Consider the following 72,089-nt stretch of genomic DNA (forward strand, 5'->3'; position numbering starts at 1 on the left):
ACATCCAAAGCTACCCAGGAGTTCATGAGTGCCAAAAAGTGGAACATTCTGCAATGGCCAAGTCAATCTCCAGATCTAAACCGAATTGAGCATGCATTTCACTTGCTCAAATCCAGACTTAAGACGGAAAGACCCACAAACAAGCAAGACCTGAAGGCTGCGGCTGTAAAGGCCTGGCAAAGCATTAAGAAGGAGGAAACCCAGCTTTTGGTGATGTCCATGGGTTCCAGACTTAAGGCAGTGATTGCCTCCAAAGGATTTGCAACAAAATATTGAAAATAAAAATATTTTGTTTGGGTTATGTTTATTTGTCCAATTACTTTTGACCTCCTAAAATGTGGAGTGTTTGTAAAGAAATGTGTACAATTCCTACATTTTCTATCAGATATTTTTGTTCAACCCTTCAAATTAAACGTTACAATCTGCACTTGAATTCTGTTGTAGAGGTTTCATTTCAAATTCAATGTGGTGGCATGCAGAGCCCAACTCGCGAAAATTGTGTCACTGTCCAAATATTTCTGGCCCTAACTGTATATATATATATATAATTGTCTAAGGGGTACTTCCGTCTTTCTGTCTGCAACTTCCGTAACGGAAATCCGGCGTCACTGATTGGTCTCGCCAGCGGTCTGTCATGGCAGAGACCAATCGCGAGACCGCTAAGTCATCTGGGTAATTTCGCAATGCATCCTGGGAACGGAAGATGGAGGCAGCCGCGCGCGCATCGCCAGAGCTTCGCTGGATCCCGGCGGGTGAGCATATAACTATTTTTTATTTTAATTATTTTTTTTAATAGGGTTATGGTACCCACACTGCTAAATACTGTGTGGGCTGTGTTATATACTGCGTGGGCTGTGCTATATACTGCGTGGGCTGTGCTATATACTACGTGCCCTGTGTTACATACTGCGTGGCTGCTATATACTGCATGGGCTGGGTTATAAACTACGTCGCCTGTGTTATATACTGTGTGGCTGCTATATACTACATGGTCAGTGTTACATACTGTGTGGGCAGTGTTATATACTGCGTGGGCTGTGCAATATACTACGTGCCCTGTGTTATATACTGCGTGGCTGCTATATACTGTGTGGGCTGTGTTATATAGTATGTGGGCTGTGTTATATACTGTGTGGCTGCTATATACTGCGTGCGCTGTGTTATATAGTACGTGGGCTGTGTTATATACTGTTTGGCCTATGTTATATACTGCATGGCCTGTATTAACGCATCGACTATTTTACAATATGTATGTATGTATGTACTGTATATAGCAGCCACATAGTATTTAGCAGAGGCCACGTAGTATTTGTCTGCTATATACTACATGCCTCCTATATACTGCGTGGCCTGTGCTATATACTACGTGCCCTGTGTTATATACTGCATGGCTGCTATATACTGCGTGGGCTGTGTTATATAGTACGTGGGCTGTGTTATATACTGCGTGGATGCTATATACTGCGTGAGCTGTGTTATATAGTACGTGGGCTGTGTTATATACCGTTTGGCCTGTGTTATATACTGCGTGGCCTGTATTAACGCATTGACTATTCTACAATATGTATGTATGTATGTACTGTATATAGCAGCCACATTGTATATAGCACAGGCCACGTAGTATTTGTCAGCTATATACTACATGCCTCCTATATACTACGTGGCCTGTGCTATATACTATGTGGCTGCTATATACATACATATTCTAGAATACCTGATGCGTTAGAATCAGGCCACTATCTAGTATATATATATATATATATATATATATATATATATACATATACAGCTCTGGCAAAAATTAAGAGACCACCACATCAAAACCCTGTCATGGGCAGCCCAATCTCCAGACCTGAACCCCATTGAAAACCTCTGGAATGTAATCAAGAGGATGATGGATAGTCACAAGCCATCAAACAAAGAAGAACTGCTTACATTTTTGCGCCAGAAGCAGTGTTAAAGACTGGTGGAAAGCATGCCAAGACGCATGAAAGCTGTGATTAAAAATCATGTTTATTCCACAAAATATTGATTTTTGAACTCTTTCTGAGTTAAAACATTAGTATTGTTGTTTCTATATGATTATGAACTTGTTTTCTTTGCATTATTTGAAGTCTGAAAGCACTGGGATTTTTTTGACCATTTGTCATTTTCAACAAAAAAATACAAAATGTATTACTTGGAAATTCAGAGACATGTCAGAAGTTTATAGAATAAAATAACAATTTACATTTTACTCAAAAATATACCTATAAAGAGAAAAATCAGACAAACTGAACATTTTACAGTTGTCTCTTAATTTTTTTTTCCAGGGCTGTATATATATGAGTCGCTCGCCAGGGCCGTGGGGATCTCGGTACCGGGTCCGGTACTTAACCCCTTAATCCCATAAGACGTACTATCCCGTCCAGGTGACCTGGGACTTAATTCCCAGTGACGGGATAATACGTCATATGCGATCGGCCACGCTCACGGGGGGAGCGCGGCCGATCGCGGCCGGGTGTCAGCTGCCTATCGCAGCTGACATCTGGCACTATGTGCCAGGAGCGGTCACGGACCGCTCCCGGCACATTAACCCCTGGCACACCGCGATCAAAGATGATCGCGATGTGCCGGCGGTGCAGGGAAGCACCCTCCCTGCGCGCTTCCCTGAGACGATCGGTACACGGTGATGTACTCACCGTGTACCGAGCGTCTTCTCCCTGCAGTCCCCGGATCCAAAATGGCCGCCGGGCTGCATCCGGGTCCTGCAGGGAGCACTTCCGGGTCAGGATCAGGCTGCAGCTGCAGCTCTAATCCTGCCCGGCTGTATGTCAGATCACCGATCTGATAGAGTGCTGTGCACACTGTCAGATCGGTGATCTGTGATGTCCCCCCCTGGGACAAAGTGAAAAAGTAGAAAAAAAAATTTCCACACGTGTAAAAAAAAAAAAAAAAAAAATTCCTAAATAAAGAATAAAAAAAAAAAATATTATTCCTAAAAATACATTTCTTTATCTAAAAAAAAACAAAAAAACAATAAAAGTACACATATTTAGTATCGCCACGTCCGTAACGACCCGACCTATAAAACTGGCCCACTAGTTAACCCCTTCAGTGAACACCGTAAGAAAAAAAAAAAAAAACGACCCAAAAAAACAACGCTTTATTATCATAACACTGAACAAAAAGTGGAATAACACGCGATCAAAAAGACAGATATAAATAACCATGATACCGCTGAAAGCATCATCTTGTCCCGCAAAAAATGAGCCACCATATAGCATTATAACCAAAAAAATAAAAAAGTTATAGTCCTCAGTATAAAGTGATGCCAAAATAATTATTTTTTCTATAAAATAGCTTTTATCGTATAAAAGCGCCAAAACATTAAAAAAATGATATAAATGAGGTATCGCTGTAATCGTACTGACCCGAAAAATAAAACTGCTTTATCAATTATACCAAACGCGGAACGGTATAAACGCCTCCCCCAAAAGAAATTCATGAATAGCTGGTTTTTGGTCATTCTGCCTCACAAAAATCGGAATAAAAAGCGATCAAAAACTGTCACATGTCCGAAAATGTAACCGATAAAAACGTCAACTCGTCCCGCAAAAAACAAGACCTCACATGACTCTGTGGACCAAAATATGGAAAAATTATAGGTCTCAAAATGTGGAGACGCAAAAACTTTTTTGCTATAAAAAGCGTCTTTTAGTGTGTGACAGCTGCCAATCATAATAATCCGATATAAAAAACGCTATAAAAGTAAATCAAACCCCCCTTCATCACCCCCTTAGTTAGGCTAGGTTCACATTGCGTTAATGGGTTAACGCTAACGGACAGCGTTGCACGGCGAAAATGTCACAATTAACGCCGTGCAACGGGTCCGTTAGCACACCCATTGACAGCAATGTGATTTTCGGGTGTAGCGCATCGCTAGAGCGTGCCATTTTTGGCTCGCGCTAGCAAGGTGCCGTTCTTTTGTGGCGCGCCTCGGACGCTGCTTGCAGCGTCCGCGGCGCTCCCGAGGTCCGATCCCCGATCTTCCAGAGCGGGGACGTTATCGCGACCACTAAACACGACACCTAAAAAGACATTGCGTTAGCTCAATCCGCTAGCACTAAACGGATTTCCCTAACGCAATGTGAACCTAGCCTTAGGGAAAAATAATAAAATTTAAAAAAATGTATTTATTTCCATTTTCCCATTCGGGTTAGGGCTAGGGTTAGGGCTAGGGTTAGGATTAGGGTTTGGATTACATTTATGGTTGGGATTAGGGTTGGGATTAGAATTAGGGGTGTGTCAGCGTTAGGTGTGTGGTTAGGGTTACAGTTGGGATTAGGGTTAGGGGTGTGTCTGGGTTAGAGGTGTGGTTAGGGTTACAGTTGGGATTAGGGTTAGGGGTGCGTTTGGATTAGGGTTTCATTTATAATTGGGGGGTTTCCTCTGTTTAGGCACATCAGGGGCTCTCCAAACGCGACATGGCGTCCGATCTCAATTCCAGCCAATTCTGCATTGAAAAAGTAAAACAGTGCTCCTTCACTTCCGAGCTCTCCCGTGCGCCCAAACAGGGGTTTACCCCAACATATGGGGTATCATCGTACTCGAGACAAATTGGACAACAACTTTTTGGGTCCAAGTTCTCTTGTTATCCTTGGGAAAATAAAAATTTGGGGGGCTAAAAATCATTTTTGTGGGAAAAAAAAGGATTTTTTATTTTCATGGCTCTGCGTTGTAAACTGTAGTGAAACACTTGGGGGTTCAAAGTTTTCACAACACATCTAGATATGTTCCGTGGGAGGTCTACTTTCCAATATGAGGTCACTTGTGGGGGGTTTGTACTGTTTGGGTAGATCAGGGGCTCTGCAAATGCAACGTGACGCCTGCAGACCAATCCATCTAAGTCTGCATTCCAAATGGCGCTCCTTCCCTTCCGAGCTCTGCCATGCGCCCAAACAGTGGTTCCCCCCCACATATGGGGTATCAGCGTACTCAGGACAAATTGGACAACAACTTTTGGGGTCCAATTTATTCTGTTACCCTTGTAAAAATACAAAGCTGGGGGCTAAAAAATCTTTTTTGTGAAAAAAAAAAGAATTTTTATTTTCACGGCTCTGCGTTATAAACTGTAGTGAAACACTTAGGGGTTCAAAGTTCTCACAACACATCTAGATAAGTTCCTTGGGAGGTCTAGTTTCTAATATGGGGTCACTTGTGGGGGGTTTGTACTGTTTGGGTACATCAGGGGCTCTGCAAATGCAACGTGACTCCTGCAGACCAATCCATCTAAGTCTGCATTCCAAATGGTGCTCCTTCCCTTCCGAGCTCTGCCATGCGCCCAAACAGTGGTTCCCCCCCACATATTGGGTATCAGCGTACTCAGGACAAATTGGACAACAACTTTTGGGGTCCAATTTATTCTGTTACCCTTGTGAAAATACAAAACTGGGGGTTAAAATATAATTTATGCGAAAAAAAAAAAAATTATTTTAACGGCTCTGCGTTATAAACTGTAGTGAAACACTTGGAGGTTCAAAGCTCTCAAAACACATCTAGATAAGTTCCTTAGGGGGTCTAGTTTCCAAAATGGTGTCGCTTGTGGGGGGTTTTAATGTTTAGGCACATCAGGGGCTCTCCAAACCAACATGGCGTCCCATCTTAATTCCAGTCAATTTTGCATTGAAAAGTCAAATGGCGCTCCTTCCCTTCCGAGCTCTGCTATGTGCCCAAAAAGTGGTTTACCCCCACATATGGGGTATCGTCGCACTCAGGACAAATTGCACAACAACTTTTGTGGTCTAATTTCTTCTCTTACCCTTGGGAAAATAAAAAATTGGGGGCGAAAAATCATTTTTGTGAAAAAATAAGATTTTTTATTTTTACGACTCTGCATTATAAACTTCTGTGAAGCACTTGTTGGGTCAAAGTGCTCACCACACATCTAGATAAGTTCCTTAAAGGGTCTACTTTTCAAAATGGTGTCACTTGTGAGGGGTTCCAATGTTTAGGCACATGAGGGGCTCTCCAATCGCAACATGGCGTCCCATCTCAATTCCAGTCAATTTTGCATTGAGAAGTCAAATGGCGCTCCTTTCCTTCCGAGCCCTGTCATGCGCCCAAACAGTGGTTTACCCCCACATATGGGGTATCGTCACACTCAGGACAAATTGCACAACAACTTTTGTGGTCTAATTTCTTCTCTTACCCTTGGGAAAATAAAAAATTGGTGGCGAAAAGATCATTTTTGTGAAAAAATATGATTTTTTATTTTTACGGCTCTGCATTATAAACTTCTGTGAAGCACTTGTTTGGTCAAAGTGCTCACCACACCTCTAGATAAGTTCCTTAAGGGGTCTACTTTCCAAAATGGTGTCACTTGTGGGGATTTCAATGTTTAGGCACATCAGGGGCTCTCCAAACGCAACATGGCATCTCATCTCAATTCCAGTCAATTTTGCATTGAAAAGTAAAATGGCGCTCCTTCCCTTCCGAGCTCTGCCATACGCCCAAACAATGGTTTACACCCATATATTGGGTATCAGCATACTCAGGACAAATTGGACAACAATTTTTGAGGTCCAATTTCTTCTCTTACTCTTGGGAAAATAAAAAATTGGGGGCGAAAAGATCATTTTTGTGAAAAAATATGATTTTTTATTTTTACGGCTCTGCACTATAAACTTCTGTGAAGCAATTGGTGGGTCAAAGTGGTCACCACACATCTAGATAAGTTCCTTAGGGTGTCTACTTTCCAAAATGGTGTCACTTGTGGGGGGTTTCAATGTTTAGGCACATGAGGGGCTCTCCAAACGCAACATGGCGTCCCATCTCAATTCCTGTCAATTTTGCATTGAAAAGTCAAATGGCGCTCCTTTCCTTCCGAGCTCTGCCATGCGCCCAAACAGTGGTTTACCCCCACATATGGGGTATCAGCGTACTCAGTACAGATTGTACAACAACGTTTGGCATCCATTTTATCCTGTTACCCTTGGTAAAATAAAACAAATTGGAGCTGAAATAAATTTTGTGTGAAAAAAAGTTAAATATTCATTTTTATTTAAACATTCCAAAAATTCCTGTGAAACCCCTGAAGGGTTAATAAACTTCTTGAATGTGGTTTTGAGCACCTTGAGGGGTGCAGTTTTTAGAATGGTGTCACACTTGGGTATTTTCTATCATATAGACCCCTCAAAATGACTTCAAATGAGATGTGGTCCCTAAAAAAAAATGGTGTTGTAAAAATGAGAAATTGCTGGTCAACTTTTAACCCTTATAACTCCCTAACAAAAAAAAATTTTGGTTCCAAAATTGTGCTGATGTAAAGTAGACATGTGGGAAATGTTACTTATTAAGTATTTTGCGTGACATATCTCTGTGATTTAAGGGCATAAAAATTTAAATTTGGAAAATTGCGATATTTTCTAAATTTTCGCCAAATTTCCGTTTTTTTCACAAATAAACGCAAGTTATATCGAATAAATGTTACCACTATAATGAAGTACAATATGTCACGAGAAAACAATGTCAGAATCGCCAAGATCCGTTGAAGCGTTCCAGAGTTATAACCTCATAAAGGGACAGTGGTCAGAATTGTAAAAATTGGCCCGGTCATTAACGTGCAAACCACCCTCGGGGCTTAAGGGGTTAAAGGGGATGTCACGGTGGCTGCGACCCTGTCCGTGGCCCTTGGCACCCAATTAAAGGGAATTCAATAAAGTTTGTGTTCGTGTCGCCACGTGTGGTGTTCAGTCAGTGGGGACCGACGCTTCTTAAATGGATCCTCAGCTAGATGGTATAACTTCCCTCAGGTGAAGTAGGTCCCCGGGGCTCCCAGTGTATAGATGGAGGATGGTGAGTGGTGCCCGTCATAAACCCCTAGGGTAGGTGTTGTGAATTCTGCTCTTGGGTTCCCTCCAGTGGTTGTAGGTGGGAATGCAGTTGTCTCTGAGTTGCAGTCCTGGCCAGGCGTATCTGCTGATTACAATTCTGACTGGGATATTTAGGTGTGCAGGATTCATTAGCCCTTGCCAGTTGTCAATGTTCCTTGTGAAGTGTTGGATCACTTTCTGGCTTCTCCTGCTAGCTGCCAAATTCGCAAAGATAAGTGTTTGGTTTTTTGTGTCTGTGGCACACTGCTGTGTGCTTGTTTTTGTTTGTATTCCTGCTCTGATTGTAGGATTCGCTGGAGTTGCAGATATACGCTCCTACGTCTTTAGTTAGATGTAGGAAGTTTTTGTATATTCTGCTGTGGATATTTTTGAAGGGTTTTAATACTGACCGCACAGAACTCTGTCCGATCCTGTCCTATTTAGCTAGAGTGGCCTCCTGTGCTAAATCCTGTTTTTCTGCCTGTGTATGTTTTTTCCTCTCTGACTCACCGCCAATATTTGTGGGGGGCTGTCTATCCTTTGGGGATCTGCTCTGAGGCAAGATAGTATTCCTATTTCCATCTTTAGGGGTATTTAGTTCTCCGGCTGTGACGAGGTGTCTAGGATTGTTAGACACACTCCACGGCTACTTCTAGTTGCGGTGTTCAGTTCAGTATTGCGGTCAGTATAGTTACCACCTACTCCAGTGAAAGTTCTCATGCTGCTCCAAGGTCACCGGATTATAACAGGTAGGATTGGGTGGACTCCAAGGCGTATATCCAGACCCGGGGTTCAGCCACACCAGACGGTTTGATTCTTCAGGTCTGTAAACAAATGTAAACTTTAAGGCAAACGTTAGTACACAGCTCCTTTAAGAGTTCTATGTAAAACCAGTAGAAAGCACCTAAAGAGGCACCAACTATACACAAAAGAGTTTGTGGACCATTTACTGTCCTGTAATGGAAACCTGGCCAGATTAAATGAAATTTTTAAACTTGAACAACAAAGGCATAATCCAGCAGGGTTAATTTAACTCTTTTCAGTCATATTCAAACTAGAAAGTAAACTGATTATTTCCTTTGCCAGGGTAGCTCTGAACGGCTGTTACTTTCTGAACTGGAAAACTCAGGGTCATCGCGTTCCACTGGAACTGCAAACCAGGGCCTGCTGGCTGGTTCCACCACTGGTGTCTGGGTGGATTGGTTGCATTTAGTAATTGGCCTGGACTGTAAGGACTGAGGTTGATACATATCTTTTGCAGTCTAGAGTGTACCACCCTTTTTCGCATATATGGCGGGTATAAGTCACTTGGTCACCAGAGTTTACTGAAGACTTCAGGCAGCCACAGTCCAAAGTACCAGATCACAGGTACAGGCAGGGTCCGGTCAGCTTGGAAGTGAATTCAGAGTTCCCTTTACCAGGTGGAGTTATTAGCCTTCCTCATAGCATGGTGGTATTGTAGTCCCTTACGGCCTATGCCGTCTGGCAAGGTCCTCACATTTCTCTCTGTCCTCCATAAAGGTGGGACACAAACCCATATGACAGGTGGCTCGAGCCTTTTTATAGGGTCTCTATCACGACCCGGGCTCTGTATGTCACTGTGTCTCCTGGGGATTAGGGCGGATAGGTTATGTGTAATCCAGCTGTGCTGCTGCTTTCTTCTGTAAGTCTTAGAGTCCCTCACAACCCCAGTCTTCCGGCTACCGGTAATATGCGCTTTGCAGGGAGATAGCTCAATCGCAGCTGTCCTCACCAAATGTCATTCTCCTGTGCTTCACTCTCCTGCATGCTCACTAAACACTATTCTTCCTTCGGTAGATCACTATTCAGGAACTGCAGCACCTATGGCTGCACAGCCTTTCTCTTCTTTCCTCTTTCCGCCAGGAGCTGCAGACCCCCACATCTGCTCAGCTATTCTCCTATCGTACCAGCTCCGCCTCAGCTTAAGTTCCGTGACAAGCTCGTCTCTGGCTTTCTCCATCTCTCCTTCCGGCCTCAGACTGCTCCAGTCTGCTGTCTGGCCCTCTCACTCACTCTGCTCTGTTCCTCTGACAGACTTTCTTCTCACTTGGTCTCCCTGGACCGACTGACTAACTTTCCCTCCAAACCAGAATCTATCAATAGGGGAGTTCCCCTGGAAACCAGGTTCAGAGCTCCCCTTTCTGGCCTGGAGTATGAACATGTTGCGTGCATTGTGATTACCTGATAAAAGAAATTCTTCATCGCTTCCAAGTGTGACATCACTCTCCCCATGAGGAAATCAATGCCACTGTGACAACCAGGACACTGGGACGTCACACACACACACACACACACACACACACACATATATATATATATATAGTAAAGCTGCAGTGGCATCGTACGCAGTGAAGAGGCAGTGACCCACAAATTCAAACACAAAAGTCTCTTTTAATGTGTTTCTTCACAGCATTAAAGTCCAATTCACATAAATGCATATAACTTCAGTGAATATTATCAGAGACCAGTTTACACCAGTTCAAAGCAATACATATCACATGGCTTTAGATTTGCGGTCGCTAAACAGGCCAGACTTCCCTTGTCCAGTTTCCCTGGGCGACCGCACGCCACCTCACAGTTTCTATACGTCTCCATACACACAGCCTCATATGTTGTAGACACTACACACGCCAGCCCTCCTCTGACTAGTTCTCGTGGGTGTCCTGCATCGCTGTATCACAGTCTCTTTACAGACTCTTTACTCACACAGTCGTACACAGTTAAGGATATCCTCCAGGTAGCAGCCGGGCACCATATCCACCTGTTTGCAATCGTTGCACATGCTAGTCCTCTTTCGAGTACAGGACATCCACTTCCAGGCACAGGACTGTCCACATCCGACTCATTCGGGCACAGGATATCCACCTCCGGGCACAGGACTGTCCACATCCGACTCCTACGGGCACAGGACATCCCCCTCCGGGCACAGGACTGTCCACATCTGACTCCTTCGGGTACAGGACATCCACCTCCGGGCACAGGACTGTCCACATCTGAGTCTATTCAGACTGACACTGACGTGCACCTCGCACACCTGGCCTGACCTGGCCAGGCACTTGACCTGACAACTGACACGCCCATACCCCTTACTGCAGGGTTTTTAAACACACACAAACCTGTGGCCTTCAGCCACCTGGAAAACCGGGACCGGAGATCCGGGTCTGTCATGCACACCTATGGACTTCATATGTCTGCATGCACATTCTGAGGAGAACAAACAGTGCCCCCTAGCTGTATCAGAGGCCACAGCCTCACAATATACAGATACATACAATATATATATATATATATATATATATATATATATATATATATATATATATATATATACATGTATAAATATATCTATTTTATATATATATATATATATATATATTAATATTTAATTTTTTTCTTTTTCATTTACATTTTCAAAATAAAACATATATTTATCTGTCTCCATTGAAATCCCACACAAGCACAAAGGACAGTCCCACTCTGTGCTTTAGCCGGCCCCTTGAGTGAAGCTAGTGCTGTCGCTCAGTGCAGCAATGGGTGGAGCTAACTGGTGAAATTGTTGAAGGGTGGATCCTCTAGACCTCGCTACCCTGTGCACGATATTATGAGCTCCTTATTTGCATATGAACTTTAAAATAAGGTTTTCTCCAACTCTAGCCTGCAGATTTTTAAATCTAATGTTTTACTCTTCTTAGCGCAAGGACCCTTACAAAGACCTGCGTTTCCTTTCTTAGAGACTCCCCATTAAAGCTATTTTCTCATAAAAATATACACAACATGGGTAAGAAATAGTGATAAGCAAACAAGCTCTTATAGGCTGTGATCCGAGCATACTCGTATGCTAACCGAGTGTCTTCGGCGTGCTCGAAAAATTTGTTTGATTCCCATCGGCTGCATGTCTCGCAGCTTTTACACAGCCACAACACATGCAGGAATCTCCTGTTTGTTAGGCAATCCATGCATGGTTAATAATAGCCTTGAGACATGCAGCTGCGGGGACTCAAACATATTTTTCGAGCACGCCGAAGACAATTGGACGCTCGGATGCATGTGGTTTCCTGAAGAAGTAGACTTATACTTCGAAACGCATTGAAATAAACCAATCATTTTACAACACTAGGATATATGTTTTAAATCCTGTAGGCAGCGCAGAGACTATCCACAGACCCCTTCTAACCTATTGATGTCTGATGGTCACTGGCTGACCCGTTGACCTGCTGCAGCCGATTTTGCACTATATGCTGTTTTTTCGGATTAATGTACATGTGGGTCCACTGCTCAATTCATGAGACTCTCAGAGAAAACAGAGTGGTCAGTCCGAGATGATATCAATGGAGCAGTTGTCACTCATGAGCATTGCTGCTCCATGACTCAGGTCCCAGAGGTCAGACCCTTAGCAATCATACATTTATCACCTTTCCTGTGAATAAGTGATATATGTTGTTTATGGGAAAATGTCTTTGAGGATTAACACTTCTGAAGGAATATGGAAAGACATCTTACTGGTAGTTTCACAGACCTTAGCACTGACTGTTCATAGATGGTAAAGCCTCCTCAACAATACAAAAGTTGGTGTTGAGACCTTTTGCTGATGCAGTTAAATGCCAGGAGCATCTCTGATTCTGGGAATCTGGCTTTCAATCACATCTACTCTAATGCTGATTTGTATGATATTTATTACTCCTTTGTCCCCTATAAGCTGTACTTGGTTTTAACAGTAATGAACAAAAGTAATGAATCATAGAAAAATACAGTTAGGGCCAGAAATATTTGGACAGTGACACAATTTTCGCGAGTTGGGCTCTGCATGCCACCACATTGGATTTGAAATGAAACCTCTACAACAGAATTCAAGTGCAGATTGTAACGTTTAATTTGAAGGGTTGAACAAAAATATCTGATAGAAAATGTAGGAATTGTACACATTTCTTTACAAACACTCCACATTTTAGGAGGTCAAAAGTAATTGGACAAATAAACATAACCCAAACAAAATATTTTTATTTTCAATATTTTGTTGCAAATCCTTTGGAGGCAATCACTGCCTTAAGTCTGGAACCCATGGACATCACCAAAAGCTGGGTTTCCTCCTTCTTAATGCTTTGCCAGGCCTTTACAGCCGCAGCCTTCAGGTCTTGCTTGTTTGTGGGTCTTTCCATCTTAAGTCTGGATTTGAGCAAGTGAAATGCATGCTCAATTCGGTTTAGATCTGGAGATTGACTTGGCCATTGCAGAATGTTCCACTTTTTGGCACTCATGAACTCCTGGGTAGCTTTGGATGTATGCTTGGGGTCATTGTCCATCTGTACTATGAAGCGCCGTCCAATCAACTTTGCAGCATTTGGCTGAATCTGGGCTGAAAGTATATCCCGGTACACTTCAGAATTCATCCGGCTACTCTTGTCTGCTCTTATGTCATCAATAAACACAAGTGACCCAGTGCCATTGAAAGCCATGCATGCCCATGCCATCACGTTGCCTCCACCATGTTTTACAGAGGATGTGGTGTGCCTTGGATCATGTGCCGTTCCCTTTCTTCTCCAAACTTTTTTCTTCCCATCATTCTGGTACAGGTTGATCTTTGTCTCATCTGTCCATAGAATACTTTTCCAGAACTGAGCTGGCTTCTTGAGGTGTTTTTCGGCAAATTTAACTCTGGCCTGTCTATTTTTGGTATTGATGAATGGTTTGCATCTAGATGTGAACCCTTTGTATTTACTGTCATGGAGTCTTCTCTTTACTGTTGACTTAGAGACAGATACACCTACTTCACTGAGAGTGTTCTGGACTTCAGTTGATGTTGTGAACGGATTCTTCTTCACCAAATTAAGTATGCGGCGATCATCCACCACTGTTGTCATCCGTGGACGCCCAGGCCTTTTTGAGTTCCCAAGCTCACCAGTCAATTCCTTTTTTCTCAGAATGTACCCAACTGTTGATTTTGCTACTCCAAGCATGTCTGCTATCTCTCTGATGGATTTTTTCTTTTTTTTCAGCCTCAGGATGTTCTGCTTCACCTCAATTGAGAGTTCCTTTGACCGCATGTTGTCTGCTCACAGCAACAGCTTCCAAATGCAAAACCACACACCTGGAATCCACCCCTGACCTTTTAACTACTTCATTGATTACAGGTTAACGAGGGAGACGCCTTCAGAGTTAATTGCAGCCCTTAGAGTCCATTGTCCAATTACTTTTGGTCCCTTGAAAAAGAGGACGCTATGCATTACAGAGCTATGATTCCTAAACCCTTTCTCCGATTTGGATGTGGAAACTATCATATTGCAGCTGGGAGTGTGCACTTTCAGCCCATATTATATATATAATTGTATTTCTGAACATGTTTTTGTAAACAGCTAAAATAACAAAACTTGTGTCACCGTCCAAATATTTCTGGCCCTAACTGTATCCAAACGTATGTGGTATGTGTTACTAAGCAAATAGTTTCATAGTGTTTAACTATTGCTCATACATTTTAGTTTAAAGATTTATTTAAATTGACTTTTCATAAAAACAATTTATGGAAAATTCCACGGGTATACTGTAACTTGCTGTTCGTTGGTATGTCACCAATGCTATCTGTGTACAATAGTTGTCAAGAATGAGTTGCAAAGGCCCAAGGCAAAATAAGAATTGCATCCCCAACCCAGTAATAAAACCCCCTGCCTGCCTGCTTAATAAAGTTCCCCGTAGAAAGTATTAATGCCCCTTAATGTGCCCTTAAAAAGTAAGAGTGCCACCTGCATAAACATCTGTTTGCTTAGCCTTTACTGGCTAGTTTATAGTGGAACCACAGAAAAAAATTGACATGGGGTTCCCCTATAAAATTAAACCAGAAAATGCTAGGCAGACAGTTGCGGGATGATCTTAATAGCCTGGGAAGGGGCCATGGATATTGGCACCCCCAGGCTAAAAACATAAGAGCTCAGCCACCCCAGAAATGGCGTATCTTATAGATGCGCCAATTCTGGCACTTAGCCTTGCTCTTCCTACTTGCAGTGGCAAGTGGGGTTCATATTTGTGGGGTTGATGTCACCTTTGTATTGTCGGGTGACATCATGCCCACATGTTAGTAGTGGAGAGTAGGGTTGAGCGAAACAGGTCGTTCATTTTCAAAAGTCGCCGACTTTTGGCAAAGTCGGGTTTCATGAAACCCAATCCGACCCCTGTGCGGGGTCGGCCATGCGGTACGCGACTTTCGCGCCAAAGTCGCGTTTCAATGACGCGAAAAGCGCCATTTCTCAGCCAATGAAGGTAAACGCAGAGTGTGGGCAGCGTGATGACATAGGTCCTGGTCCCCACCATCTTAGAGAAGGGCATTGCAGTGATTGGCTTGCTGTCTGCGGCGTCACAGGGGCTATAAAGGGGCGTTCCCGCCGACCGCCATGTTACTGCTGCTGATCTGAGCTTAGGGAGAGGTTGCTGCCGCTTCGTCAGAAGCAGGGATAGCGTTAGGCAGGGTCCATTAACCACCAAACCGCTTGTGCTGTAGCGATTTGCACTGTCCAACACCACCTTCGGTGTGCAGGGACAGTGGAAGCTACATTTTTTTTTTTTTCCTCAGCGCTGTAGCTCATTGGGCTGCCCTAGAAGGCTCCCTGATAGCTGCATTGCTGTGTGTACGCAGCTGTGCAAACCAACTGCTTTTTTCAAAGCACAAATCCTCTTGTTCCTTCCTTTCTGCACAGCTATCTTGTTTGTTTGTCCACACTTTTTATTTAATTTGTGCATCAGTCCACTCCTTATTGCTGCCTGCCATACCTGGCTGAGATTACTGCAGGGAGATAGTAATTGAAGGACAGTTCCTTTTTTTTTTTTTTTGTGGGAGATTAAGATTGGCATTTCTGCTAGAGTGCCATCCCTGTCTGTGCCATCTCTCACTCAGTGGGCCATAGAAAGCCTATTTATTTTTTTGCTTGATTTGGGTTCTAAAATCTACCTGAAAAAATCACTACATCAATCAGTGGGAGAAAAATATTGGCCTCAGGGCTTGTGTGCCACTCCTGACTCCTGTGTGTGCCATCTCTCAGTCAGTGGGCCATAGAAAGCCTATTTATTTTTTTGCTTGATTTGGGTTCCAAAATCTACCTGAAAAAAATCACTACATCAATCAGTGGGAGAAAAATATTGGCCTCAGGGCTTGTGTGCCACTCCTGACTCCTGTGTGCATCATCACTCACTCAGTGGGCCATAGAAAGCCTATTTCTTTTTTTGCTTTATTTGGGTTCTAAATTCTACCTGAAAAAATCAATAAATCAATCAGTGGGAGATTAATATTGGCCTCTGGGCTTGTGTGCCACTCCTGACTCCTATGTGCGTCATCTCTCACTCAGTGGGCCATAGAAAGCCTATTTTTTGTTTTATTTGTTTTCTAAATTCTCCCTGAAAAAATCATTTTATTTTATTTGGTTTCTAAATTCTTCCTGAAAAAATCATTTTTTTTATTATTTTTTTTTTCTAAAGTCTCCCTGAAAAAAAAAAAAATCAAATCAGTGGGAGATTAATATTGCCCTTTCTGCTTGTGTGCCAGTCTTGACTCCTGGGTGTGCCATCTCTCTCTCTCTCCAATTGTGGGCCATAGAAAGCCTATTATTTTTTTAGCTTGATTTGGGTTCCAAAATCTACCTGAAAAAATCACTACATCAATCATTGGGAGAACAATATTGGCCTCTGGGCTTGTGTGCCACTCCTGACTCCTGTGTGCGTCATCTCTCACTCAGTGGGCCATAGAAAGCCTATTTTTTGTTTTATTTGTTTTCTAAATTCTCCCTGAAAAAATCATTTTATTTTATTTGGTTTCTAAATTCTTCCTGAAAAAATCATTTTTTTTAATTATTTTTTTTTTCTAAAGTCTCCCTGAAAAAAAAAAAAATCAAATCAGTGGGAGATTAATATTGCCCTTTCTGCTTGTGTGCCAGTCTTGACTCCTGGGTGTGCCATCTCTCTCTCTCTCTCTCCAATTGTGGGCCATAGAAAGCCTATTATTTTTTTTGCTTGATTTGGGTTCCAAAATCTACCTGAAAAAATCACTACATCAATCATTGGGAGAACAATATTGGCCTCTGGGCTTGTGTGCCACTCCTGACTCCTGTGTGCGTCATCTCTCACTCAGTGGGCCATAGAAAGCCTATTTTTTGTTTTATTTGTTTTCTAAATTCTCCCTGAAAAAATCATTTTATTTTATTTGGTTTCTAAATTCTTCCTGAAAAAATCATTTTTTTTTATTATTTTTTTTTTCTAAAGTCTCCCTGAAAAAAAAAAAATCAAATCAGTGGGAGATTAATATTGCCCTTTCTGCTTGTGTGCCAGTCTTGACTCCTAGGTGTGCCATCTCTCTCTCTCTCTCTCCAATTGTGGGCCATAGAAAGCCTATTATTTTTTTAGCTTGATTTGGGTTCCAAAATCTACCTGAAAAAATCACTACATCAATCATTGGGAGAACAATATTGGCCTCCGGGCTTGTGTGCCACTTCTGACTCCTGTGTGCGTCATCTCTCACTCAGTGGGCCATAGAAAGCCTATTTTTTGTTTTATTTGTTTTCTAAATTCTCCCTGAAGAAATCATTTTATTTTATTTGGTTTCTAAATTCTTCCTGAAAAAATCATTTTATTCTATTATTTTTTTTTTCTAAAGTCTCCCTGAAAAAAAAAAAAAAAATCAGTGGGAAATTAATATTGCCCTTTCTGCTTGTGTGCCAGTCTTGACTCCTGGGTGTGCTATCTCTCTCTCTCTCTCCAATTGTGGGCCATAGAAAGCCTATTATTTTTTTTGCTTGATTTGGGTTCCAAAATCTACCTGAAAAAATCACTACATCAATCATTGGGAGAAAAATATTGGCCTCTGGGCTTGTGTGCCACTCCTGACTCCTGTGTGTGGCATCTCTCACTCAGTGGGGCATAGAAAGCCTTTTTTTTTTTTTTTTTAATTTGGTTTCTAAATTGTCATTGGAAAAATCATTTTATGTTATTTGGTTTCTAAATTCTTCCTGAAAAAATCATTTTATTTTATTTTGTTTCTAAAGTCTCCCTGAAAAAAAAAAAATAAATAAAAAAAAACAGTGGGAGATTAATATTTACATTTGTGCTTCAGTGACAGTCCTGCGTGTGTGGCATCTCTCTCATTTGTTGCCACCAAAAACAGAGTGTGTAACATTGTGCCTGATTTTCGTTGTGGTCTCACCCAACTGTAAAGGGGTAGCTAAATCATACTGAAGTTATAGCTCACCATGTAAGTTGTGTGACAGCAACAAATACCGTTAGTTTGGTTACGTTTTTAAAACAATGAGGAAGTCTGGTGGAAGAGGTCGTGGCCGGTGGCGTTCATTGTCAGCTGGTAATGAGGGTAGTGGTAGTGGTGGAGCATCAGGTGGTCGTGGGAAAAAAAATATTGCACCTAAGTCTGGAGCTGTGGAGCCAGGTTCGTTGTCTGGCTACACAAGGCCTCGAACGCTCCCTTTTCTGGGAGTAGGAAAACCGCTTTTAAAGCCGGAGCAGCAAGAGCAAGTTTTGGCTTATCTTGCTGACTCAGCCTCTAGCTCTTTTGCCTCCTCTCGTGAAACTGGTAAATGTAAAAGCAGCGCGTCGTTAGTGGATGTTCACGGTCAGGGACAAGTCGCTTCCTTGTCCTCTTCAGCAAAAACAACAACAGAGAAGAATGCAGCAGGCGACACAACGGGTTACTCCATGGAGCTCTTTACACATACTGTCCCTGGCTTAGAAAGTGAAGCAGTTAACAGTCCATGCCCATTACAAGTTGAATCTGACATGGAGTGCACTGATGCACAGCCACAGCCAGACTACTATGCTGGTCCTTTGACTCAGACCACAACATTGCCCTCGCAGGGTAATGATCAAGAATCAGACCGTGATGAGACTATGTTGCCCCATCACGAACGCTATACCACCGACCGACACGGTGACACAGACGAAGTTGCACACGAGCTACAAGAAGAGGTAATAGATGACCCAGTTCTTGACCCCGATTGGCAGCCATTGGGGGAACAGGGTGCAGGCGGCAGCAGTTCTGAAGCGGAGGAGGAGGGGCCGCAGCAGGCATCAACATCGCAACAGGTTCCATCTGCCGGGCCCGTATCTTGCCCAAAACGCGTGGCAAAGCCAAAACCTGTTGGAGGACAGCGTGGCCATCCGGTTAAAGCTCAGTCTGCAATGCCTGAAAAGGTATCCGATGCTAGAAAGAGTGCAGTCTGGCATTTTTTTAATCAACATCCAATTGATCAGCTCAAAGTCATCTGTCAAAAATGTTCAACTACCTTAAGCAGAGGGCAGAATCTGAAAAGTCTCAATACAAGTTGCATGCATAGACATTTAACCACCATGCATTTGCAAGCTTGGACTAACTACCAAACATCCCTTAAGGTTGTAGCACCCTCGGCCAATGAAGCTAGTCATCAACGCAACATCCCTTCCGGCAGTGTAGGGCCACCATTTTCCGCACCACCTGCAGTATCTGTGCAGGTTTCTTTGCCAGGCCAAAGCAGTCAGGGTCAGGGAATCACCAGTTTCGTAGTAGGAAACACTGCATCTAGGGCACCGGCGGCAACAATACCATCTCCCACCGTCTCTCAGTCTGCCATGTCCACCGGCACCCCCGCTAGTTGCACGATCTCCAGCTCTCCAGTCCAGCTCACCCTACATGAGACTATGGTTAGAAAAAGGAAGTACTTAGCCTCGCATCCGCGTACACAGGGTTTGAACGCCCACATAGCTAGACTAATCTCGTTAGAGATGATGCCCTACCGGTTAGTTGAAAGCGAAGCTTTCAAAGCCCTGATGGACTACGCTGTACCACGCTACGAGCTACCCAGTCGACACTTTTTTTCGAGAAAAGCCATCCCAGCCCTCCACCAGCATGTTAAAGAGCGCATCGTCCATGCACTCAGGCAATCTGTGAGCACAAAGGTGCACCTGACAACAGATGCATGGACCAGTAGGCATGGCCAGTGACGTTACGTGTCCATCACGGCACACTGGGTGAATGTTGTGGATGCAGGGTCCACAGGGGACAGCAAGTTTGGGACAGTTCTGCCTAGCCCACGGTATAGGAAACAGTTGGCTGTAGCCGTTCGCACCCCCTCCTCCTCGTCCTCCTGCAGAAGCGAGAGCTCGTCCACAGACCGCAGTCGCACAACCACTCCATCCGCAGCTGCCACTGTTGCACACCAGGTCTCCCATTATGGGGCAGCTACTGGCAAACGTCAGCAGGCTGTATTGGCTATGAAGTGTTTGGGCGACAACAGACACACCGCGGAAGTTCTGTCCGAGTTCTTGCAGAAAGAAACGCAGTCGTGGCTGGGCACTGTAGATCTTGAGGCAGGCAAGGTAGTGAGTGATAACGGAAGGAATTTCATGGCTGCCATCTCCCTTTCCCAACTGAAACACATTCCTTGCCTGGCTTACACCTTAAACCTGGTGGTGCAGTGCTTCCTGAAAAGTTATCCGGGGTTATCCGACCTGCTCCTCAAAGTGCGTGGACTTTGCTCACATATCCGCCGTTCGCCCGTACACTCCAGCCGTATGCAGACCTATCAGCGTTCTTTGAACCTTCCCCAGCATCGCCTAATCATAGACGTTGCAACAAGGTGGAACTCAACACTGCACATGCTTCAGAGACTGTGCGAACAGAGGCGGGCTGTTATGTTTTTGTGGGAGGATACACATACACGGGCAGGCAGTAGGATGGCAGACATGGAGTTGTCAGGTGTGCAGTGGTCGAAGATTCAAGACATGTGTCAAGTCCTTCAGTGTTTTGAGGAATGCACACGGCTGGTTAGTGCAGACAACGCCATAATAAGCATGAGCATCCCCCTAATGCGTCTGCTGATGCAAAGTTTGACGCACATAAAGGATCAGGAATCTGCAGCTGAGGAAGAGGAAAGCCTTGATGACATTCAGCCATTGTCTGGCCAGGGCAGTGTACAGGACGAGGTAGCGGGCGAAGAGGAGGAGGAGGACGAGGAGGATGATGGGGATGATTATATTTTTAATGAGGAAGCTTTTCCGGGGCCACTGGAAATTGTTGGCGCGGCAAGGCCGGGTTCTGGTTTTTGGAGGGACACAAGTGACGTGGATTTGCCTGAAACTGCCCCTCAACCAAGCACAACCGCAGATTTGAGAACTGGAACTTTGGCCCACATGGCGGATTATGCCTTACTAGTGTTGAGCGATACCGTCCGATACTTGAAAGTATCGGTATCGGATAGTATCGGCCGATACCCGAAAAATATCGGATATCGCCGATACCGATATCCGATACCAATACAAGTCAATGGGACATCAAGTATCGGAAGGTATTCTAATGGTTCCCAGGGTCTGAAGGAGAGGAAACTCTCCTTCAGGCCCTGGGATCCATAGGGATGTGTAAAATAAAGAATTAAAATAAAAAATATTGATATGCTCACCTCTCCGGTGGCCCCTGGACTTCACGCTGCTATCCGGGAGGCTTCTTTGTTTAAAAAGCGCGCCTTTCGGACCTGTGAATGACGTCCCGGCTTCTGATTGGTCGCGTGCCGCCCATGTGACCGGCACGCGACCAATCAGAGGCCGCGACGTCATTCGCAGGTCCTCAATTCCTAGAATTAGCAGTTTTGTGAATGAGAATGACGTCGCGGCTTCTGATTGGCCGCGTGCCGGTCACATGAGCGGCACGCGGCCAATCAGAAGCCGCGACGTCATTCTCATTCACAAAACTGCTAATTCTAGGAATTGAGGACCTGCGAATGACGTCGCGGCCTCTGATTGGTCGCGTGCCGGTCACATGGGCGGCACACGACCAATCAGAAGCCGGGACGTCATTCACAGGTCCGAAAGGCGCGCTTTTTAAACAAAGAAGCCTCCCGGATAGCAGCGTGAAGTCCAGTGGCCGCCGGAGAGGTGAGCATATCAATATTTTTTATTTTAATTCTTTATTTTACACATCCCTATTGATTCGATACCGATACCCGATATCACAAAAATATCGGATCTCGATATCGGAATTCCGATACCGCAAATATCGGCCGATACCCGATACTTGCGGTATCGGAATGCTCAACACTATGCCTTACGTATCCTCAAAAGGGACACACTCATTACTAAAATGATGAACGATGACGATTACTGGTTGGCCTGCTTCCTTGATCCTCGCTATAAAGGCAAATTGCAAAATATAATGCCACATGACAACTTGGAAATAATATTAGCAACCAAACAATCAACTCTTGTTGACTGTTTGCTTCTGGCATTCCCTGCACACAGCGCCCGTGATCGTTCTCACACGAGCTGCAGGGGCCAGCAGACCAGAGGTGTTAGAGGGGCAGAAATCAGAAGTGGCGTTGGCCAGAGGGGTTTTCTGACTAGGTTGTGGAGTGATTTTGCTATGACCGCAGACAGGACAGGTACTGCAGCATCAATTCAAAGTGACAGGAGACAACATTTGTCCAGTATGGTTACAAACTATTTTTCATCCCTTATCGACGTTCTCCCTCAACCGTCATTCCCATTTGATTACTGGGCATCCAAATTAGACACCTGGCCAGAATTGGCAGAATATGCATTGCAGGAGCTTGCTTGCCTGGCAGCTAGTGTCCTATCAGAGAGAGTATTCAGTGCTGCAGGTTCAATACTAACAGAAAAAAGGACTCGTCTGGCTACCCAAAATGTAGATGATCTAACCTTCATTAAAATGAACCACAACTGGATTTCAAAATCTTTTGCCCCACCTTGCCCGGCTGACACCTAGCTTTCCTATGAAAAGTTCTTGCCTGTGGACTATTCTGAATGACTTTTCCAATCTCGTAATTTTCTGCACCTGATTGTCCAGCATACGACATGTTTACACCTCACTAAATGGCCAAACTCCCCACACGGGGCCGTGGTATCGCCACTTGGCGCCAGCACCCGTGAGAGTGCTGTTTGTCTGAAGAGGTGGGTGTGCCCGCTTTTGGTCGACGGCACTGCCACTGGGTCCCTCATAGTACAATAAAGTGTCTCTGGCGGTGGTGGTGCGCACCCAACGTCAGACACACCGTTGTAATATGAGGGGCCCTGGGCCTGTACCGCCGGCCACAAGACAGTTCCCCCCCCCCAGCTCAAACAGTGCTCTACCACATGCAAAATTATCTCTCACAGCTCCACCAATGTTTAGTCTATGCGCTGACATCCTTCAATGCCTGGCACTGACAATACCATTGTATTGACATTTTTGTTATGTTAGGCCTTCGAAGCCTGTCTGTGGTCCCTCCTTCCACTAGGCCTCCACTGACCATTGTACTGCTGCCCGTGTACCCCTGGAACCAATCTTAAATTGCCAACAGCCCTATTTTGTTATGTTAGGCCTTCGAAGCCTGTCTGCGGTCCCTCCTTCCACTAGGCCTCCACTGACCATTGTACTGCTGCCCTTGTACCACTGGAACCAATTTTAAATTGCCAACAGCCCTATTTTTTATGTTAGGCCTTCGAAGCCTGTCTGCGGTCCCTCCTTCCACTAGGCCTCCACTGACCATTGTACTGCTGCCCGTGTACCCCTGGAACCAATTTTAAATTGCCAACAGCCCTATTTTGTTATGTTAGGCCTTCGAAGCCTGTCTGCGGTCTCTCCTTCCACTAAGCCTCCACTGACCACACCACTGCTGCCCGTGTACCCCTGGAACCAATTTAAAATTGCCTACAGCCATCTGTTATTATGTTAGGCCTTCGATGCCTGTCTGTGGTCACTCCTTCCACTAGGCCTCCACTGACCACACCACTGCTGCCCGTGTACCCCTGGAACCAATTTAAAATTGCCTACAGCCAGCCCAAATTTTTTATTTTAGGCCTTCGATGCCTGTCTGCGGTCCGTTCTTTCTACTACTACTACACTGACCAGGCCACTGCTGCCCGTGTTCCCCTGGAACCAATTTAAAATTGCCTACAGCCATGTGTTATTATGTTAGGCCTTCGATGCCTGTTTGCGGTCACTCCTTCCACTAGGCCTCCACTGACCACACCACTGCTGCCCGTGTACCCCTGGAACCAATTTAAAATTGCCTACAGCCAGCCCAATTTTTTTATTTTAGGCCTTCGATGCCTGTCTGCGGTCCGTTCTTTCTACTACTACTACACTGACCAGGCCACTGCTGCCCGTGTTCCCCTGGAACCAATTTAAAATTGCCTACAGCCATGTGTTATTATGTTAGGCCTTCGATGCCTGTTTGCGGCCACTCCTTCCACTAGGCCTCCACTGACCACACCACTGCTGCCCGTGTACCCACGGAACCAATTTAAAATTGCCTACAGCCATGTGTTATTATGTTAGGCCTTCGATACCTGTCTGCGGTCACTCCTTCCACTATGCCTCCACTGACCACACCACTGCTGCCTGTGTACCCCTGGAACCAATTTAAAATTGCCTACAGCCAGCCCAATTTTTTTATTTTAGGCCTTCGATGCCTGTCTGCGGTCACTCCTTCCACTAGGCCTCCACTGACCACACCACTGCTGCCCGTGTACCCACGGAACCAATTTAAAATTGCCTACAGCCATGTGTTATTATGTTAGGCCTTCGATGCCTGTCTGCGGTCACTCCTTCCACTAGGCCTCCACTGACCACACCACCGCTGCCCGTGTACCCCTGGAACCAATTTAAAATTGCCTACAGCCAGCCCAATTTTTTTATTTTAGGCCTTCGATGCCTGTCTGCGGTCCGTTCTTTCTACTACTACTACACTGACCAGGCCACTGCTGCCCGTGTTCCCCTGGAACCAATTTAAAATTGCCTACAGCCATGTGTTATTATGTTAGGCCTTCGATGCCTGTTTGCGGTCACTCCTTCCACTAGGCCTCCACTGACCACACCACTGCTGCCCGTGTACCCACGGAACCAATTTAAAATTGCCAACAGCCATGTGTTATTATGTTAGGCCTTCGATGCCTGTCTGCGGTCACTCCTTCCACTAGGCCTCCACTGACCACACCACTGCTGCCCGTGTACCCCTGGAACCAATTTAAAATTGCCTACAGCCAGCCCAATTTTTTTATTTTAGGCCTTCGATGCCTGTCTGCGGTCCGTTCTTTCTACTACTACTACACTGACAGGCCACTGCTGCCCGTGTTCCCCTGGAACCAATTTAAAATTGCCTACAGCCATGTGTTATTATGTTAGGCCTTCGATGCCTGTTTGCGGTCACTCCTTCCACTAGGCCTCCACTGACCACACCACTGCTGCCCGTGTACCCACGGAACCAATTTAAAATTGCCAACAGCCATGTGTTATTATGTTAGGCCTTCGATGCCTGTCTGCGGTCACTCCTTCCACTAGGCCTCCACTGACCACACCACTGCTGCCCGTGTACCCCTGGAACCAATTTAAAATTGCCTACAGCCAGCCCAATTTTTTTATTTTAGGCCTTCGTTGCCTGTCTGCGGTCCGTTCTTTCTACTACTACTACACTGACCAGGCCACTGCTGCCCGTGTTCCCCTGGAACCAATTTAAAATTGCCTACAGCCATGTGTTATTATGTTAGGCCTTCGATGCCTGTTTGCGGTCACTCCTTCCACTAGGCCTCCACTGACCACACCACTGCTGCCCGTGTACCCACGGAACCAATTTAAAATTGCCAACAGCCATGTGTTATTATGTTAGGCCTTCGATGCCTGTCTGCGGTCACTCCTTCCACTAGGCCTCCACTGACCACACCACTGCTGCCTGTGTACCCCTGGAACCAATTTAAAATTGCCTACAGCCATCTGTTATTATGTTAGGCCTTCGAAGCGTGTCTGCGGTCCTTCCTTCCAATAGTTCTCCACTGACCAGACCAATGCTGGCCGTGCACCCCTGGAACCCAGCTGAAAGTGCATGTAGCCTCCTTTTTTTCTTTGCTTTATATTTAGAAAGCCCAGATGAACTACGCTGTGCAACGGTTCAAGCTACCCAGTCGACATTTCTTTTGCGAGAAAAGCCATCCCAGCCCTCCACCGGCATGAAAAAGTCTGCATTGTCATAGCACTCAGGCAATCAAACAGTAGAAAGGTGCACCTGACAAGAGACGCATGGACCAGTAGGCATGTCCACAAAAAGTTACGTGTCCATTACGGCGCACTGGGTTAATGTGTTGGATGCATGGTCCACAGGGGACAGCCTACAAAGTCTGTCTGCAGTCCCTAATTCCAATTTTCCTCCGCTGACCACACCACTGCTGCCCGTGAACCCCTGGAACCAGTTTTACAGTGTCTACAGCCTAATTTTGTTATGTTAGGCCTACTACGCCTGTCTGCGGTCCCTCCTTCCAATACTCGTCCACTGACCACACCACTGCTGCCCGTGGACCCCTGGAACCTATTTTTAATTGCATAGAGCATCCTTTTTTTAATAGTAGGCGTACAAAGTCTGTCTGCGGTCCACTATTGAAATTGTCCTCCACTGCCCAGAGCACTGCTGCTTGTGTACCCCTGTAACTTTTTTAAGCTGCAGTGAGCCACATTTTTGGTTTAAATCCTACTACCTGTGTCTGTCTGCGCCACTCAATTCAGCTGTGTTCCTTTGAAAAAAGCTGAGCGTCAATAGTCTTGTTTTCAGCCTCTAGGAATTTTAAAACTGCATTGGGGGTACAACTTTGGTAGGGCCTACTAACGGTGTCTGCCTCCCCAAGGTGTGCCCCAGGTTTCCTCGCCATTGCTTCGATCTTAATGCTTTCGTTTAGTAGTTGTTGGAAACTACACTGCATTAGGCCTACAAATTGGGTATGGGGTGTAGAGAGATGGTGTGTTCCACTCCAAGGTGTTCCCCAGGTTTCCTCTCCATTGCTTCGATCTTCATGCTCTCGTTTAATAGTTGTTGGAAACTACACTGCATTAGGCCTACAAATTGGGTATGGGGTGTAGAGAGATGGTGTGTTCCACTCCAAGGTGTTCCCCAGGTTTCGTCCACATTGCTTCGGTCTTCCGACTCTCGTTTACTAGTTGTAGAAAACTACACTGCATTAGGCCTACAAATTGGGTATGGGGTGTAGAGAGATGGTGTGTTCCACTCCAAGGTGTTCCCCAGGTTTCCTCTCCATTGCTTCGATCTTCATGCTCTCATTTAGTAGTTGTTGGAAACTACGCTGCATTAGGCCTACAAATTGGGTATGGGGTGTAGAGAGATGGTGTGTTCCACTCCAAGGTGTTCCCCAGGTTTGCTCTCCATTGCTTCGATCTTCATGCTCTCGTTTAGTAGTTGTTGGAAACTACACTGCATTAGGCCTACAAATTGGGTATGGGGTGTAGAGAGATGGTGTGTTCCACTCCAAGGTGTTCCCCAGGTTTCCTCTCCATTGCTTCGATCTTCATGCTCTCGTTTAGTAGTTGTTGGAAACTACACTGCATTAGGCCTACAAATTGGGTATGGGGTGTAGAGAGATGGTGTGTTCCACTCCAAGGTGTTCCCCAGGTTTCGTCCACATTGCTTCGGTCTTCAGACTCTCGTTTAGTAGTTGTAGAAAACTACACTGCATTAGGCCTACAAATTGGGTATGGGGTGTAGAGAGATGGTGTGTTCCACTCCAAGGTGTTCCCCAGGTTTCCTCTCCATTGCTTCGATCTTCATGCTCTCGTTTAGTAGTTGTTGGAAACTACGCTGCATTAGGCCTACAAATTGGGTATGGGGTGTAGAGAGATGGTGTGTTCCACTCCAAGGTGTTCCCCTGGTTTCCTCTCCATTGCTTCGATCTTCATGCTCTCGTTTAGTAGTTGTTGGAAACTACACTGCATTAGGCCTACAAATTGGGTATGGGGTGTAGAGAGATGGTGTGTTCCACTCCAAGGTGTTCTCCAGGTTGCCTTTCCTGAGCTTCGATCTTCCGGCTCTCGTTTAGTAGTTGTTGGAAACTACACTGCATTAGGCCTACAAATTGGGTATGGGGTGTAGAGAGATGGTGTGTTCCACTCCAAGGTGTTCCCCAGGTTTCCTCGCCATTGCTGAGATCTTAATGCTCTCGTTTAGTAGTTGTTGGAAACTACACTGCATTAGGCCTACAAATTGGGTATGGGGTGTAGAGAGACGGTGTGTTACACTCCAAGGTGTTCCCCAGGTTTCCTCTCCATTGCTTCGATCTTCCGACTAGGGTTGAGCGAAACGGGTCGAACATTTTCAAAAGTCGCCGACTTTTGGCTAAGTCGGGGTTTCATGAAACCCGATCCGACCCCTGTGCGTGGTCGGCCATGCGGTACGCGACTTTCGCGCCAAAGTCGCGTTTCAATGACGCGAAAAGCGCCATTTCTCAGCCAATGAAGGTAAACGCAGAGTGTGGGCAGCGTGATGACATAGGTCCTGGTCCCCACCATCTTTGAGAAGGGCATTGCAGTGATTGGCTTGCTGTCTGCGACGTCACAGGGGCTATAAAGAGGCGTTCCCGCCGACCGCCATCTTACTGCTGCTGATCTGAGCTTAGGGAGAGGTTGCTGCCGCTTTGTCAGAAGCAGGGATAGCGTTAGGCAGGGTCCATTAACCACAAAACCGCTTGTGCTGCAGCGATTTGCACTGTCCAACACCACCCTCGGTGTGCAGGGACAGTGGAAGTTTTTTTTTTTTTTTTCCCCCTCAGCGCTGTAGCTCATTGGGCTGCCCTAGAAGGCTCCCTGATAGCTGCATTGCTGTGTGTACGCCGCTGTGCAAACCAACTGCTTTTTTCAAAGCACAAATCCTCTTGTTCCTTCCTTTCTGCACAGCTATCTTTTTTGTTTGTCCACACTTTTTATTTGATTTGTGCATCAGTCCACTCCTTATTGCTGCCTGCCATACCTGGCTGAGATTACTGCAGGCAGGGAGATAGTAATTGTAGGACATTCCCTGTTTTTTTTTTTTTTTGGTGGGAGATTAAGATTGGCAATTTGGCATTTCTGCTAGAGTGCCATCCCTGTGTGTGCCATCTCTCTCACATAGTGGGCCATAGAAAGCCTTTTCATTTTTCTGTATTTTTTTTTGTGGGGTGTATAAATTCTCCCTGATAAAAATACAGTGGGAGATTAATATTAGCCTTTGGGCTTGTGTGCCAGTCCTGAGTGTGCCATCTCTCTCACAAATAGTGGGCCATAGAAAGCCTATTTTATTTTTTTTTGGGTTTTATAAATTCTCCCTGAAAAAAAGGGAGATTAATATTGGCCTCTGGGCTTGTGTGCCAGTCCTGAGCGTGCCATCTGTGCCAGCCCTGAGCGTGCCATCTCTCTCACAAATAGTGGGCCATAGAAAGCCTATTTAATTTTTTTTTTGGTTTTATAAATTTTCCCTGAAAAAAGGGAGATTAATATTGGCCTCTGGGCTTGTGTGCCAGTTGTGAGCGTGCCATCTGTGCCAGTTGTGAGCGTGCCATCTCTCTCACAAATAGTGGGCCATAGAAAGCCTATTTAATTTTTTTTTTGGTTTTATAAATTTTCCCTGAAAAAAGGGAGATTAATATTGGCCTCTGGGCTTGTGTGCCAGTTGTGAGCGTGCCATCTGTGCCAGTCCTGAGCGTGCCATCTCTCTCACAAATAGTGGGCCATAGAAAGCCTATTTAATTTTTTTTTTGGTTTTATAAATTTTCCCTGAAAAAAGGGAGATTAATATTGGCCTCTGGGCTTGTGTGCCAGTTGTGAGCGTGCCATCTGTGCCAGCCCTGAGCGTGCCATCTCTCTCACAAATAGTGGGCCATAGAAAGCCTATTTAATTTTTTTTTTTGGTTTTATAAATTCTCCCTGAAAAAAAGGGAGATTAATATTGGCCTCTGGGGTTGTGTGCCAGTTGTGAGCGTGCCATCTGTGCCAGTCCTGAGCGTGCCATCTCTCTCACAAATAGTGGGCCATAGAAAGCCTATTTAATTTTTTTTTTGGTTTTATAAATTTTCCCTGAAAAAAGGGAGATTAATATTGGCCTCTGGGCTTGTGTGCCAGTTGTGAGCGTGCCATCTGTGCCAGTTGTGAGCGTGCCATCTCTCTCACAAATAGTGGGCCATAGAAAGCCTATTTAATTTTTTTTTTGGTTTTATAAATTTTCCCTGAAAAAAGGGAGATTAATATTGGCCTCTGGGCTTGTGTGCCAGTTGTGAGCGTGCCATCTGTGCCAGTTGTGAGCGTGCCATCTCTCTCACAAATAGTGGGCCATAGAATGCCTATTTAATTTTTTTTTTGGTTTTATAAATTTTCCCTGAAAAAAGGGAGATTAATATTGGCCTCTGGGGTTGTGTGCCAGTTGTGAGCGTGCCATCTGTGCCAGTCCTGAGCGTGCCATCTCTCTCACAAATAGTGGGCCATAGAAAGCCTATTTAATTTTTTTTTTGGTTTTATAAATTTTCCCTGAAAAAAGGGAGATTAATATTGGCCTCTGGGCTTGTGTGCCAGTTGTGAGCGTGCCATCTGTGCCAGTTGTGAGCGTGCCATCTCTCTCACAAATAGTGGGCCATAGAAAGCCTATTTAATTTTTTTTTTGGTTTTATAAATTTTCCCTGAAAAAAGGGAGATTAATATTGGCCTCTGGGCTTGTGTGCCAGTTGTGAGCGTGCCATCTGTGCCAGTCCTGAGCGTGCCATCTCTCTCACAAATAGTGGGCCATAGAAAGCCTATTTAATTTTTTTTTTGGTTTTATAAATTCTCCCTGAAAAAAAGGGAGATTAATATTGGCCTCTGGGCTTGTGTGCCAGTTGTGAGCGTGCCATCTGTGCCAGTCCTGAGCGTGCCATCTCTCTCACAAATAGTGGGCCATAGAAAGCCTATTTAAATATTTTTTTGGTTTTATAAATTCTCCCAGAAAAAAAGGGAGATTAATATTGGCCTCTGGGCTTCTGTGCCAGTCCTGAGCGTGCCATCTGTGCCAGTCCTGAGCGTCCCATCTCTCTCACAAATAGTGGGCCATAGAAAGCCTATTTAATTTTTTTTTTTGGTTTTATAAATTCTCCCTGAAAAAAAGGGAGATTAATATTGGCCTCTGGGGTTGTGTGCCAGTTGTGAGCGTGCCATCTGTGCCAGTCCTGAGCGTGCCATCTCTCTCACAAATAGTGGGCCATAGAAAGCCTATTTAATTTTTTTTTTGGTTTTATAAATTTTCCCTGAAAAAAGGGAGATTAATATTGGCCTCTGGGGTTGTGTGCCAGTTGTGAGCGTGCCATCTGTGCCAGTTGTGAGCGTGCCATCTCTCTCACAAATAGTGGGCCATAGAAAGCCTATTTAAATATTTTTTTGGTTTTATAAATTCTCCCAGAAAAAAAGGGAGATTAATATTGGCCTCTGGGCTTCTGTGCCAGTCCTGAGCGTGCCATCTGTGCCAGTCCTGAGCGTCCCATCTCTCTCACAAATAGTGGGCCATAGAAAGCCTATTTTTTTTTTTTTGGGGTTTTAGAAATTCTCCCTGAAAAAAAAAGGGAGATTAATATTGCCCTTTGGGCTTGTGTGCCAGTACTAAGCGTGCCATCTCTCTCTCTCTCTCTCTCAGTCAGTGGGCCATAGAACGCCTATTTTTGGTTTTATTTGTTTTCTAAATTCTCCCTGAAAAAATCATTTTATTTTATTTGGTTTCTAAATTCTTCCTGATAAAATCATATTTTTTTTATTATTTTTTTTTCTAAAGTCTCCCTGAAAAAAACAAAACAAAAAAAAAAACAAACAAAAAAAACAGTGGGGGATTAATATTGGCCTTTCTGCTTGTGTGCCAGTCTTGACTCCTGTGTGCGTCATCTCTCACTCAGTGGGCCATAGAACGCCTATTTTTTGTTTTATTAGTTTTATAAATTCTCCCTGAAAAAATCATTTTATTTTATTTGGTTTCTAAATTCTTCCTGATAAAATCATATTTTTTTTATTATTTTTTTTTCTAAAGTCTCCCTGAAAAAAAAAAAAAAAAAAAAAACAAACCCCCCAAAAAAATGGGAGATTAATATTGGCCTTTCTGCTTGTGTGCCAGTCTTGACTCCTGGGTGTGCCATCTCTCTCTCTCTCTCCAATTGTGGTCCATAGAAAGCCTATATTTTTTTCCCTTGATTTGGGTTCCAAAATCTACCAGAGAAAATAACTCCATCAATCATTGGTAGAAAAATATTGGCCTCTGGGCTTGTGTGCCACTCCTGATTCCTGTGTGCGTCATCTCTCACTCAGTGGCCCATAGAAAGCATATAGTTTGTTACATTTGTTTTCTAAATTCTCCCTGCAAAAATCTATTTTTTTTTTTTTTTTGGGGTTTCTAAAGTGTTCCTGAAAAAAATAAAAATAAAAAAAAAATAATAGTGTGACATTAATATTAACATTTGTGCTTCAGTGACAGTCCTGCGTGTGGGGCATCTCTCTAATTTGCAGCCACCAAAAACAGAGTGTGTAACATTGGGCCTGATTTTCGCTGTGGTCTCACCAACCTGTAAAGGGGTAGCTAAATCATACTGAAGTTATAGCTCACCGTGTAAGTTGTGTGACTGCAACAAATAACGTTAGTTTGGTTACGTTTTTAAAACAATGAGGAAGTCTAGTGGAAGAGGTCGTGGCCGGGGGCGTTCATTGTCAGCTGGTAATGAGGGTAGTGGTAGTGGTGGAGCATCAGGTGGTCGTGGGGAAAAAAATATTGCACCTAAGTCTGGAGCTGTGGAGCCAGGTTCGTCGTCCGGCTACACAAGGCCTCGAACGCTCCCTTTTCTGGGATTAGGAAAACCGCTTTTAAAGCCGGAGCAGCAAGAGCAAGTTTTGGCTTATCTTGCTGACTCAGCCTCTAGCTCTTTTGCCTCCTCTCGTGAAACTGGTAAAAGTAAAAGCAGCGCGTCGTTAGTGGATGTTCACGGTCAGGGACAAGTCACTTCCTTGTCCTCTTCAGCAAAAACAACAACAGAGAAGAATGCAGCAGGCGACACAACGGGTTACTCCATGGAGCTCTTTACACATACCGTCCCTGGCTTAGAAAGTGAAGCAGTTAACAGTCCATGCCCATTACAAGTTGAATCTGACATGGAGTGCACTGACGCACAGCCACAGCCAGACTACTATGCTGGTCCTTTGACTCAGACCACAACATTGCCCTCGCAGGGTGCTGATCAAGAATCAGACCCTGATGAGACTATGTTGCCCCATCACGAACGCTATACCACCAAACGACACGGTGACACAGACGAAGTTGCGCAGGAGGTACAAGAAGAGTTATTAGATGACCCAGTTCTTGACCCCGATTGGCAGCCATTGGGGGAACAGGGTGCAGGCGGCAGCAGTTCTGAAGCAGAGGAGGAGGAGGGGCCGCAGCAGGCATCAACATCGCCACAGGTTCCATCTGCCGGGCCCGTATCTTGCCCAAAACGCGTGGCAAAGCCAAAACCTGGTGGAGGACAGCGTGGCCATCCGGTTAAAGCTCAGTCTGCAATGCCTGAAAAGGTATCCGATGCTAGAAAGAGTGCAGTCTGGCATTTTTTTAAACAACATCCAATTGATCAGCGCAAAGTCATCTGTCAAAAATGTTCTACTTCCTTAAGCAGAGGTCAGAATCTGAAAAGTCTCAATACTAGTTGCATGCATAGACATTTAACCACCATGCATTTGAAAGCTTGGACTAACTACCAAACGTCCCTTAAGGTTGTTGCACCCTCGGCCAATGAAGCTAGTCATCAACGCAACATCCCTTCCGGCAGTGTAGGACCACCATTTAGCGCACCACCTGCTGTATCTGTGCAGGTATCTTTGCCAGGCCAAAGCAGTCAGGGTCAGGGAATCACCAGTTTCGTAGTAGGAAACACTGCATCTAGGGCACCGGCGGCAACAATACCATCTCCCACCGTCTCTCAGTCTGCCATGTCCACCGGCACCCCCGCTAGTTCCACGATCTCCAGCTCTCCAGTCCAGCTCACCCTACATGAGACTATGGTTAGAAAAAGGAAATACTTAGCCTCGCATCCGCGTACACAGGGTTTGAACGCCCACATAGCTAGACTAATCTCGTTAGAGATGATGCCCTACCGGTTAGTTGAAAGCGAAGCTTTCAAAGACCTGATGGACTACGCTGTACCACGCTACGAGCTACCCAGTCGACACTTTTTTTCCAGAAAAGCCATCCCAGCCCTCCACCAGCATGTTAAAGAGCGCATCGTCCATGCACTCAGGCAATCTGTGAGCACAAAGGTGCACCTGACAACAGATGCATGGACCAGTAGGCATGGCCAGGGACGTTACGTGTCCATCACGGCACACTGGGTAAATGTGGTGGATTCAGGGTCCACAGGGGACAGCAAGTTTGGGACAGTTCTGCCTAGCCCACGGTCTAGTAAACAGTTGTCTGTAGCCGTTCGCACCCCCTCCTCCTCCTCCTCCTCCTCGTCCTCCTGCAGAAGCAAGAGCTCGTCCACAGACCGCAGTCGCACAAACACTCCATCCTCACCTGCCACTGTTGCACACCAGGTCTCCCATTATGGGGCAGCTACTGGCAAACGTCAGCAGGCTGTATTGGCTATGAAGTGTTTGGGCGACAATAGACACACCGCGGAAGTTCTGTCCGAGTTCTTGCAGCAAGAAACGCAGTCGTGGCTGGGCACTGTAGATCTTGAGGCAGGCAAGGTAGTGAGTGATAACGGAAGGAATTTCATGGCTGCCATCTCCCTTTCCCAACTGAAACACATTCCTTGCCTGGCTCACACCTTAAACCTGGTGGTGCAGTGCTTCCTGAAAAGTTATCCGGGGTTATCCGACCTGCTCCTCAAAGTGCGTGGACTTTGCGCACATATCCGCCGTTCGCCTGTACACTCCAGCCGTATGCAGACCTATCAGCGTTCTTTGAACCTTCCCCAGCATCGCCTAATCATAGACGTTGCAACAAGGTGGAACTCAACACTGCACATGCTTCAGAGACTGTGCGAACAGAGGCGGGCTGTTATGTTTTTGTGGGAGGATACACATACACGGGCAGGCAGTAGGATGGCAGACATGGAGTTGTCAGGTGTGCAGTGGTCGAAGATTCAAGACATGTGTCAAGTCCTTCAGTGTTTTGAGGAATGCACACGGCTGGTTAGTGCAGACAACGCCATAATAAGCATGAGCATCCCCCTAATGCGTCTGCTGATGCAAAGTTTGACGCACATAAAGGAGCAGGCGTCTGCACCAGAGGAAGAGGAAAGCCTTGATGACAGTCAGCGATTGTCTGGTCAGGGCAGTGTACATGACGAGGTACCGGGCGAAGAGGAGGTGGAGGATGAGGAGGATGATGGGGATGAGTATATTTTTAATGAGGAAGCTTTCCCGGGGGCACGGGAAATTGGTGGCGTGGCAAGGCCGGGTTCTGGTTTTTTGAGGGACACAAGTGACGTAGATTTGCCTGCAACTGCCCCTCAACCAAGCACAACCGCAGATTTGACAACGGGAACTTTGGCCCACATGGCGGATTATGCCTTGCGTATCCTCAAAAGGGACACACGCATTACAAAAATGATGAACGATGACGATTACTGGTTGGCCTGCCTCCTTGATCCTCGCTATAAAGGCAAATTGCAAAATATTATGCCACATGAGAACTTGGAACTAATATTAGCAACAAAACAATCAACTCTTGTTGACCGTTTGCTTCTGGCATTCCCTGCACACAGCGCCCGTGATCGTTCTCACACGAGCTCCAGGGGCCAGCAGACCAGAGGTGTTAGAGGGGCAGAAATCAGAAGTGGCGTTGGCCAGAGGGGTTTTCTGACCAGGTTGTGGAGTGATTTTTCTATGACCGCAGACAGGACAGGTACTGCAGCATCAATTCAAAGTGACAGGAGACAACATTTGTCCAGTATGGTTACAAACTATTTTTCATCCCTTATCGACGTTCTCCCTCAACCGTCATTCCCATTTGATTACTGGGCATCCAAATTAGACACCTGGCCATAATTGGCAGAATATGCATTGCAGGAGCTTGCTTGCCCGGCAGCTAGTGTCCTATCAGAAAGAGTATTCAGTGCTGCAGGTTCAATACTAACAGAAAAAAGGACTCGTCTGGCTACCCAAAATGTAGATGATCTAACCTTCATTAAAATGAACCACAACTGGATTTCAAAATCTTTTGCCCCACCCTGCCCGGCTGACACCTAGCTTTCCTATGAAAAGGTCTTGCCTGTGGACTATTCTGAATGACTTTTCCAATCTCGTAATTTTCTTCACCTGATTGTCCAGCATACGACATGTTTCCACCTCACGAAATGGCCAAACTCCCCACACGGGGCCGTGCTATCGCCACTTTGCGCTTGGACCCTTGAGAGTGCTGTTTGTCTGAAGAGGTGGGTGTGGCCGCTTTTGGTCGACGGCACTGCCACTGGGTCCCTCATAGTACAATAAAGTGTCTCTGGCGGTGGTGGTGCGCACCCAACCTCAGACACACCGTTGTAATATGAGGGGCCCTGTGCCTGTACCGCCGGCCACAAGACAGTTCCCCCCCCCAGCTCAAACAGTGCTCTACCACTAGCAAAATTATCTCTCACAGCTTCACCAATGTGTAGTCTAGGCGCTGACATCCTTCAATGCCTGGCACTGACAATACCATTGTTTTGACATTTTTGTTATGTTAGGCCTTCGAAGCCTGTCTGCGGTCCCTTCTTTCTACAACTACTACACTGACCAGGCCACTGCTGGCCGTGTACCCCTGGAACCAATTTAAAAGTGCCTACAGCCAGCCCAAGTTTGTTATGTTAGGCCTTGGAAGCCTGTCTGCGGTCACTCCTTCCACTAGACTTCCACAGACCAGACCACTGCTGCCCGTGTACCCCTGGAACCAATTTAAAAGTGCCTACAGCCAGCCCAAGTTTGTTATGTTAGGCCTTGGAAGCCTGTCTGCGGTCACTCCTTCCACTAGACTTCCACTGACCAGACCACTGCTGCCCGTGTACCCCTGGAACCAATTTAAAAGTGCCTACAGCCAGCCCAAGTTTGTTATGTTAGGCCTTCGAAGCCTGTCTGCGGTCACTCCTTCCACTAGACTTCCACAGACCAGACCACTGCTGCCCGTGTACCCCTGGAACCAATTTAAAAGTGCCTACAGCCAGCCCAAGTTTGTTATGTTAGGCCTTGGAAGCCTGTCTGCGGTCACTCCTTCCACTAGACTTCCACTGACCAGACCACTGCTGCCCGTGTACCCCTGGAACCAATTTAAAAGTGCCTACAGCCAGCCCAAGTTTGTTATGTTAGGCCTTGGAAGCCTGTCTGCAGTCACTCCTTCCACTAAACTTCCACTGACCAGACCACTGCTGCCCGTGTACCCCTGGAACCAATTTAAAAGTGCCTACAGCCAGCCCAAGTTTGTTATGTTAGGCCTTCGAAGCCTGTCTGCGGTCACTCCTTCCACTAGACTTCCACAGACCAGACCACTGCTGCCCGTGTACCCCTGGAACCAATTTAAAAGTGCCTACAGCCAGCCCAAGTTTGTTATGTTAGGCCTTGGAAGCCTGTCTGCGGTCACTCCTTCCACTAGACTTCCACAGACCAGACCACTGCTGCCCGTGTACCCCTGGAACCAATTTAAAAGTGCCTACAGCCAGCCCAAGTTTGTTATGTTAGGCCTTCGAAGCCTGTCTGCGTCCCGTTCTTTCAACTACAACTACACTGACCAGGCCACTGATGGCCGTGTTCCCCTGGAACCAATTTTAACTTGCCTACAGCCAGCCCTATGTTATTATGTTAGGCCTTCGAAGCCTGTCTGCGTCCCGTTCTTTCAACTACAACTACACTGACCAGGCCACTGATGGCCGTGTTCCCCTGGAACCAATTTTAACTTGCCTACAGCCAGCCCAATGTTAGGCCTTTGATGCCTGTCTGCCGTCACTCCTTCCACTAGGCCTCCACTGACCTGTCTATTGCTGCCCGTGTACCCCTTGAACCAACCTAATAAAATATTTAAAAAATTAATTTGATTATAAAAAATAAGATCGTGTTGAGATCTCAAATGCAGACATTTTAACAATCAAAACAAACACACAACAAATATCTGGAACTGTACTACAAAGGTCCAACAGCTACAATTTCTTTCTCCTGCAAGAAGTTAACTGAAAGTTTTTTGGAGTTGTTAACACAGATATGGCATCCACCGAGTGTTGTCCTGTCGCGTCTCCTTTAAATTATTTCCAATAAGATGTTAAACTATTAATTTAATAAAATCAATAATTAAAAAAATAATTGAGTAAGTCAAAAGCACATTGCAAATAAACATTAATTACAAATCAAGAAGCATGGCGCGTCCGAGGGTGAGTAGATACCGAATAAGAATATAATCACCCTCGGACGCGCAATGCTTATTTACAACAGCCTTCCTTCCTAAGAATCAGCCCTTCCGTGGTGTAGAGAGAGGTTGTGTTACACTCCAAGGTGTTCCCCAGGTTGCCTTTCCTGAGCTTCGATCTTCCGGCTCTCGTTTAGTAGCTGTTGGAAACTACGCTGCATTAGGCCTACTAATTGTGTATGGGTGAAACAGTGGCGCATCTGCGGTCCCTCCTTCCACTAGGCCTCCACTGACCTGTCTACTGCGGCCCGTGTACCCCTTGAACCAACCTAATAAAATATTTAAAAAATTAATTTGATTATAAAAAATAAGATCGTGTTGAGATCTCAAATGCAGACATTTTAACAATCAAAACAAACACACAACAAATATCTGGAACTGTACTACAAAGGGCCAACAGCTACAATTTCTTTCTCCTGCAAGAAGTTAACTGAAAGTTTTTTGGAGTTGTTAACACAGATATGGCATCCACCGAGTGTTGTCCTGTCGCGTCTCCTTTAAATTATTTCCAATAAGATGTTAAACTATTAATTTAATAAAATCAATAATTAAAAAAATAATTGAGTAAGTCAAAAGCACATTGCAAATAAACATTAATTACAAATCAAGAAGCATGGCGCGTCCGAGGGTGAGTAGATACCGAATAAGAATATAATCACCCTCGGACGCGCAATGCTTATTTACAACAGCCTTCCTTCCTAAGAATCAGCCCTTTCGTGGTGTAGAGAGAGGTTGTGTTACACTCCAAGGTGTTCCCCGGGTTGCCTTTCATGAGCTTCGATCTTCCGGCTCTCGTTTAGTAGTTGGTGGAAACTACGCTGCATTAGGCCTACAAATTTGGTATGGGGTGTAGAGACAGGTTGTGTTACACTCCAAGGTTTTCACCAGGTTGCCTTTCCTGAGCTTCGATCTTCATGCTCTCGTTTAGTAGTTGTAGAAAAGTACGCTGAATTAGGCCTACAAAATGGGTATGGGGTGGAGAGAGATGGTGTGTTACACTCCAAGGTGTTCCCCAGGTTGCCTTTCCTGAGCTTCGATCTTCCGGCTCTCGTTTAGTAGCTGTTGGAAACTACGCTGCATTAGGCCTACTAATTGTGTATGGGTGAAACAGTGGCGCATCTGCGGTCCCTCCTTCCACTAGGCCTCCACTGACCTGTCTACTGCGGCCCGTGTACCCCTTGAACCAACCTAATAAAATATTTAAAAAATTAATTTGATTATAAAAAATAAGATCGTGTTGAGATCTCAAATGCAGACATTTTAACAATCAAAACAAACACACAACAAATATCTGGAACTGTACTACAAAGGTCCAACAGCTACAATTTCTTTCTCCTGCAAGAAGTTAACTGAAAGTTTTTTGGAGTTGTTAACACAGATATGGCATCCACCGAGTGTTGTCCTGTCGCGTCTCCTTTAAATTATTTCCAATAAGATGTTAAACTATTAATTTAATAAAATCAATAATTAAAAAAATAATTGAGTAAGTCAAAAGCACATTGCAAATAAACATTAATTACAAATCAAGAAGCATGGCGCGTCCGAGGGTGAGTAGATACCGAATAAGAATATAATCACCCTCGGACGCGCAATGCTTATTTACAACAGCCTTCCTTCCTAAGAATCAGCCCTTTCGTGGTGTAGAGAGAGGTTGTGTTACACTCCAAGGTGTTCCCCGGGTTGCCTTTCATGAGCTTCGATCTTCCGGCTCTCGTTTAGTAGTTGGTGGAAACTACGCTGCATTAGGCCTACAAATTTGGTATGGGGTGTAGAGACAGGTTGTGTTACACTCCAAGGTTTTCACCAGGTTGCCTTTCCTGAGCTTCTATCTTCAGGCTCTCATTAAATTGTGGTTAAATGGAACAACTGCATTTGGCGTACTAGTTGGTTTGGGGCCTACTATCGGTGTCTGCCGCTCCTTGCTGTTCTCCTGGTTTCCTGTCCTGAAATTCCATTTTCAGCCTCTCGTTAAGTAGTTGTTAATGTTAAACTGCATTTGGCCTACTAGTTGGGTTGGGGCCTACTATCGGTGTCTGCCACTCCTTGCTGTTCTCCTCCACTGAACAAAGCTGTGCCGCCTGTTTACTACGGTTGCCAATTTTGAACTGCATTTCGACTACTTACTGATTTGGCCCTACTCTCTGTGTCAGCCTCTCATTCCAGTTGTCCTCCACTGCAATGCCCCCTGGTTATTCCTGTGTTACCAATTTTGAACTGCATTTAGCCCACTTTCTTCTTTGGGCCTATATCTGTGTTTCCACTTCATCGTGCCCATTGCCCAGCCAGTGATAGATGAGTCTGCTGGTACATTGACCCATAACGCAACATTCCCCGTGCACGCTACACAACAACATTGTGACCCTGCTGAAAGTCAGGTTGCTCTTCCCGCATACCATACCACCTTACACGGGGACAAAGAGGAAGGTGCAGATGAAAGTGCAGGTTCCTTCATCAGGTGGGGGGAGGAATACTAGTTGGCGACGTCACTGGCACAGGGCCTCTCATAGTACGCAAAAGTGTTGCTGCCGGTGGGAGGCGCCCCCGCCGTGCAAACACACCGCTGTACTTTGAGGGGCCCTGTGCCAGTGCCAATGCCAACGAGTGGGCCCCCCCTGCTTGCTCAGGTTCACAGCACTTGCAAAGTTGAAATACTTACCTCTCCCTGCTCCACTGCCGTGACGTGGTCCAGATTTCCTGGGCCCACTAATTACTTGAACCAGCCCTACCCCCCACAACTTTAGCCAAATGACCCCCAATTTCAAATGCCTTCCAATTATTATAAGGTAAATTACGCTTGACAAGCTTCATTAAGAAGAATGGATGGTTTTGACATTAAAATGGGCACTCTAGGTGTTTTCCTGGCCCCCACTCACTGCCGACTATGCTGCCCCATTGACTTGCATTGGGTTTCGTGTTTCGGTCGATCCCGACTTTACGTCATAATCGGCCGATTTCACTCGACCCGACTTTGGACATAGTCGGGTTTCGCAAAACCCGGCTCGACTCTAAAAAGGTCAAGGTCGCTCAACTCTACTTCCGACTCTCGTTTAGTAGTTGTTGGAAACTACACTGCATTAGGCCTACAAATTGGGTATGGGGTGTAGAGAGATGGTGTGTTCCACTCCAAGGTGTTCCCCAGGTTTCCTCGCCATTGCTGCGATCTTAATGCTCTCGTTTAGTAGTTGTTGGAAACTACACTGCATTAGGCCTACAAATTGGGTATGGGGTGTAGAGAGATGGTGTGTTACACTCCAAAGGGGTTCCCCAGGTTTCCTCTCCATTGCTTCGATCTTCTGGCTCTCATTTAGTAGTTGTTGGAAACTACAGTGCATTAGGCCTACAAATTGGGTATGGGGTGTAGAGAGATGGTGTGTTCCACTCCAAGGTGTTCCCCAGGTTTCCTCGCCATTGCTTCGATCTTCCTGCTCTCGTTTAGTAGTTGTTGGAAACTACAGTGCATTAGGCCTACAAATTGGGTATGGGGTGTAGAGAGATGGTGTGTTACACTCCAAGGTGTTCTCCAGGTTGCCTTTCCTGAACTTCTATCTTCAGGCTCTCATTAAATTGTGGTTAAATGGAACAACTGCATTTGGCGTACTAGTTGGTTTGGGGCCTACTATCGGTGTCTGCCACTCCTTGCTGTTCTCCTGGTTTCCTGTCCTGAAATTCCATTTTCAGGCTCTCGTTAAGTAGTTGTTAATGTTAGACTGCATTTGGCCTACTAGTTGGGTTGGGGCCTACTATCGGTGTCTGCCACTCCTTGCTGTTCTCCTCCACTGAACAAAGCTGTGCCGCCTGTTTACTACGGTTGCCAATTTTGAACTGCATTTCGACTACTTACTGATTTGGGCCTACTCTCTGTGTCAGCCTCTCATTCCAGTTGTCCTCCACTGCAATGCCCCCTGGTTAGTCCTGTGTTACCAATTTTGAACTGCATTTAGCCAACTTTATTCTTTGGGCCTATATCTGTGTTTCCTCCTCATCCTGCCCATTGCCCAGCCAGTGATAGATGAGTCTGCTGGTACATTGACCCATAACGCAAAATTCCCCGTGCACGCTACACAGCAAGATTGTGACCCTGCTGAAAGTCAGGTTCCTCTTCCCGCATACCATACCACCTTACACGGGGACAAAGAGGAAGGTGCAGATGAAAGTGCAGGTTCCTTCATCAGGTGGGGGAGGAATACTAGTTGGCGACGTCACTGGCACAGGGCCTCTCATAGTACGCAAAAGTGTTGCTGCCGGTGGAAGGCGCCCCCGCCGTGCAAACACACCGCTGTACTTTGAGGGGCCCTGTGCCAGTGCCAATGCCAACGAGTGGGCCCCCCCTGCTTGCTCAGGATCACAACACTTGCAAAGTTGAAATACTTACCTCTCCCTGCTCCACTGCCGTGACGTGGTCCAGATTTACTGGGCCCACTAATTACTTGAACCAGCCCTACCCCCCACAACTTTAGCCAAATGACCCCCAATTTCAAATGCCTTCCAATTATTATAAGCTAAATTACGATTGACAAGCTTCTGTAACAAGAATGGATGTTTTTGCCATTAAAATGGGCAGTGTAGGTGTTTTCCTGGCCTCCACTCACTGCCGACTATGCTCCCCCATTGACTTGCATTGGGTTTCGTGTTTCGGGCGATACCCGACTTTTCGCCATAATCGGCCGATTCCACTCGACTCGACTTCTAAGATAGTCGGGTTTCGCGAAACACGACTCGACTCTAAAAAGGTCAAGGTCGCTCAACCCTAGTGGAGAGGCGACTATAAAACACCTATCCATTACTAACCCCATAGTGATAATGTATTAAAACACAGACACTCAGAATAAGGTCCTTTATTTGAAATAATCATAAAGACTCCTTTTCTGAATCTAAATTTACCATACTTACTGAACGCCTAATCCCCGACGCTTTCGTCTCACAAAATAATAACCAACATATAATACTATCCTGTCTGACGTAGTCCACTTAATACCCAGTGTCCCACAGCGATCTCACATGTAGAACAGTCACATCGGGTGATGTGACTGCCCTAACTGGCCGCCGGCGATACACTGAGTTGCCATGAGAGTTCACCGGAGTTCATCAGCTCCGATGCCCTCACTTATGGCACTACCGCTGTGTGAGAATTTTCCCATGCAGCAGTGCCGTAAGTGAGAGCACCGGAGCTGATCAGCTGATGAACTCCAATGAACTCTCACAGCGGCTCAGTGATACACTGCGGGAGTGATTACCTCCTATCATTGTATCGCCGGCGGCCAAGTAAGATCGACGTGGGACACTCAGTATTAAATGGACTACGGTGGAAAGATAAGTATATCTTGGTTTATTATTTTTGATTGTTTGCAGGAGACACAGGCATCTGGGATTAGGCGTTCGGTGAGTATGTATTTTGTATGTGAATATGTATGTAATTATGTAAATGTTTTGATAGTTTTTTACAATTGAACACAGGTGCCGGATGATGAGACTATTCTCCCATCATTGGCTCATACTGTCTCTGTTATATGTGACAAAAGATGTAGCTGAATGGGAGTAGTAGTCCCATCAGACGATGCCTGGATACACAAGTCGCATGGGTACACACACACACACAGAGACACACACACATATTCTCCGCCCACACACACATACAGTGGGTAAAAAAAGTATTTAGCGACCAATTGAGCAAGTTGTCCAACTTAAAAAGATGAGAGAGGCCTGTAATTTACATCATAGGTAGACCACAACTATGAGAGTTAAAATGAGAAAACAAATCCAGAAAATCACCTTGTCTGATTTGGCAAGATTTATTTTGCAATATATGGTGGAAAATAACTATTTGGTCACCTAAAAACATGCAAGATTTCTGGCTCTCACAGACCTGTAACTTCTTCTTTAAGAGGCCTGTTGTGAATTCTGTTGTCAAACTCCCTCCTGTGGTCATGAATGGTACTTTGGCGAGTTCTGTCCATGGACTCCCTCTGGTGGCTGTGAGTGAAGCTGCTGCTTCTTAGGTTCCTTACACAGGTGACGTGGTTTATCCTTTGGTTGGCTGCTCTGTTTAACTCCACTCAGATCGTTACTCCATGCCAGCTGTCAATGTTCCTGCATTGGTTCAGTTCGCTCTTGGATCTTTCTGGTGACCTGTCTTCTCCAGCAGAAGCTAAGTTCCTGATAGTTATTATTTGTTCATTGTTTCCTTGTCCAGCTGGTTATCATGATTTTGTCTTGCTAGCTGGAAGCTCTGGGATGCAGAGTGGCATCTCCGCACCGTTAGTCGGTGCAGAGGTCTTTTTGCACACTCTGCGTGGTCTTTTTGTAGTTTTTTGTGCTGACCGCAAAGATACCTTTCCTATCCTCTGTCTGTTTAGTAAGTATTGCCTCCCTTTGCTGAAACCTGTTTCATTTCTGCGTTTGTGACTTTCATCTTTACTCACAGTCAATATATGTGGGGGGCTGCCTTTTCCTTTGGGGAATTTCTCTGAGGCAAGGTAGGCTTTATTTTCTATTTCTAGGGCTAGCTAGCTCTTAGGCTGTGAAGAGGCGTCTAGGGAGAGTCAGGAACGCTCCACGGCTATTTCTAGTTGTGTGATTGGATTAGGGGTTGCAGTCAGCAGAGCTCCCACATCCCAGAGCTTGTCCTGAGGTAGTTTAACTATCAGGTCGTACCGGGTGCTCCTAACGACCAGGTCATAACAGTACAGCTGGCCCAAAGTATTAATGCATCTCAATAGAGGGATCACAAGAATTTGACTTATCTCGAGTCTGCCAAACGGTTGAATCCTAGACAGGCTCGATGGTCGCTCTTTTTCTCCCGTTTTGATTTTGTGGTTTCATACCTTCCGGGATCTAAGAATGTGAAGACTGATGCCCTGTCAAGGAGTTTTGTGCCTGACTCTCCGGGTGTTCCGGAGCAGGCGGGTATTCTTAAAGAGGGGGTAATTTTGTCTGCCATCTCCCCTGATTTGCGGCGCGTGCTGCAGAAGTTTCAGGCTGATAGACATGACCGTTGTCCTACAGAGAAATTGTTTGTCCCTGATAGATGGACTAGTAGAGTTATCTCTGAGGTTCATTGTTCGGTGTTGGCTGGTCATCCTGGAATCTTTGGTACCAGAGATTTGGTGGCTAGATCCTTTTGGTGGCCTTCTTTGTCACGGGATGTGCGTTCTTTTGTGCAGTCCTGTGGGACTTGTGCTTGGGCTAAGCCCTGCTGTTCTCGTGCCAGTGGGTTGCTTTTGCCCTTGCCGGTCCCGAAGAGGCCCTGGACACATATTTCCATGGATTTTATTTCTGATCTCCCTGTTTCTCAAAGGATGTCGGTCATTTGGGTGGTTTGTGATCGCTTTTCTAAGATGGTCCATTTGGTACCCTTGTCTAAATTGCCTTCCTCCTCTGATTTGGTGCCATTGTTTTTCCAGCATGTGGTTCGTTTGCATGGCATTCCAGAGAACATCGTCTCGGACAGAGGTTCCCAGTTTGTTTCGAGGTTTTGGTGGTCCTTTTGTGCTAAGATGGGAATTGATTTGTCTTTTTCTTCGGCTTTCCATCCTCAGACTAATGGCCAAACCGAACGAACTAATCAGACTTTGGAAACATATCTGAGATGCTTTGTTTCTGCTGATCAGGATGATTGGGTGTCCTTCTTGCCTTTGGCTGAGTTCGCCCTTAATAATCGGGCCAGCTCGGCTACTTTAGTTTCTCCTTTTTTCTGTAATTCTGGTTTCCATCCTCGTTTCTCTTCAGGGCAGGTTGAGCCTTCGGACTGTCCTGGTGTGGATACGGTGGTGGACAGGTTGCAGCAGATTTGGACTCATGTGGTGGACAATTTGACATTGTCCCAGGAGAAGGATCAACGTTTCGCTAACCGCCGGCGCTGTGTTGGTCCCCTGAAGTTCTTAATCCTGTGTCATTTCGTTTGGACCTTCCAGCTTCTTTTGCCATCCATAATGTGTTCTATAGGTCGTTGTTGCGGAGATACGTGGCGCCTATAGTTCCCTCCGTTGATCCTCCTGCCCCGGTGTTGGTCGAGGGGGAGTTGGAGTATGTGGTGGAGAAGATTTTGAATTCTCGTGTTTCGAGAAGGAAACTCCAGTACCTGGTCAAGTGGAAGGGTTATGGTCAGGAAGATAATTCCTGGGTTTTTGCCTCTGATGTTCATGCTGCCGATCGAGTTCGTGCCTTTCATTTGGCTCATCCTGATTGGCCTGGGGACGCTGGTGAGGGTTCGGTGACCCCTCCTCAAGGGGGGGTACTGTTGTGAATTCTGTTGTCGAACTCCCTCCTGTGGTCGTGAATGGTACTTCGGCGAGTTCTGTCCATGGACTCCCTCTGGTGGCTGTGAGTGAAGCTGCTGCTTCTGAGGTTCCTTACACAGGTGACGTGGTTTATCCTTTGGTTGGCTGCTCTATTTAACTCCACTCAGATCGTTACTCCATGCCAGCTGTCAATGTTCCTGCATTGGTTCAGTTCGCTCTTGGATCTTTCTGGTGACCTGTCTTCTCCAGCAGAAGCTAAGTTCCTGATAGTTATTTGTTCATTGTTTCCTTGTCCAGCTGGTTATCATGATTTTGTCTTGCTAGCTGGAAGCTCTGGGATGCAGAGTGGCATCTCCGCACCGTTAGTCGGTGCGGAGGTCTTTTTGCACACTCTGCGTGGTCTTTTGTAGTTTTTTGTGCTGACCGCAAAGATACCTTTCCTATCCTCTGTCTGTTTAGTAAGTCTGGCCTCCCTTTGCTGAAAGCTGTTTCATTTCTGCGTTTGTGACTTTCATCTTTACTCACAGTCAATATATGTGGGGGGCTGCCTTTTCCTTTGGGGAATTTCTCTGAGGCAAGGTAGGCTTTATTTTCTATCTCTAGGGCTAGCTAGCTCTTAGGCTGTGAAGAGGCGTCTAGGGAGAGTCAGGAACGCTCCACGGCTATTTCTAGTTGTGTGATAGGATTTGGGGTTGCGGTCAGCAGAGCTCCCACATCCCAGAGCTTGTCCTGTGGTAGTTTAACTATCAGGTCGTACCGGGTGCTCCTAACCACCAGGTCATAACAGAGGCCCCTCTGTCCTCCACTCATTACTTGTAGTAATGGCACCTGTTTGAACTTGTTATCAGTATAAAAGACACCTGCCCACAACCTCAAACAGTCACACTCCAAACTCCACTATGGTGAAGACCAAAGAGCTGTCGAAGGACACCAGAAACAAAATAGTAGCCCTGCACCAGGCTGGGAAGACTGAAGCTGCAATAGGCAAGCAGCTTGGTGTGATAAAATCAACAGTGGGAGCAATAATAAGACAATGGAAGACATACAAGACCACTGATAATCTCGGCTGAGCGAGCCGATGGTTCACTCGGCTGCACATGGAGGTAGGCACGAGTACACTGTGGCTTTAAGAACTTCCTTTGGTTTATTGTAGGCAGCATAAACCAAGGTGTGGTAAAGAAAATACAGCCCTCTTGGCAAAACAGGAAAACAAAACAAAATGTTTTCTGAACAAACACAGTCCTTCTGTGAACAGGATTCCTCCCGCTCACTTCTGGCAGAAAACACACTGTTCAGCTTCACAATTTCATGCAACACTTTCCTGGAGTGCTCCTTCTTCAGGTAACACAATGAACATTAAAAACTCTTTCCTTCAGCCATTTAAGCCCAGACCATGTGACTCCTCAACCACGTGATTGATCACATGACTGTGACATCAACAAGGTCTCGTCAGCACACAGTGATGCCAGCTCTGTAGGGGAAGATATGGGGTGGGGCACTCTCCCACCCGTTCTATGAATGTCCCCCTAAAAACCAGCCCATCATATATGTTAGCTTACTTTCACAACACTTACTGTGCTGGAGGAAATAAAACTCCGGATTTTATATCACTGACGCCCTTAGGCCTAGTGAAACATATCTTCCCTCTATTATATTACCAGTGACTCTGTCACAATATAAATAGAGAATATTCCAAACATAACATTAGTATAGTACACTCTGCATCCTTTATTCCATGTCCTTTCCTGAAAACTGATTACCATAAACTTTATTTTTGACAAACATCCCAGAGCAAAGGTCTTGTGTGATTTATCTTTTAGATGAGTCTTATATTTTACAGCATTGACTCCAGGGACACGCTGGAGCCAGAATGGCAATGACACATGGTAATTTTAGTTTGGAACGTACATACTGCCATGTACATGTTTTACTATGCCAGTAAGGACTCGGTAGTTAAAATATCAATTCCCATATATGAAATAAATAACAGCCATATTCTCTAAATCTAGATTAAAATGTCAAGTTTCATTTGCACATTGATTAAGCTAGTCACTGAAAATGGCTTTGTTTCATTGCAGCCACTTGGTAAATTCAAAAAAGTTAATTTTTTTCTCATTAATGTACACTCTGCACCCCATCTTGACTGATAAAAACCAGAAATGTAGACATTTTTGCAAATTTATTTAAAAAGAAAAAGATAAATATCACATGGTCATAAGTATTCAGACCCTTTGCTCAATATTGAGTAGAAGCACCCTTTTGAGCTAGTACAGCCTTGAGTCTTCTTGAGAATGATGCAACAAATTTTTCACACCTGGATTTGGGGATCCTCTGCCGTTCTTCCTTGCAGATCCTCTCCAGTTCCGTCTGGTTGGATGGTGAACATTGGTGGACAGTAGTGTTGAGCGATACCTTCCGATATCGGAAAGTATCGGTATCGGTTGGGATCGGCCGATATTCAAAAAATATCGGATATCGCCGATACCGATACCCGATCCCAATGCAAGTCAATGGGACCAAAATATCGGAATTAAAATAAACCCTTTCTTTCCTTGTAGGTTCATTCTACATCAAGGAAAACAACTAAGAATAATGTAGGATGTATTGTGGGAGGTGGCGGAGACATTAAAGGCAATGAGGTTTAGCCCAATCAAATAGAATAGCATGAATTTTTTTTTTTTAAAGACGTTCGGAGTGAAAAAGATATTGAGTGTGTAAATTTTTTTTTATTTTGTCAGATATTGATGTTTCACTATTCCACGCCCTTCCCCTTCTTTTTTTTTTTTTTTTTTTACTTTTCCCACACTTTCATCTTCATCATCATCAGCATCTTTGACATCAACTTCTTCTTCACCTTATTCATCTTCTTCTTCATCTTCTACCTATTTTTTTTTTAATTACATTCTTCATATTCATTTTATTCAACTATTATTATTCTTCCTATTCTACATATTCTTTTTATTCCACTGTTATTATTCTTCCTATTCTACTTCTTCATCATATTCTCATTTGTGACAGGCATTCCCGTAGTTGTTATCTATAAAAGTTGGAAGATTACACCTTCCGTTCTGCCAGTCACAAAAGTTACATTTGTCCGCGTTCAGTTTGGCCTGCAGCATCAGGCTTTATCCAGGGGCACCACGAGGAGGAACGGACTCACCCCCATACACTGCTTAGTCTTCTTCTGCATATAATTTAGATAATATCTTTTGCTCTGATATTAAGTCTTATGCTTAATGTTCTTCTGCTCTTTGTTCTGCAGCCTCTTGTTCTTCTGCTTCTCGGTCTTCCATGTCGTCGTCTCCAGGGTCGTCGTCTTCAGTGTCGTCATCTCCGCCGTCGTCGTCTCCGCCGTCGTCGTCTCCGCCGTCGTCGTCTCTGCCGTCGTCGTCGTCATCGGGGTGGTCTTCCGGGTCGTCGTCATCGGGGTGGTCTTCCGGGTCGTCGACTTTAGGGTCTTAAACTTGGAAATGTAGCAGAAGGTACAAGAAGGCTGAGAAAATGCCAAGAACCAGCTGATGGAACTGGAACTCGGATGGCTACCCGAAGGTTCAAGAGCCTATGGAACTACCGAGGACCAGCTGACGTTACTGGAACCCGGTTACTAAGCAGGAGGTACCCGTGCTAAAAAGCACTACCAAGGACCGCCTGGCGTTGGCGGAACTCGGATACCCAGAAGGAGGCACCTAAGCCAAAGGCTCTGCCCGGAACCAGCTGACGTTACTGGAACCAGGATGGGGAGCAGAAGGTACAAGAGCAAAAGACACTGCCGAGAACCAGCTGACGGTACTGGAACCCGGATGGGTAGCCGAAGGTCCAAGAGCCAATGGAACTACCGAGGACCAGCTGACGTTACTGGAACCCGGTTACTAAGCAGGAGGTACCCGTGCCTGAAAGCACTACCAAGGACCACCTGACGTTGGTGGAACTTGGATACCCAGAAGGAGGCATCTAAGCCAAAGGCTCTGCCAGGAACCAGCTGACGGTACTGGAACCAGGATGGGGAGCAGAAGGTACAAGAGCAAAAGACACTGCCGAGAACCAGCTGACGGTGCTGTAACCAGGTGGTGGACCCGAAGGTCCACAGGAGAGGAGAGAACAGCTAGGCCGCGAGGCAGCCGCAGTTACCGAACCCCAACAGTCCTACAGGGGGAGCTGGGCCTACTGGCACTACAGAACCAGCCTTGACTACCAGTTCACGCAGCCCACATAGGAAGCTCCTAAACTGGAGGCACCCTGGAGTTGGCTAACCCGACCGCACCACGACGGGGCAAGCATAGGCGTCTCAGTGAGCTTGACACAACCCGGAAACAGCTGACGGTGCTGAAACCAGGCTTGGCACGAGGGAGTACCTGTGACAAGAACACTGCCGAGAACCAGCTGGCGGTGCTGGAACCCAGATGCGTTGCCCCAGTGTGCAAGAGCCAATGGCACGACCGAGGACCAGCTGGCGGTGCTGGAACCCGGTTACTAAGCTGTAGGTGCCCGCGCTTAAAAGCACTACCAAGGACCGCCTGACGTTGGCGGAACTCGGATACCCAGGAGGAGGCACCTAAGCCAAAGGCTCGGCCCGGAACCAGCTGACGGTGCTGGAACCAGGTGGTGGACCCCAAGGTCCACAGGAGAGGAGAGAACAGCTAGGCCGCGAGGCAGCTGCAGTTACCGAACCCCAACAGTCCTACAGGGGGAGCTGGGCCTACTGGCACTACAGAACCAGCCTTGACTACCAGTTCACGCAGCCCACATAGGAAGCTCCTAAACTGGAGGCACCCTGGAGTTGGCTAACCCGACCGCACCACGACGGGGCAAGCATAGGCGTCTCAGTGAGCTTGACACAACCCGGAAACAGCTGACGGTGCTGAAACCAGGCTTGGCACGAGGGAGTACCTGTGACAAGAACACTGCCGAGAACCAGCTGGCGGTGATGGAACCCAGATGCGTTGCCCCAGTGTGCAAGAGCCAATGGCACGACCGAGGACCAGCTGGCGGTGCTGGAACCCGGTTACTAAGCTGTAGGTGTCCGCGCTTAAAAGCACTACCAAGGACCGCCTGACGTTGGCGGAACTCGGATACCCAGGAGGAGGCACCTAAGCCAAAGGCTCGGCCCGGAACCAGCTGACGGTGCTGGAACCAGGTGGTGGACCCCAAGGTCCACAGGAGAGGAGAGAACAGCTAGGCCGCGAGGCAGCCGCAGTTACCGAACCCCAACAGTCCTACAGGGGGAGCTGGGCCTACTGGCACTACAGAACCAGCCTTGACTACCAGTTCACGCAGCCCACATAGGAAGCTCCTAAACTGGAGGCACCCTGGAGTTGGCTAACCCGACCGCACCACGACGGGGCAAGCATAGGCGTCTCAGTGAGCTTGACACAACCCGGAAACAGCTGACGGTGCTGAAACCAGGCTTGGCACGAGGGAGTACCTGTGACAAGAACACTGCCGAGAACCAGCTGGCGGTGATGGAACCCAGATGCGTTGCCCCAGTGTGCAAGAGCCAATGGCACGACCGAGGACCAGCTGGCGGTGCTGGAACCCGGTTACTAAGCTGTAGGTGCCCGCGCTTAAAAGCACTACCAAGGACCGCCTGACGTTGGCGGAACTCGGATACCCAGGAGGAGGCACCTAAGCCAAAGGCTCGGCCCGGAACCAGCTGACGGTGCTGGAACCAGGTGGTGGACCCCAAGGTCCACAGGAGAGGAGAGAACAGCTAGGCCGCGAGGCAGCCGCAGTTACCGAACCCCAACAGTCCTACAGGGGGAGCTGGGCCTACTGGCACTACAGAACCAGCCTTGACTACCAGTTCACGCAGCCCACATAGGAAGCTCCTAAACTGGAGGCACCCTGGAGTTGGCTAACCCGACCGCACCACGACGGGGCAAGCATAGGCGTCTCAGTGAGCTTGACACAACCCGGAAACAGCTGACGGTGCTGAAACCAGGCTTGGCACGAGGGAGTACCTGTGACAAGAACATTGCCGAGAACCAGCTGGCGGTGATGGAACCCAGATGCGTTGCCCCAGTGTGCAAGAGCCAATGGCACGACCGAGGACCAGCTGGCGGTGCTGGAACCCGGTTACTAAGCTGTAGGTGCCCGCGCTTAAAAGCACTACCAAGGACCGCCTGACGTTGGCGGAACTCGGATACCCAGGAGGAGGCACCTAAGCCAAAGGCTCGGCCCGGAACCAGCTGACGGTGCTGGAACCAGGTGGTGGACCCCAAAGTCCACAGGAGAGGAGAGAACAGCTAGGCCGCGAGGCAGCCGCAGTTACCGAACCCCAACAGTCCTACAAGGGGAGCTGGGCCTACTGGCACTACAGAACCAGCCTTGACTACCAGTTCACGTAGCCCACATAGGAAGCTCCTAAACTGGAGGCACCCTGGAGTTGGCTAACCCGACCGCACCTCGACGGGGCAAGCATAGGCGTCTCAGTGAGCTTGACACAACCCGGAAACAGCTGACGGTGTTGAAACCAGGCTTGGCACGAGGGAGTACCTGTGACAAGAACACTGCCGAGAACCAGCTGGCGGTGATGGAACCCAGATGCGTTGCCCCAGTGTGCAAGAGCCAATGGCACGACCGAGGACCAGCTGGCGGTGCTGGAACCCGGTTACTAAGCTGTAGGTGCCCGCGCTTAAAAGCACTACCAAGGACCGCCTGACGTTGGCGGAACTCGGATACCCAGGAGGAGGCACCTAAGCCAAAGGCTCGGCCCGGAACCAGCTGACGGTGCTGGAACCAGGTGGTGGACCCCAAGGTCCACAGGAGAGGAGAGAACAGCTAGGCCGCGAGGCAGCCGCAGTTACCGAACCCCAACAGTCCTACAGGGGGAGCTGGGCCTACTGGCACTACAGAACCAGCCTTGACTACCAGTTCACGCAGCCCACATAGGAAGCTCCTAAACTGGAGGCACCCTGGAGTTGGCTAACCAGACCGCACCACGACGGGGCAAGCATAGGCGTCTCAGTGAGCTTGACACAACCCGGAAACAGCTGACGGTGCTGAAACCAGGCTTGGCACGAGGGAGTACCTGTGACAAGAACACTGCCGAGAACCAGCTGGCGGTGATGGAACCCAGATGCGTTGCCTATTAAAGATTGTCTTCCTAGAGCCCCAACTAGCGGTGTTGGAGCTAAGGGTAAGCAGGGGGAGCAGAGTGTAGGCCGAAGCCTGCACTTGAGGCAGCTTTGTGTCTGCGTTGCGTTTGCAGGACACTTTGCCGGCTACACAGTGGGGGAACAGCTGGCGTTGCTGAACCCCACTAACACAATGGCGTGTGTTTTTCTCTGTGCAGCTAGCACTTGCGGGCAAAAACTAGCGATGTTAGAGCCCGTGTTGAAGCAGGAGGAGGAGGAGAGGAGCAGAGTGTAGGCCGAAGCCTATTTGAACCAATTTCAAAGGAAACCTTTAACCCCCCCTCAGGTGTTACAAAGTACAAGAGACACACCTTGTGCAGTATTAATGCTGCACAAGTGAAAGGTTGCTCTATTAATTTGTCTACTTGCACACGCTGAATGAAAGACGTACACAATTTAGCCCATTCTACAGTCAAACTGTAGTGGATGCGTGACTTGGCTTTTTAAGGAGACGCAGCACAGGTGTCCCAAATAACGCCTTGGTGCTTGGCGCAGCTTCCTGAGCGTTGTTATTTGCTGTACAGGAGTCTGCGCTCTTGTGTTATCCCTTGGCAATGCCCTGTTAGAGCTGCCCGTCTTATGACCTCATTTCATGTTGGCCGGTGCGGTTAACGATGGCCATAAATCCCAGACCCACAGTGCCTTTTCATAAAGTCACACTGCGGTGCTGTGATTCGTGGCCTTGAGCAGTAAATATTTTGGCCGCTCACACACGTCCTTACACCTGCTTCAGACTGGGCGGCCTCTGCTGATCCCTTATCGCATGCCGCGGCCATGAGGCTGCACAGTCTGAAGAAGGCGGAAGGAGATGAGTTAAGACAGGTGAAGATATGCACTGCTCGTGCCCATCAATCACACCCTCGCAGTCAAAATAAGATAACAAGGAGCATTGTTTCAGGCAGGGCGGACGCACAGGCGCAACAAGCCAACCAATGATGTCAGAAGACGGGAAGCGCTACCAAGGGGGGTGCTGCGTATCATTATAAAGGAAAGTCACACCTCAGGGACAGTGGAATGGTCTCAATGAGACACATTTTGTACGTTTTGAGTTCCACGTGGGCAAGGACAAAAAGTCAGCCACCTTGTACAAATTCAGCAGTACTGCTGTACAAGGTGGCTGTTATACATAGAAACACCTGGGGGTGGGGGGCAGGCTCCCTTCAATTTCAGTTCATGTGCCTGCGTGGCGTTTGCAGGACACGTTGCCAGCTACACAGCAGGGGAACAGCTGGCGGTGCTGAACCCCACTAACACGTTGGCTGGTGTTTTTCTCAGTGCAGCTAGCAGTTCCGGGCAAAAACTAGCGGTGTTAGAGCCCAGGGTCAGCAGGAGGAGGAGAGGAGCAAAGTGTAGGCCGAAGCCTGCACTGGTGGCAGCTTTTGGTCAGTTGTGCCAGCGTGGCTTGTGCTGGACACGATGCCGACTACACAGCAGGGGAACAGCTGGCGGTGCTGAACCCCACTAACACATTGGCTGGTGTTTTTCTCTGTGCAGCTAGCATGTCCGGGCAGAAACTGGCGTTGTTTGAGCCCAGGGTCAGCAGGAGGAGGAGAGGAGCAGAGTGTAGGCCGAAGCCTGCACTGGTGGCAGCTTTTGGTCGGTTGTGCCAGCGTGGCTTGTGCTGGACACGATGCCAACTACACAGCAGGGGAACAGCTGGCGGTGCTGAACCCCACTAACACATTGACTGTTGTTTTTCTCTGTGCAGCTAGCAGTTCCGGGCAAAAACTAGCGGTGTTTGAGCCCAGGGTCAGCAGGAGGAGGAGAGGAGCAGAGTGTAGGCCGAAGCCTAGTTGAACCAATTTCAAAGGTTACCTTTAACCCCCCCCCTCAGGTGTTGCAAGGTACAAGAGCCACACCTTGAACAGCATTAATGATGCACAAGTCAAAGGTTGCTCTATTTAATTTTGCTCCTTGCACACGCTGAATAAAACACGTACACTATTTAGCCCATTATACTGTCAAACAGTAGTGGAGGCGTGACTACTAGTCTTTTTAAGGAGACGCAGCACAGGTGTACAAATTTACACCTAGGTGCTGGGCGCAGATTCCTTACCGTTGTTATTTGCAATACAGGAAACTGCGCTCTTGTGTTATCCCTTGGCAATACCCTGTTAGTGCAGGCCGTCTCATGACCTCATTTCATGTTGGCCGGTGCGGTTAACGATGGCCATAAATCCCAGACCCACAGTGGCTTTTCCTAAAGTCACACTGCGGTGCTGGGATTCGTGGCCTTGTGCAGTAAATATGTTCGCCGCTCACACATGTCCTTACACCTGCTTCAGACTGGGCGGCCTCAGCTGATCCCTTATCGCATGCCGCGGCCATGAGGCCGCACAGTCAGAAGAAGGCGGAAGGAGGGGAGTGAAGACAGGGGAACATATGCACTGCTCGTGCCCATCAATCACACCCTCGCAGTCAAAATATATGAGACAACGGGGGGCGTTGTGTCGGGCAGGGGGGACGCACAGGCACAGCCAGCCAACCAATGATGTCAGGAGACGGGCAGCGCTAACAATGGGGGTGCTGCGTGTCATTAAAAAGGAAAGTCACACCTCAGGGACATTGTAATGGTCTGTAATGAGACACATTTTGTACTTGTTGAGTTCCACGTGTGCAAGGAGAAAAAGTCAGCCACCTTGTACAAATGCAGCAGTACTGCTGTACAAGGTGGCTGTTATACATAGAAACACCTGGGGGGGGTGGGGGGCAGGCTCCCTTCAATTTCAGTTCATGTGCCTGCGTGGCGTTTGCAGGACACGTTGCCAGCTACACAGCAGGGGAACAGCTGGCGGTGCTGAACCCCACTAACACATTGGCTGGTGTTTTTCTCTGTGCAGCTAGCATGTCAGGGCAGAAACTGGCGTTGTTTGAGCCCAGGGTCAGCAGGAGGAGGAGAGGAGCAAAGTGTAGGCCGAAGCCTGCACTGGTGGCAGCTTTTGGTCGGTTGTGCCAGCGTGGCTTGTGCTGGACACGATGCCAACTACACAGCAGGGGAACAGCTGGCGGTGCTGAACCCCACTAACACATTGACTGGTGTTTTTCTCTGTGCAGCTAGCATGTCCGGGCAGAAACTGGCGGTGTTTGAGCCCGGGGTCAGCAGGAGGAGGAGAGGAGCAGAGTGTAGGCCGAAGGCTGCACTGGTGGCAGCTTTTGGTCGGTTGTGCCAGCGTGGCTTGTGCTGGACACGATGCCAACTACACAGCAGGGGAACAGCTGGCGGTGCTGAACCCCACTAACACATTGACTGGTGTTTTTCTCTGTGCAGCTAGCAGTTCCGGGCAAAAACTAGCGGTGTTTGAGCCCAGGGTCAGCAGGAGGAGGAGAGGAGCAGAGTGTAGGCCGAAGCCTAGTTGAACCAATTTCAAAGGTTACCTTTAACCCCCCCCCTCAGGTGTTGCAAGGTACAAGAGCCACACCTTGAACAGCATTAATGATGCACAAGTCAAAGGTTGCTCTATTTAATTTTGCTCCTTGCACACGCTGAATAAAACACGTACACTATTTAGCCCATTATACTGTCAAACAGTAGTGGAGGCGTGACTACTAGTCTTTTTAAGGAGACGCAGCACAGGTGTACAAATTTACACCTAGGTGCTGGGCACAGATTCCTTACCGTTGTTATTTGCAGTACAGGAAACTGCGCTCTTGTGTTATCCCTTGGCAATACCCTGTTAGTGCAGGCCGTCTCATGACCTCATTTCATGTTGGCCGGTGCGGTTAACGATGGCCATAAATCCCAGACCCACAGTGGCTTTTCCTAAAGTCACACTGCGGTGCTGGGATTCGTGGCCTTGTGCAGTAAATATGTTCGCCGCTCACACATGTCCTTACACCTGCTTCAGACTGGGCGGCCACAGCTGATCCCTTATCGCATGCCGCGGCCATGAGGCCGCACAGTCAGAAGAAGGCGGAAGGAGGGGAGTGAAGACAGGGGAACATATGCACTGCTCGTGCCCATCAATCACACCCTCGCAGTCAAAATATATGAGACAACGGGGGGCGTTGTGTCGGGCAGGGGGGACGCACAGGCACAGCCAGCCAACCAATGATGTCAGGAGACGGGCAGCGCTAACAATGGGGGTGCTGCGTGTCATTAAAAAGGAAAGTCACACCTCAGGGACATTGTAATGGTCTGTAATGAGACACATTTTGTACTTGTTGAGTTCCACGTGTGCAAGGAGAAAAAGTCAGCCACCTTGTACAAATGCAGCAGTACTGCTGTACAAGGTGGCTGTTATACATAGAAACACCTGGGGGGGGTGGGGGGCAGGCTCCCTTCAATTTCAGTTCATGTGCCTGCGTGGCGTTTGCAGGACACGTTGCCAGCTACACAGCAGGGGAACAGCTGGCGGTGCTGAACCCCACTAACACATTGGCTGGTGTTTTTCTCTGTGCAGCTAGCATGTCCGGGCAGAAACTGGCGTTGTTTGAGCCCAGGGTCAGCGGGAGGAGGAGAGGAGCAAAGTGTAGGCCGAAGCCTGCACTGGTGGCAGCTTTTGGTCGGTTGTGCCAGCGTGGCTTGTGCTGGACACGATGCCAACTACACAGCAGGGGAACAGCTGGCGGTGCTGAACCCCACTAACACATTGACTGCTGTTTTTCTCTGTGCAGCTAGCACTTCCGGGCAAAAACTAGCGGTGTTTGAGCCCAGGGTCAGCAGGAGGAGGAGAGGAGCAGAGTGTAGGCCGAAGCCTAGTTGAACCAATTTCAAAGGTTACCTTTAACCCCCCCCCCTCAGGTGTTGCAAGGTACAAGAGCCACACCTTGAACAGCATTAATGATGCACAAGTCAAAGGTTGCTCTATTTAATTTTGCTCCTTGCACACGCTGAATAAAACACGTACACTATTTAGCCCATTATACTGTCAAACAGTAGTGGAGGCGTGACTTGTCTTTTTAAGGAGATGCAGCACAGGTGTATAAATTTACACCTGGCTGCTGTGCGCAGATTCCTGAGCGTTGTTATTTGCTGTACAGGAGTCTGCGCTATTGTGATCCCTTGGCCATGCGCTGTGAGCGCTTCCTGTCTTCTGACCTCATTTCATGTCGGCCGTTGCGGTTAGCGATGGACATGAATCCCAGACCCACAGTGTGTTTTCAAAAAATCACACTGCGTGGCTGGGATTCGTGGCCTTGTTCAGTAAATATGTTTGACGCTCACACATGTCCTTACACCTGCTTCAGACTGGGCGGCCTCAGCTGATCCCTTATCGCCTGCCGCGGCCATGAGGACACCCAGTCTGAAGAAGGCGGAAGGAGATGAGTGAACACAGGCAAACATATGCACTGCACATGCCCATCAATCACACCCTCACTGTCCAAAAAAATAAGACACCGAGGGGCGTTGTTTCGAGCAGGGCAGACGCACAGGCGCAGCCAGCTAACCAATGATGTCAAAAGACAGGCAGCGCTAACAAGGGTGGTGCTGCGTATCATTAGAAAGGAAAGTCACACCTCAGGGACAGTGGAATGGTCTCAATGAGACACATTTAGTACGTGTTTAATTAAACGTGGGCAAGGAGAAAAAGTCAGCCACCTTGTACAAATGCAGCAGTACTGCTGTACAAGGTGGCTATTATACATAGAAACACCTGGGGGTGGGGGGCAGGCTCCCTTCAATTTCAGTTCATGTGCCTGCGTGGCGTTTGCAGGTCACGTTGCCGGCTACACAGCAGGGGAACAGCTGGCGGTGCTGAACCCCACTAACACATTGGCTGGTGTTTTTCTCTGTGCAGCTAGCACTTCCGGGCAGAAACTGGCGGTGTTTGAGCCCAGGGTCAGCAGGAGGAGGAGAGGAGCAGAGTGTAGGCCGAAGCCTGCATTGGTGGCAGCTTTTGTTCTGTTGTGCCAGCGTGGCTTGTGCTGGACACGTTGCCGACTACACAGCAGGGGAACAGCTGGCGGTGCTGAACCCCACTAACACATTGGCTGGTGTTTTTCTCTGTGCAGCTAGCATGTCCGGGCAGAAACAGGCGTTGTTTGAGCCCAGGGTCAGCAGGAGGAGGAGAGGAGCAAAGTGTAGGCCGAAGCCTGCACTGGTGGCAGCTTTTGGTCGGTTGTGCCAGCGTGGCTTGTGCTGGACACGATGCCAACTACACAGCAGGGGAACAGCTGGCGGTGCTGAACCCCACTAACACATTGACTGCTGTTTTTCTCTGTGCAGCTAGCACTTCCGGGCAAAAACTAGCGGTGTTTGAGCCCAGGGTCAGCAGGAGGAGGAGAGGAGCAGAGTGTAGGCCGAAGCCTAGTTGAACCAATTTCAAAGGTTACCTTTAACCCCCCCCCTCAGGTGTTGCAAGGTACAAGAGCCACACCTTGAACAGCATTAATGATGCACAAGTCAAAGGTTGCTCTATTTAATTTTGCTCCTTGCACACGCTGAATAAAACACGTACACTATTTAGCCCATTATACTGTCAAACAGTAGTGGAGGCGTGACTTGTCTTTTTAAGGAGATGCAGCACAGGTGTAAAAATTTACACCTAGCTGCTGTGCGCAGATTCCTGAGCGTTGTTATTTGCTGTACAGGAGTCTGTGCTATTGTGATCCCTTGGCCATGCGCTGTGAGCGCTTCCTGTCTTCTGACCTCATTTCATGTCGGCCGTTGCGGTTAGCGATGGACATGAATCCCAGACCCACAGTGTGTTTTCAAAAAATCACACTGCGTGGCTGGGATTCGTGGCCTTGTTCAGTAAATATGTTTGACGCTCACACATGTCCTTACACCTGCTTCAGACTGGGCGGCCTCAGCTGATCCCTTATCGCCTGCCGCGGCCATGAGGACACCCAGTCTGAAGAAGGCGGAAGGAGATGAGTGAACACAGGCAAACATATGCACTGCACATGCCCATCAATCACACCCTCGCTGTCCAAAAAAATAAGACACCGAGGGGCGTTGTTTCGAGCAGGGCAGACGCACAGGCGCAGCCAGCTAACCAATGATGTCAAAAGACAGGCAGCGCTAACAAGGGTGGTGCTGCGTATCATTAGAAAGGAAAGTCACACCTCAGGGACAGTGGAATGGTCTCAATGAGACACATTTAGTACGTGTTTAATTAAACGTGGGCAAGGAGAAAAAGTCAGCCACCTTGTACAAATGCAGCAGTACTGCTGTACAAGGTGGCTATTATACATAGAAACACCTGGGGGTGGGGGGCAGGCTCCCTTCAATTTCAGTTCATGTGCCTGCGTGGCGTTTGCAGGTCACGTTGCCGGCTACACAGCAGGGGAACAGCTGGCGGTGCTGAACCCCACTAACACATTGGCTGGTGTTTTTCTCTGTGCAGCTAGCACTTCCGGGCAGAAACTGGCGGTGTTTGAGCCCAGGGTCAGCAGGAGGAGGAGAGGAGCAGAGTGTAGGCCGAAGCCTGCACTGGTGGCAGCTTTTGTTCTGTTGTGCCAGCGTGGCTTGTGCTGGACACGTTGCCGACTACACAGCAGGGGAACAGCTGGCGGTGCTGAACCCCACTGACACATCACCTAGTGTTTTTTCTGTGTAGACAACACTTCCAGGTGGCAACTGACAGTGTTGAAACCCAGGGAATCAAAGAGGAGCAGAGTGTAGGCCGAAGCCTGCAGTGGAGCAAGTTGAAAGGGAACCTTTAACCCCCCCCCAGGCATTTGTTGCTGAAAGAGCCATCTTGTACAGCAGTAATACTGCACATGGAAAATGGTGGCTCCGAAAATTATGCTTCTTGCAAACGCTGAAGTACACACTCATATAATGTGTCCCCTCACACCGTCAAACCATCCCGGAAGTGGGACTTTCCTTTGTAATGTGACACAGCACAGCCATCATTCCAACCCCCTTGGTGCCAGGCGCCACCTCCTCAACGTTGTTTGGTTCTGTCACGGAGCCCGCGCTGTAATGTTATCCCTTGGCCATGCACAGTTAGCGGTGCCCGTCTTCTGACATCATGTAGGTGTCAGGCTGGCAGTGCCTGTGCGTCCAAGCTGCCCGAGATCCAACCTTGCAGTGTCATCTAATGTAGTCCCATTGCGGGCCAGGGATCCATGGGCATGCGCAGTGCATATCATCGCCTCTCACTCACCTCCTTCCTGCTTCTTCAGACTGTGCGGCGTCACGGCCGTGGCATGCTATTAGGGATCAGCTGACGCCGCCTAGTCTGAAGAAGCGTGAAGAAGGGGAGTGAGAGGCTAGTATATGCACTGCGCATGGCCATGGATACCAGGCCCACTGTGTGGAGGTGTGCGAGGTGTGATTTTGGGCAGCGTGGACGCACAGGCGCAGCCAGGACGACAACAAATGATGTCAGAGGACGGGCAGCGCAAACTGTGCATGGCCAAGGGATAACATAACAGCGCAGGGTCCATGACGGAATCAAACAACGCTAAGGAGGCAGCGCACGGTGCCAAGGGGGTAGCAATGACGGCTGTGCTGCGTCACATTACAAAGGAAAGTCCCACCTCCGGGACGGTTGGACGGTGTGAGGGGACACATTACATGAGTGTGTAGTTCAGCGTTTGCAAGGAGCATAATTTCAAGAGCGACCTTTCCCTTGTGCAGTATTAGTGCTGCACATGGTGGCTCTTTCAGTAACAAACGCCTAGGGGGGGGGGACAGGTCCCCTTACATTTTAGTTGTGCCAGCGTGGCGGTCGCATGACACGTTGCCGGATACACAGCTGGGGATCAGCTGACGTTACTGAACCCCAATAACAGAGGAGCGACTGTTGACTGTGCACACAGCACTTCCAGGCACCAACTGGCGGTGTTAGAGCCCAGGGACAGCAGGAGGAGCAGATTGGAGGTATTGCCGCACACACAGCTGGGGATCAGCTGACGTTACTGAACCCCAATAACAGAGGAGCGACTGTTGACTGTGCACACAGCACTTCCAGGCACAAACTGGCGTTGTTAGAGCCCAGGGACAGCAGGAGGAGCAGATTGGAGGTATTGCCGCACACACAGCTGGGGATCAGCTGACGTTACTGAACCCCAATAACAGAGGAGCGACTGTTGACTGTGCACACAGCACTTCCAGGCACAAACTGGCGTTGTTAGAGCCCAGGGACAGCAGGAGGAGCAGATTGGAGGTATTGCCGCACACACAGCTGGGGATCAGCTGACGTTACTGAACCCCAATAACAGAGGAGCGACTGTTGACTGTGCACACAGCACTTCCAGGCACAAACTGGCGTTGTTAGAGCCCAGGGACAGCAGGAGGAGCAGATTGGAGGTATTGCCGCACACACAGCTGGGGATCAGCTGACGTTACTGAACCCCAATAACAGAGGAGCGACTGTTGACTGTGCACACAGCACTTCCAGGCACTAACTGGCGGTGTTAGAGCCCAGGGACAGCAGGAGGAGCAGAGGAACAGAGTGTAGGCCGAAGCCTGATTGGAGCAAGTTGAAAGGGAACCTTTAACCCCCCCCCCAAGACGTTTGTAGCTGAAAGAGCCATCTTGTGCAGCACTAAGGATGCAAAAGGAAAAGGTTGCTCTTTTAATTATGCTCCTTGCAAACACCGAAGTAAACACTAAAAATGTGTCCCTTTATACCGTTAAACCGTTCCGGAGGTGCGAATTTCCTTCGTAATGGGACACAGCACAGCTGTCATTCCTATCCCCTTGATGCCGTGCGCTGCCTCCTCAGCGTTGTTTTAAGCTGTCACGGAGCCTGCGCTGTTAGCCCTTGGCCATGCCCAATTAGCGCTGCCTGTCTTCTGACATAATTTGGTGTCAGGCTGTCAGTGCCTGTGCGTCCACGCTGCTCCAGATCCCACCTCGCAGTCTCGTCTAACGTAATCCCACTGCGGGCCTTGGAACCATGGGCATGCACAGTGCATAACCTCGACTCTCACTCCCCTCCTTCCCTCTTCTTCAGACTGTGCGGTGTCACGGCCGTGGCATGCTAGGGATCAGCTGACGGCGCACAGTCTAAAGAAGGCGGAGGGAAATGAGCGAGAGCCCGAGGGGAAGATATGCACTGCGCATGCCCATGGATCCCAGGCCCGCAGTGTGACTCAATCAGAAGACACTGCGAGGCGGGATCTCGGGCAGCGCGGCCGCACAGGCGCAGCCAGCCTGACACCAAATTATCTCAGAAGACAGGCAGCGCAAATAGGGCATGCCCAAGGGATAACAGAACAGCGCAGGCTCCGTGACAGCTTAAAACAACGCTGAGGAGGCAGCGCATGGCACCAAGGGGGTAGGAATGACGGCTGTGCTGCGTCACATTACGAAGGAAAGTCCCAGCTCCGGGACGGTATAACGGTATCAGTGAACACATTTTATAAGTGTTAAGTTCTGCGTGTGCAAGGAGCTAAAAAAAAAGAGCTACCTTTTCCTTGTGCAGCATTACTGCTGCACAAGATGGCTCTTTCAGTAACAAACGCCGGCTACACAGCTGGGGATCAGCTGACGTTACTGAAACCCAATAACACTGGGTCGTATGTTTTTACTGTGCAGCCTGTACTTCTGAGCCGCAACTGGCGGTGTTGGAGCCCAGGAATAGCAGTTCAGGTGGTAGAAAGATGAACACAGCAGGAGACCTGGATGACACCCAATTACTTAATCAGGCAGAGGAGTGGCAAATTCCTGCGAGATCCAGGCCTGGTTCATTTTCAGGAAAGTAAGCCGGTCAACGTTATCGGAGGATAGTCGCATGCGACGGTCTGTTAGTACACCACCTGCGGCACTAAAGACACGTTCCGATAAGACACTAGCCGCAGGGCAAGCCAGCACCTCCAATGCATACTGGCTTAGCTCTGACCATGTATCCAGCTTAGAGACCCAAAACTTGAACGGGGAAGAGCCGTCTGGGAGTACAGTAAGAGGGCAAGCCATGTAGTCTGTCACCATCTGACGGAACCGTTGCCTCCTGCTGACTGGAGCCGCCGGTGATGGTGTAGACATTTGGGGCGGGCACACAAAAGTGTGCCAGAGTTGTGCCATACTGGGCTTGCCTTGGGCTTGCCTTGGGCAGAGGCACTGCTTCTGCTCCCTCTTTGGGCAGAGCCTCCCCCACTGCCTCGACGCACTGAGCTGCTTTGTAAAGCACTAGCAGCACTCCTCTCAGTTGGACAGGAGAAGATGATGGAATTCACCAGTGTGTCGTGGTACTCCCGCAATTTACGCTCCCGGGTCAATGCAGGGATGAGGTTTTGGACGTTGTCCCGGTAGCGAGGATTGAGGAGGGTGAACACCCAATAATCAGGCATGTTGAGAATGTGGTCGATGCGGCGGTCGTTTCTCAGGCACTGCAGCATGAAATCCACCATGTGCTGCAGAGTGCCAACTGGCCCAGAAATGCTATCCCCTGCTTGAGACATGATCTCTGCCCGCTCGTCATCACCCCACCCTCGCTGTACACACTGACCACTGGACAATTGTGTCGCTCCCTCCTCTGGACGGAGCTCTTCCTCCTCCATTGACTCCTCCTCATCCTCCTCACAAATTGGCCCCTGCGTACCCCTTTGTGAGGAACCACGTGGCGCTGACTCTCCAGAAGCTGATGGAAAAGGTGACTCCTCATCCTCCACCTCTTCCACCACATCATCCCTTAACCCTTGCAAAGTTTGCTGAAGCAGGCAGATAAGGGGGACAGTCATGCTGACTAGTGCATCATCTGCACTTGCCATCCGCGTGGAATAATCAAAAGGACGCAAAACCTGGCAGACGTCCTTCATAGTGGCCCACTCTGTGGTTGTGAAGTCTGATCGGCGCTGACTGCGACTTCTTTGCGCCTGATGCAGCTGGTACTCCATAACTGCTTGCTGCTGCTCACACAACCGCTCCAACATATGTAACGTGGAATTCCACCGGGTAGGTAGGTCACATATGATGCGGTGTTCCGGAAGGCGGAATCGGCGCTGCAGAGCAGCAATGCGGGATCTGGCCAAGCTGGAACGCCGCAAGTGAGCACACTCTAGGCGGACCTTGTGCAGCAGGGCATCAAGATCCGGATAGTCCCTCAGAAAACTCTGCACAACCAAATTGAGCACATGTGCCAGACATGGGATGTGAGTGAGGTTGCCAAGGGCCAAAGCTGCCACCAGATTTCGGCCATTGTCACACACTACCATGCCTGGCTGGAGATTCGCTGGCAGTAACCACACATCGCTCTCCTGCTTGATGGCATTCTAGAGCTCCTGCGCTGTGTGGCTTCGATGCCCCAATGAAACTAGTTTCAAGACGGCCTGCTGACGTTTGGCCACGGCTGTGCTCATGTCGGTCATAGGTAAACGTTCACGGGTCCATGTGGAGGAGGACTGTGACGGATCCTGCAGAGAGGAATCAGAGGAACTGGTGTAAGAGGAGGAGTCGATGCGTACAGACTGGATTCCTGCAATCCTTGGAGTGGGCAGGACACGTCCTGCGCCACTCGCACGATCTGTACCTGGCTCAACAACATTAACCAAATGGGCAGTGAGGGAAACATATCGCCCCTGTCCATGCTGACTGGTCCACGCATCGGTGGTGAGGTGGACCTTGCTACTGACGGCGTTCAGTAGCGCATGTTTTATGTTTGCCTCAACATGCCTGTGCAGGGCAGGGACAGCCTGCCTGCTGAAGTAAAAGCGGCTGGGCACCTTGTACTGTGGGACTGCCAATGCCATCAAGTCACGGAAGCTGTCAGTCTCCACCAGCCTGAACGAGAGCATTTCCAGGGACAACAGTTTGGCAATGCCTGCATTCAGAGCCTGTGCTCGGGGGTGGTTGGCCGAGAATGCCCGCCTTTTCTCCCATGCCTGGACTACCGATGGCTGTAGAGTAGACTGGGAGTGTGAGGATGACTGGGAAGGTGGTGCTGTGGGTGGAATTACACTAGGTCTCTGGACAACAGTGGAGGAAGAGGCAACACGAGATGAAGAGGTGGTAGCTGCCGCTGTTGGTTGGCCTACGTCTTCACTGTGTTTCTGTAACTCCACCGCATGCCTGTTCCGCACATGTTTCCACATATTTGTGGTATTGAGGTTGCTGACACTTTTACCTCTTTTTACTTTCTGATGACACGGCTTGCATTTGACAAAACAAATGTCATCTGCAACTGTGTCAAAAAAGGACCAGGCACTGCAAGTCTTGGGAGCGCCCTTTTTGGCTTTGGAAAGAGACAGGCTCCTAACGGGTGCCAAAGTGGAGGCTACAGGCTCCGCAGTCTTCCCCCTCCCTCTCCCTCTTTGGCCCGTAAGGGGAAGCTCTTCCTCAGAGCTGCTCCCACCACCTTCCTGTTCCTCACGCCACGATGGGTCAAGGACCTCATCATCTCCAATACCCTCTGCCACCAACTGCTCCTCCTGGGTAGTCTCGGCAGCACAGTACGCATCAGAAAGCGGCACCTGAGTTTCATCATCAGATGCGTACTGCGCTGTGGTCACCGGAGGCACTGGCCCACCTGCCACTTCAGAGTCAGAGAGAAAAAGCTGTTGGGCATCACTGCACACTGCCTCTTCTTCCATTTCTCCAATGCTGCTTGGCTGGCCCCCTGTTTCCAAGCCAAGAGATTCAGAGAACAGAAGTAGAGACGGCTCCTGTCCTGGGCTCTCTAACTGCCTGGCCAATTTGGCAGGTGGTGAAGAGACAGATGGCTGCTCTCCAGTGGTCTGTGCCTGAGAGGATGTGGCACTAACTGAAGTCGATGCCGAGGCGTTAGCTGCCATCCACCCGACAACGGCTTCAATTTGGTCTTCACGCAGCAGCGGTGCACGGCGCTCTCCGACAAAGCTGCGCATGAAGGACTGTTCACTGCTGAAACTGAGTGACGACGAGTCACCGGCGCCCGCAGCAGGCACAGAATCACCACGTCCTCTCCCTGCTCCTCTCCCTGCTCCGCGCCCACGCCCACGTGCCTTACTCCCTGCCCTCTTCATCTTGGTTGACAGATAAAGATAAGCAGAAAAGTACTAAGGCCTTAGTGTGCTTATTCCTGAAATGCTCCTCCTAACAGGTGTAAGAAACACTAATGTTGTAAATTGTGGACTAAACTTTATTATTTTTCAAATGTGGCCTACACAAGTGTTAAGTTGTGTTTGGTGAACTTAACTTTTTTTTTGGTGCAGATCGGGCTACAGAGCTAGTTTAAATCACACGGAGACCGTGCAGACAGCCGTAAACGGCGCTGCAAGGCCAAAAAACCCTCCTCTCAGTTATCCTATATAGTGTTTTTCCACTATTTAGCTGGATACGAGTGGAAAGACACTAATAGGAATTTTTTTTTTCAAATTTTAAACTGGCTGCACTATTTGAAAAAAAGGAAATTGTTTTTCAAGGTATGAGGCAGTAACGCACCCTGAGCTGAATCCAACCGGCTATGGCTGCACACAGACTACAGGGCGAGCTGCGCTCACACAGAGACCGTGCAGACAGCCGTAAACGGCGCTGCAAGGCCAAAAAACCCTCCTCTAGGTTATCCTATATAGTGTTTTTCCACTATTTAGCTGGATACGAGTGGAAAGACACTAATAGGATTTTTTTTTTTCAAATTTTAAACAGGCTGCACTATTTGAAAAAAAGGAAATTGTTTTTCAAGCTATGAGGCAGTAACGCACCCTGAGCTGAATCCAACCGGCTATGCCTGCACACAGACTACAGGGCGAGCTGCGCTCACACAGAGACCGTGCAGACAGCCGTAAACGGCGCTGCAAGGCCAAAAAACCCTCCTCTAGGTTATCCTATATAGTGTTTTTCCACTATTTAGCTGGATACGAGTGGAAAGACACTAATAGGAATTTTTTTTTTCAAATTTTAAACAGGCTGCACTATTTGAAAAAAAGGAAATTGTTTTTCAAGCTATGAGGCAGTAACGCACCCTGAGCTGAATCCAACCGGCTATGGCTGCACACAGACTACAGGGCGAGCTGCGCTCACACAGAGACCGTGCAGACAGCCGTAAACGGCGCTGCAAGGCCAAAAAACCCTCCTCTAGGTTATCCTATATAGTGTTTTTCCACTATTTAGCTGGATATGAGTGGAAAGACACTAATAGGAATTTTTTTTTTTCAAATTTTAAACAGGCTGCACTATTTGAAAAAAAGTAAAATTTTTCTCTAGGTATGAGCCAGTAACGAACCCTGAGCTGAATCCAACCGGCTATGGCTGCACACAGACTACAGGGCGAGCTGGGCTCACACGGAGACCGTGCAGACAGCCGTAAACGGCGCTGCAAGGCCAAAAAACCCTCCTCTAGGTTATCCTATATAGTGTTTTTCCACTATTTAGCTGGATACGAGTGGAAAGACACTAATAGGAATTTTTTTTTTTCAAATTTTAAACAGGCTGCACTATTTGAAAAAAAGGAAAATTTTTCTCAAGGTATGAGCCAGTAACGAACCGTGAGCTGAATCCAACCGGCTATGGCTGCACACAGACTACAGGGCGAGCTGGGCTCACACGGAGACCGTGCAGACAGCCGTAAACGGCGCTGCAAGGCCCAAAAACCCCCCTCTAGGTTATCCTATGTAGTGTTTTTCCACAATAGAGCTGGAGACTGGTGGAAAAACACTAATAGGAAATTTGAGAAAAAATGTGCAGCAGGCTGCACTAAGAGCAAAAAAGGACAACTGTGTGAGGCAGTGTGAACCCCCCCTGAGCTGAATACAACCGGGTATATGGCTGCACACAGACTACAGAGTGAGCTGCACACACACACACACACAGAGACCTTGCAGAACGCTGTTAAAACAGCGCTGCAAGGCAAGAGCAAGGTGAACAGTGAAGAACACACAGCGTTTTGCTAAATTAGCCTTTGGAAAGGAAAATAAAGCAATTAGCTAGCTCGACTGGCCCTCAGTTAGAACACAGCGTCCTGTCCCTAACTGAAATCACAGCAGAGTGAGCGCAAAATGGCGGCAGCGTTTTTTATAGTGCAGAGTGACATCATTTCAGCAGCCAATCCCAGCCTTGCCAGTACTTACATGCCCACCATGCTAAACAGGATGTGCCCACACTTCCAATCATTCCTCATTGGCTGCTGCGTTCAGTTTGAATTCTGGGAACTTCCGATTCCGGTATCCGATACGCGGGAAGTATCGGAATTCGGTATCGGAATTCCGATACCGCAAATATCGGCCGATACCCGATACTTGCGGTATCGGAATGCTCAACACTAGTGGACAGCCATTTTCTGGTCTCTACAGAAATGCTCAATTGTGTTTAGGTCAGGGCTCTGTCTGGTTCAGTCAAGAATGGTAACAGAGTTGTTCTGAAGCCACTCTTTTGTTATTTTAGCTGTGTGCTTAGGGTCATTGTCTTGTTGGAAGGTGAACCTTCGGCCAAGTCTGTGGTCCAGAGCACTCTGGAAGAGGTTTTCATCCAGGATATCTCTGTAGTTGGTCGCATTCATGTTTCCTTCAATTGCAACCAGTCATCCAGTCCCTGCAGCTGAAAAACACCCTCATAGCATGATGCTGCCACTACCATGTTTCACTGTTGGGATTGCATTGGGCAGGTGATGAGCAGTGCCTGGTTTTCTCCACACATACCACTTAGAATTATCACCATAGAGTTCTATCTTCATCTCATCAGACCAAAGAATCTTATTTCTCACAGTCTGGGAGTCCTTCATGTGTTTTTTTAGCAAACTCTATGTGGGTTTTCATATGTCTTGCACTGAGTAGAGGATTTCGTCGGGCCACTCTGCCATAAACGCCCAACTGGAGGAGGGCTGCAGTGATAGTTGACTTTGTGGAACTATCTCCCATCTCTCTATTGCATCTCTGGAGCTCAGCCACAGTGATCTTGGGGTTCTTCTTTATCTCTCTCACCAAGACTCTTCTCCCACAATTGCTAAGTTTGGCTGGACGGCCAGGTCTAGGAACACTTCTGGTGGTCCCATACTTTTTCCTTTTAAGGATTATGGAGGCCACTGTGCTCTTAGGAACCTTGAGTACTGCAGGAATTCTTTTGTAACCTTGGCCAGATCTGTGCCTTGCCGCAATTCTGTCTCTGAGCTCATTGGCCAGTTCATTTGACCTCATGATTCTCATTTGGTCTGACATGCACTGTGAGCTGTGAGGTCTTATATAGACAGGTGTGTGTCTTTCCAGATCAAGTCCTATCTGTTTAATTAAACACAGCTGGACTCCAATGAAAGAGTGGAACCATCTCAAGGAGGATCACAATGAAAAGGGCAGCATGTGACTTAAATCTGAACAAAGGGTCTGAATACTTATGACCATATGATATTTCAGTTTTTCTTTTTTAATACATTTGCAAACATTTCTACATTTCTGGTTTTTATCAGTCAAGAAAGGGTGAACTTTTTTGAATTTACCAAATGGCTGCAATGAAACAAAGAGTGAAACATGTAAAGGTGTCTGAATACTTTCCATACTCACTGTATGTATTGGGGCCCCAATACATTAAGACTTCTGTTTTACATGCTTCATGATGGGGTGTTCTGAAGTATTATGTGCCAAAAGGTGCATCTTCTCAGTAGCCTGTGCCCCTTCCGCCTCACCAGAAATGTTACTCCAGTCATTAACTAGAGTGACATTTCTGGCATTAAAAATGTCAGCACTATTGATGATTTTGAGGGGTGGGATTTGTCACGCCCCTTCCCACCCTAGCTCCACCTAATTTGCCAAAGATTACTGGCCTTAACTTGAAAATGCCAAAAGACGCAAATTCTTAATCAACTTCAAAATATTGCAGTTCTTCAAAGTGTTTTTAGCCAGTTTTCTGGCATAAACAGAATGATGTATTGACCCCTCGACTTTTACCTCTTCACGACATATGATGTATATTTATGTAATATGGTCTGTCCCTGCTCTTGATGTGGGCTCACACACTGACACCGAATGTTTCCCCTCAAATCACTGCTGACTTAATCAGCCATTATGTACCTCTGCGCCCCGCAGCTGTTAACCTGTTAAATCCTGCTGTCAAACATGCAGACAGGGGCGCACATCATTCCACGCTCCCAATGGCGCACCCGTGATGTTGCCATGACAGCTGGGAGTCTACTGATGACCCACGTTCCTGTCATAACTGTCCTCTTGTAAATAGGAGATTTTGGTTTCTGCTATACATAGCAGTGCTGAAGCCGTGTTATGTATAGCACAGGTGATAGGTCGATCGCAGCTTCAAGTTCTCTAAGTGGACTGTTAACCCCTTCATGCCCAGAGGTATTTCCGATTTTGCGTTTTCGTTCTTTGCTCCCTTTTTCCCAGAGCCCTATTTTTTTTATATTTTGCTCAATATGACCACGTAAGGGCTTGTCTTGTGGAACAAGCTGTAATTTTGAATTACACCATTAGTTTTAAAATATCGTGTACTGGAAAATGGGAAAAAAGTTCCAAGTGCGGTGAAATTGCAAAAAAAGTGCAATTCCACAGTTAGTTTTTTTTTTTACCATGTTCACTAAACGCTAAAACTGACCAGCCATTATGATTCTCCAGGCCAATACAAGTTAGTAGACACCAAATATGTCTAGGTTCTTTTTCATCTAGGTGGTAAAAAAAAATACAGAATTTGTTAAAAAAAAAATGGCACTATTTTCAAGACTCTATTTTTTGCTATCTGGGGCTGGGTGAGGGATTTGTTTTGCGCGCCGAGCTGACATTTTTATTGATATAATTTTGATATAGATACGATTTTTTGATTGCCCATTATTGCATTTTATTGCAATGCTGCAGCGACCCAAAAATTATAATTCTGGGGTTTTGATTTTTTTTCTCATTACGTCGTTTAGTGATTGGATTAATCCT

The sequence above is a fragment of the Ranitomeya imitator genome, chromosome 1, assembly GCF_032444005.1.
Source record: "Ranitomeya imitator isolate aRanImi1 chromosome 1, aRanImi1.pri, whole genome shotgun sequence".
NCBI lineage: Eukaryota > Metazoa > Chordata > Amphibia > Anura > Dendrobatidae > Ranitomeya > Ranitomeya imitator.